The 72,089-nt window shown below is 38.6% G+C and overlaps 2 protein-coding genes across 2 annotated transcripts in view; one reads left to right on the forward strand and one right to left on the reverse strand.

Annotated features, from left to right (window-relative positions):
• LOC142842292 (uncharacterized) overlaps positions 1-1,540 on the reverse strand; it is a 10,082-nt gene extending 8,542 nt beyond the window's left edge. The window contains exon 1 of the mRNA XM_075959113.1: positions 1,418-1,540. Within this exon, the coding sequence (XP_075815228.1) occupies positions 1,418-1,540 (123 nt within the window). The remainder of the gene's footprint in view (positions 1-1,417) is intronic.
• Positions 1,541-15,032: 13,492 nt separating this feature from the next.
• Positions 15,033-46,188, forward strand: LOC142842290 (uncharacterized). Its single transcript, XM_075959111.1, has 6 exons — positions 15,033-15,120; positions 42,907-43,033; positions 43,224-43,284; positions 44,458-44,591; positions 44,691-45,741; positions 46,161-46,188. Exons 1-6 carry the CDS (start codon positions 15,094-15,096, stop codon positions 46,186-46,188), a joined length of 1,428 nt encoding a protein of 475 aa, XP_075815226.1. The 5' UTR covers positions 15,033-15,093.
• Positions 46,189-72,089: the final 25,901 nt, after the last annotated feature.

Below are 72,089 nucleotides of genomic sequence, written 5' to 3' on the forward strand. Positions count from 1 at the left end.
GATTGCTGGCCAGCTTACCTCCCTCCGGTGGGTCGGTGCTCCCTGGGCGAAGGGTCTCAATTTCCCGGCCAATGCACCAAATGAAAGACCCCCAATGAGGGCTGCCTTTCAGTCTGGGGAGACCCCTCCCAAGGAACAGCGAAACCACTCGTTCGGATGCAAACAGCAAGAGGCTTTTATTCACAGGTACCTGCGGGCAGCAAGTCTTTCGGAGGGCTTGCGCGCCTGCAGACTGGGGGAAAGTCTTTTTATAGGAAAGAGGGTAGCAGAAGCAGATTACAGAAGCAAATGCATGGTTATTGGTCAGCTGGAATGGGCAAGGGGCACAGGTGGTTCTTCCTTTCCCAGAATAGATGTATGGGGTTAAACATCCTGTTTTTCTTGGTTCTTCCTTTCCCAGCCCAGATGTATGGCAACAGGCTTCCTGTTAATTGATTCTATATTCTGCCTTGCAGCCAGGAACCCTGACCTCACTCTGCATTTACATTGTTCGTCAAAAGCCGCGTGGAATGACGTTACAGCAGCTAAGCTGGGATCTTCCGTAGGGGGAATTGTTTCTCCTGTGAATTGTTGATATATTCTAAGTTGGGCACATGTGCTGGCTATAAGCTTCCTGTTTCCCCTAGACAAACGGGATGTTCTCATGAGAGCCGGCTAGCTGCAGGTCCTGAGAGGGTCCTGAGGGTCTCAAGCGGACAGGATGTTTCTCATGAGAGCCGGCCAGCTGTGGGTTATGGGGGGGGGCGGCTGGGCTTGTTATTGCTAACTTAATGCTACTAGGTAGGGGTCTGCTAACTTAATGCTACTAGGTAGGGGTCTGCTAACTTAATGCTACTAGGTAGGGGTCTTTTATTCTTTCACTCCTATGCTGTACTCTTCTGCTTACCATGGATTTAAGTCTGTTCCTAATCCAGTCCACACTTTGCTTTTGTTTTATGTGTGTCCAAGGTCTTGTGGAAGCCAGGGTGATCTTCAATTTTCCATGTAACTTCAGTTGACCTTGTACTCTTAGTTCTCCCTGAGCACTTCCCAATGTTGGTATTAGGGTGTCACCTACTGTGTCCCCATATTTGTTTCTTATAATCCTTTTGATTTTAGAAGTCAAACTATTTATCTTTACAAAAAAAGCATTCGGGATTTGTATAGGATTGCATTGAACTTTGAGACTGTTTTGCATTGTAAGGAGTCATTGTATAACATTTACCATTATACAAATATCCTTACATATTTCAGTATTTTTCTACTTTTCAAAAATTTATTTTCATGCAGCATGTATATGTATGTGACTCTAGAGAACCCTGACTAATACATTTACCCATCTCCATGTCCCACAACTGAAAACTCAGAGGGATAGCTTAGGTGAGGCCCTCTCCTGGGCCATTTACCTTTGTTTCCACCAGAGGAAGATTATCAGCACAGAGACTGGTGTTATGAACACAGCTGCGGCCACTGTGGTTCTCGGGTTCACATGTGAAGGATTCCTCTGGTCCTCTAGTCCAGCTGTGGTGACTGCGGAGGTGACAATGGAGGGGCTATGCATGGTGGCTGACTGCTGGAAAGAGATGAGGAGTGAGCATATCCTCTCTGGAGGAGGAGGAATGGGGAACGAAGTTTACACAGAGAAGGGAACAAATGCTGAAGGCTGAGACCCTAGGAGAGCAAGCTCAATGTATGCTTTCCACCTGTCCTGGCTGAGTGTCCTTAGATTTACATTGTTCACAGATAATTAAACCATTGAAATAGAGTTGTTTTAGTCATAAGTGTATGGAACAAGCATGTCTCAGTCCATATTGTGTTTGCTATTGGGTACTTGTATTCTGAGCTTGATCCCTAGTATCCATATGGAGAGCCTGGTGAACTGGGCATGGCCTTTAATATTAGCCTTAGAGGCAGATGCAGCCAGATCAAACAGAGCTGAGTGAATTGTGTCCCAGTAAAAGGAGGCTGAGACAGTTATGTCCCTGCGGCTCAGAGTGGTTAGCCAGCCCAGTTTACTTAGCAAACCTGTCTCAAAAAATAAGGGAATGGCTCCTCAATTTGCACTCTAGCCTCTGCATGCATATGAAGAAATGTCAGCATTTGCACACATACATATACACAGAGAGACACATATACACACACCTGAATTAACAGACCCTCGTGACCACACACACACAAAATACATAACAGAAAATATATAACTTTGATCATAAGTGTCCAGCCCAGTACAGGGCAACACACATTCATCTGGTCTTCAAACATCACCAAGGTCACTTTCGACATTTACCTATTTGGAGACACTAGACCAACAGGTTTCAACCTGGGGTTTGCTACCCCCACGGGGGTAGATTATAAGATAACATGCAGTCAGATATTTACAGTACAATTCATAACATAGCAAAATTACAGTTATGAAACAGCAATGAAAATAATTTTATGGTGGGAGGAATCACCACAACATGAGAAACTGTATTGAAGAGTCTCTGCATTAGGAAGGTTGAGAATCACTGCTCTAGATCCAAGAAACAGCTCCTTTCTCTCCTTTCCCTGAGCACTGGCAGCTGCAGTTAGACATTACATCAGGTCAATATGGCAGCTGTAGAGAACTGTGCTGTGGGCGTCCTCCCAGAGGTTGGCTTTAATCCAGTCAAAAGTCACTGTTGGATGTGGTGGCACTTGGGAGACAGAGCTAGGCAGATTTCTCTGAGTTCTAGAAGAACCAGCACTAAAAGGTGAGATCCTGTCTTATAAAAGCCAATATAGCACATGCCACAGAACAAGGTTTTCGTCACCAATGAAGCCTACAGAGACCACAGCTTCTGCTGGATCATTAATGTTTTCCTTTTTTAATTTTTATTGAGTCCTACATTTTTCTCTGCTCCCCACCCTGTCTCTCTGCTCCCCTTCAACCAACCCACATTGTCCCCATGCTCCCAATTTACTCAGAAGGTCTTGTCTTTTTCTACTTCCCATGTAAATTAGATCTATGTATGTCTCTCTTAGGGTCCTCATTATTGTCTGGCTTCTATGGCACTGTGATTTGTGTGCTGGCTTTCTTTGCTTTATGTCTAAAAACTACTTATGAGTGAGTACATGTGATAATTGTCTTTCTGTATCTGAGTTACCTCACTCAAAATAATGTTTTCTAGCTCCAACCATTTGCCTGCAAGATCAAGATGTCATTATCTTTTTCTTCTGTGTAGTACTCCATTGTGTAAATGTACCACATCTTCCTTATCCATTCTTCGGTCGAGGGGCATTTAGGTTGTTTCCAGGTTCTGGCTATGACAAACAATGCTGCTCTGAACACAGTTGAGCACAAGTCTTTGTGGCATGATTGAGCATCCTTTGGATATATACCCCAAAGTGGTATTACTGGGTCTTGAGGAATGGTGTTTCCTAATTTTCTGAGAAATCACCACACTGACATCCAAAGGGGCTGTGCCAGCTTGCATTCCCACAGTCAATGCAGGAGTGCTCTCTTTACCCCAAAACCTCTCCAGCATTAGTTGTCATCCATGTTTTTGACCTTGGCCATTCTTACAGGTGAAAATGGAATCTCAGAGTTGTTTTGATTTGCATTTCTCTGATGACTAAGGGTGTTGAACATTTCCTTAAGTGTCTTTCAGCCATTTTAGATTCCTCTGTTGAGAGTTCTCTATTTAGGTATCTACTCTATTTTTTATTGGATTATTTGATGAGCAATTTCTTGAGTGCTTTGTATATTTTGGAGATAAGACCTCTGTCTGATGTGGGGTTAGTGAAGATCTTTTCCCATTCTGTAACCTGTTGTTTTGTCTTGTTGACCGTGTCCTTTGCTTTATAGAAACTTTTCAGTTTTAGGAGGTCCCATTTATTAATTGTTTCTCTCAGTGTCTGTGCTGCAGGGGTTCTATTTAGAAAGTGGCCTCTTGTGCCAATACGTTCAAGTTCACTTCCCACTTTCTTTTCTATAAGGTTCAGTGTGGCTGGATTTATGTTGAGATCTTTCATCCATTTGGACCAGAGTGTTGTGCACGGTGATAGATAAAGGTCTATTTTCATTCTTCTACATGTTGATATCCAGTTATGCCAGCATCCTTTGTTAAATATGCTTTCTATTTCCCCATTTGATATCTTTTGCTTCTTTGTCAAAAATCAGGTGTTCAAAGGTGTGTGGATTAATATCCGGGTCTTTGATTTGGTTCCATTGGTCCTCCTGTCTATTTTTGTATCAGTACCAGACTGTTTTCAGTACTGTAGCTCTGTAGTAGAGTTTGAAGTCAGGGATTATGATGCCTCCAGAAGCTCTTTTATCATACAAGATTGTTTTGGCTATCCCGGGTTTTTTGCTTTTCCTTGTGAAGATAAGTACTATTCTTTCAAGGTCTGTGAAGAATTTGCTGAGATTTTGATAGGCATTGCATTGAATCTGTAGATTGCTTTTGGTAAGATTGCCATTTTACTATGTTAATTCTACTGACCAAAGAGCAAGGGAGATTGTTGTATCTTCTGGTTTTTTTTTTTTTTTTTTTTTTTTTTTTTTTTTTTTTTTTTTTTTTTTGGTTTTTCGAGACAGGGTTTCTCTGTGGTTTTGGAGCCTGTCCTGGAACTAGCTCTTGTAGACCAGGCTAGTCTCGAACTCACAGAGATCTGCCTGCCTCTGCCTCCCGAGTGCTGGGATTAAAGGCGTGAGCCACCACCGCCCGGCTTGTTGTATCTTCTGATGTCTTATTCAATTTCTTTCTTCAAAGATTTAAAGTTCTTGCCATACAAGTCTTCCACTTGTTTGGTTAGAGTTATTCTGAGCTATTTTATGCTATTTGTGGCTCTTGTGAAGGGTAATTTTTCTCTCCTTTTTTTTTTTAACCCCATTTATCATCTCTGTACAGGAAGGCTGTAGTAAGAGCTGCGGGCCTCTTTTCATAGCCTGACTCCTGGCTGCCTGGCTAGCTTATGCCCCGAAACAACAACACACAAATCATATTCTTTTAAACACTGCCTGGCCCATTATCTCTAGCCCCCACCGGCCAATTCTCACACCTGGACCAGTCCATTTCTAATAATGTGTGTAGCACCCCAAGATGCGCTTACCGGGAAGATTCTAGCCTATGTCCATCCTAGGTTGGAGTTTCATCACATCTGCCCTGGAGAGGGGAGCATGGTGTCTGAGCTCACTTCCTCTTCCTCCCAGCATTCTGTTCTGTTTACTCTGCCTATCTATATTTTAACCTATCAGGGCCAAGGCAGTTTATTTAACCAATGACCTTTCTTCATCAGAGGGCTACTAATGTTTTTGAGTTTATCTTGTATCCTGCTACATTACTGAAAATGTTTATGATTTGTAGAAGTTCCATGGTAGAATTTTTTGGGTTGCTTATGTAAACTGTCATATCATCAGCCAATAATGAGAGTTTGACTTCTTTTCTGATTTGTATCCCCTTGATCTCCTTTTGGTGTCTTATTGCTCTAGCTAAGACCTCAAGAACTATATATCATAGATATGGAGAAGGTTATGGACAACCTTGTCTTGTTCTTAGTTTCAGTGGGTTAGCTGTGAGTTTCACTTCATTTAGTTTGAGTTTGCCTGTTGGCTTGCTGTATATTGCTTATATTATGGTTAGGTATGCTCCTTGTATCTCTGTTCTCTCCAAGACATTTATTATGAAGGGATGTTGTTTTTTGTTGAAAGCTTTTTTGGTATCTAATGAGATGATAATATGGTTTTTATTTGTCAGCTTGTTTATATGGTGGATTATATTGACAGATCTCTGGGAAGAAGCTGTCTTGATCGTGATGGATGATGGTTCTGATGTATTCTTGGTTTCGATTTGCCAGTATTTTATTGAGTATTTTTGCATCAATGTTCATGAGTGAGATTTGTCTGTAATTCTCTTTCTTAGTAATTTCTTTCTGTGGTTTGGATATCAGGATAATTGTAGCCTCATAAAAAGTATTTGGCAATGTTCGTTCTGTTTCTATTTTGTGGAATAATTTGAGGAGTATTGGTATTAGTTCTTCTTGGAAAATCTTGTTGAATTCTGAGCTAAAACCATCTGGTCCTGGGCTTTTTTTTTTTTTGGTTGAGAGACTTTTGATGACTATTTCTATTTCTTCAGCAGTTATATGTCAGTTTAATTTGCTTATCTGGTCTTGATTTAATTTTGGTAAGTAATATTTATCCAGAAAGTTGTCCATTTCCTTTAATTTTTCCAATTTATTGGAGTACAGGTTTTCAAAATATGACCTGATGATTCTCTGTATTTTCTCCATGTCTGTTGTTATGTCCCCTCTTTCATTTCTGATTTTGTTAATTTGGATATTCGCTCTCTGCCTTTTGGTTATTTTGGATAAAAGTTTGTCTATTTTGTTGATTTTCTCAAAGAACCAATTCTTTGTCTCATTGAGTCTTCATATTGTTTTCTTTGTTTCTATTTGGTTGATTTCAGCTCTCAATTAGATTATTTCCTGCCATATAGTTCTCTTGGGTGAATTTGCTTCTTTTTGTTGAAAAGTTTTCAAATGTTCGGTTAATTCACTAGTGTGGGATATTTCCAGCTTCTTTATGTAGGCATTTAGTTTTAGTTAAAACAAGAGAAAGACTTAAAAGGGGTAATTTTGAGAAAGGAAAAAAAATCAAATTATCCCATTTGTAGATATGATTATGATTTGGTTTTGTTCTTTTGTCTTAATTTTGTTGTTTTGAGACAGGGTCTTACTGTGTAACTCTAACAGGCATTCATTTATACCAACATTCTATTCTTAGAGGAATCATGAAAAATATTCCATTCAAAATAACCTCTCAAAATTAAGTGTCTGAGAATTGATTTAGGCAAAGAAGTGAAAGACCTCTACAAGGAAAACTTTAAGGTAATAAAAAAGGAAAATCCAGAAGATACTAGACAATAGAAACATATGCCATGCTACTAGATTTACAGAATGTGGTGGAAATGGCTATACTACTAAAATTAACTTATAGAATTAATGTAATACCTAACAAATTTTCCATTTTATGTTTCACAGCTTCAGAAAAACACACACACAAGAATTCATATGAAACCAAAAAGAAAAAAAGACCATAAGTAACCAAAGCAATCCTAAGGAGCAAGAACCTTCCTGGCAGTATTACAGCATCAGACCTCAAATTACACTATCTATTTGTAGTAATGAAAATAGCCAGGTACACAACCATATGATACCCCTATTGTGCTCCTGCACATATACCCAAAGAACTCCATACCCTATCATAGAGATTTTTGTAGTCCCAAGTCTATCATTGTTTTATTCATTATATCAAAAAACTTGAATAAACCTAGTTGTCCATTAGTAGATGACGTTTCTACTTCTGCTCCTTCCCTCGATTCCCTCAGTGATAGACTTTGACCTGGAAGTGAGAGTCAAATAAACCTCTTCCTCCTCTAAGCTGTTTTTGGCGTGGTTTATCACAGACATACTTTCTTGAAGATCATCTTATATCAGAAGCTCCACAAGTCTCCACATACTCCTGCATCGTTGACTGCTTGACTTTTATCATTGGGTCTGTCTGACAAGTATGAGAGGGCCCAGCAGGCATTGGCCAACACGTCAGTGTCACTGACAAACAGCAGGCGTGGAAGGACATTCAGACAGGGAGGAAACCTAGAAAAGAAGAGATGATTAGAAACTAAACAGAAACAAACTGAAATAAGATTAAGACTCTAAAGAAGCCTATCAGGCAGACACTCGGTGAGTTACAGAGTGGTTTACACTTCAAGCGTTTGAAGGACATTTTGATCTCTGGCAATGTGGCCAGTACTTAATCAGTTTTCTGAGCTGAGGTAGTCAGAACCCAATGAAAATGATTTCAGGAAGAAAAATGCTATGTATTAATCCTTAAATTAGAATTCTTTGTTACAGTACACACAGAAAGTAAAGGAAGTAAAGGAACTTTCAAAGATACTACAGTGAGAAATTCTGTTACAGAACTCTGTTATCAACAAAAACTGCTATGGTTCTAAGAGTGATCTAGAGCTTCATACCGGCAGTTAGAAATTACCCTATATTAAAACAAAAACTACCAAAAGCATTGTCTCTACAGAAAAATACAATTTCTTTTTTTAAAAAGATTTTATTTATTTATTTGTTATATATACAGTGTTCTGTCTGCATGTATGCCTGCAGACCAGAAGAGGGTGCCACATCTCATTACAGATGGTATAAACTACCATGTGGTTGTCGGTAATTGAACTCAGGACCTCTGCAAGAGCAGGCAGTGCTCTTAAATACTAAGCCATCTCTTCAGCCCCCAAACACATTTTCTAACACTCTAAAAATTTTAAACAAAAATCGTCTTTCTATAAACATTAATATTGGTTACTATATTACTTTAAGAGCATTTTGTTTCCTAATGATTTCCAATAAGCAAACAATTGTTTACCTTAGCAAATTTTGGAGGGAGACTCTTCCATTTACAGAGATTAGATAAAGGTCATACTGCATTCTGAGTCATGTTCAAGCAGTTTGCCTTTAAAATAACCTATCAGGGCTGGAGAGATGGCTCAGTGGTTAAGAGCATTGCCTGCTCTTCCAAAGGTCCTGAGTTCAATTCCCAGCAACCACATGGTGGCTTACAACCACCTGTAATGAGGTCTGGCGCCCTCTTCTGGCCTGTAGGCATACAGACAGAACATTGTATACATAATAAATAAATAAATATTTTAAAAAAATAAAATAAAATAACCTACCAGTATAATGAACCCACAGTAAATTATAAAAGATCCTAATACTCTATAAAGAAAATAATACTCTTGATAAGAGATGTCTTTATTCTCCAAAATAAATATTCATTCTTTTCTTAAATTATTCATTCTTGAAGAGAAACATTAATTCTAATGCAATATTTCATAATTTCAATAAGAGACATCACCCTAACAAAGTAACAAGAAAATACATGGAATCAAAAGAACACAAGGAAAACACAACATGGCTTCCCAAGGTGTAATACTTCTTATGTATACATTACTCAAAAAAAGAAAAGAAACCTACAGCAGAAGAGGGGAGAAGATATTGTAGTCTAAGACATAATCTCTGCACATGGTATTATCTCCAGCAATGCTGCCAAGGGCCCAGACTGCCTGTGAAAGAGCTTTTCATTAATAAAGTTGAATATTTTCATTCCCTCATAATTCTTTCAAAAGAGATGCCAGCAGATCACAGTAACACTTTATAAAATCAACATTTTACATAAGGACTATTATTTTCTTAAAATCACTCATAAGGGAGTAAAACCAGTTATAGTATCAGTGTTAGAAAATGCAATAACTACACAATAAACAAAGAAAATATTATTTCATCAAAGTAAAAGCTTTACTAGTAAAAGAGAACTTTTTTCCCACTGCTGGGAACTGAACTCAGTACCTCAAAAACGGTAGACAATTGCTCCACAAATTTCCCTTCAACAGTATGAAGTATGAATCCTTATTAGTCTTAATCAATGAAATCCAGAGTCGTATATTCAGGGTGAAAGCTGAAAGAGCAGAGAAGCAGAGCTGCCAGTTATCAGAGACTTCTTACCTCTATGAAATCTCAGACTGAATAGAGCAGATCCTGTCGTCAGATTGAATGGGCAGCCAAGATCCTGTTTCCACCTGCATTATATTCCTGTCTCCATCTTCCTAGTCCTGGGACTAAAGGTTTGGGCTACCACCACCTGGCTTTGTTTCTCTTTTATACTGATTCAATCTCAGGTATCCCAGTGTAGCCTTGAACTCCTGTTCTTCCTGTTCCTCCTCCCAAGTGATGGGATTAAATGTGTGTGCCATCACTGCCTGGCCTCTGTGGTTAACTGTTGTAGGAAGGTCACTTGTTTCTGTCCCAGCTGCCCAGACTCCCATTATAATCACAGAGAAACATGCTGTGCATGTCCTACTTTATGACTTGGTGGGCCCAGTAACACACAACTCATGATGGGCAGTTCAGGTGGCCCACTGTCAAATGTTCAGATTCTTCCAGCACCTGGGATAAATGTCATGTGCTCATATGATTGACCATATTTGTGCTTGAGTGTGTGCATGTGTGTGTGTGTGTGTGTGTGTGTGTGTGTGTGTGTGTGTGTAGACTATGTAGCACGGGCTTTAAAACTCATACTGATCTTCCTGCCTCTGGTGTCCAGATTGCTGGCAGTAAAAGAATACACTACCACAAATAGCTTGAAAATAATTTTTATGGTCTACATATCCTGTTCTTATCATGGCCAAGGAGGCCAGAAGATGGTGTCAGAGCCCCTGGTACTAGAGTTACAGATAGTAGTGAACTTCTATATGTACCAGGAATAGAATCTGGATGCTCTGACAGAATCTTCAATGCTCTTAGCTGGTAAGATATTTTCTATCCTAAGTTTTCTATTCTTGATTTTACTGTCTAAGGCAGCCTAGTCAGGCTCAGACACCTGATGCTGATTAAAAGGTAAAAATTCTCCTTTACTTGGGAAAATAAGTCTCAGGCAGGGATGAGCTCCCTAACTGTTTATCCAATACAACATGATCGGCCAATTATTCATATATGCACAATCAACAAAAATGGATTCTTCAGTTTGTATTCATGTGTTTCAGCATTCTTATTCACCCAAACTTAACAAGGAAGAAATTGGAAGGGATTGGGAAAGGAGGGAATGAAGAGATAAAAGGGGAAAGTGATGCAATATCTTTTAATTATCATTTTATGGTATTGTATGGAGTCTGCTACTTGGTTCCTGGCCACCCGACTAGCTTAGACCAAAAATAATTACACAAAACTGTATTAATTAAATCACTGTTTGACTCATTAGCTCTAGCTTTTTATTGGCTAGCTCTTACATGTTAATTTAACCCATTTCTATTAATCTGTGTATCACCACGTGACTGTGGCTTACCAGCTAGATTCCAACCAGTATCTGTCTCTGGCAGCTCCATGGCTTCTCCTAACTCTGCCTTCCTCCTCCCATGCTATAGACCAAGCCAGTTTTCTTCATTCATTAACCAATAAAATCAACACATAGACAGAAGGAACCTCCCTCACCATTATGGATATAAGTTTTAAATAAAAAGAGGGACTAGAGAGATGACTCAGCAATTAAGAGCACTGGGTGTTGTTACAGATCCCAAGGTTTCATTCCCAGAACCTACATGGTAGCTAACCATTTGCTGTAACGCCAGGCGCAGGAATCTCCTGCCTTCTTCTGGCCTCTGTAGGTACTGTGCACAGAGGTATGCTGGCAAAACACCCATACAACTATTTATTTTTTAAAGTTAGAAAAGGAAAGAATAGAATTCTCTACAGTGATGTCACAGTCCTGAGACAGCAGCCAGGGCTAGTTAAAATGAACTCCTGATCTTGCATGGAAACAGTTGTGGTCTTCTGCTGAGGCAGCCTGCTCAGAGGTGAAAGCAGCTTTATTCTGAGGTTAACAGAGTTCATCATAACCGTCCATCTAAGAGCAGAGTACACAGTGCTGTTAAGTGACCTTTCCTTGAAGTATTTTCTATTTATGTTCTCTATCTTTTGTATCTGTGAGAATTGTGGCATTGGTACAGTTATCTTTTAGATCAAACATCAAGATTGACAGGTCACATAGGCTCCAAAGCAATCTTCTTTCACTGTGTGGTTTACCTGATTTTCAGCTAAGACCTTGTTGTAAATTTAAAAAGTGTCACAAAAAGAGAGCTCACAAAGAGGGATTTTTTTTAGTAGGGTAAAGGGAACGTGAAAAAATTGGGGAGACCAGTCTTTAGGTAAAGGAGCAGCAGAAGAGAAGAGAGAGGCAGAGAGATGGGGGGGAAAAGACAGAGACATGCAAAGAAGTAGAAAGAGAAAGAAAAAAGGGGAGAAAGGTAGAAATGGAGGGAGAGGGAGAGGGAAAGAGAGGAAGTGGGCAAGGCCCACCTTTGATGTGCACAGGAAGTGATCTTAGTGACTGAAGCTGAGGACATATCTTGTCACCACCCCAAGGGCAGACCAGTACAGATGCCTGAATACTAACACTTGTGGTACAAGATAAACATATCAGAGACATTTCTTTCCAGCATTATTATAATTTATATGTTTCTACATGACTTTGAAGTGAGAATGTCCCTAAACATCTCCACTTTTATATTGTCATCATATTCATAAATGGATTTGTTAACTGAACCTGCTTAGGAATAGACAGAACTCTAAATAAATATGTAGACTCCCTTAGTAAAATCCACATGCTTCCTTTGTTTTGGAAAAGCATTGTTTTGGAAATAACTCCCATGCTTTCCCTGTCTCCTGGAGGTAACAATTTTTCTTATTTCTTCTGTCTTGACTGTTGTGGTGCTAATCTTGGAAGCCAAATTGACTACATCTGGAATTAACTAAAATCCAATGGGTATACCAATGAGGGATTTTTCTAAAGGTTTTAAAATTAAAGGCCTGTCTTTAATCTGGATCATTTGAAGTGATATCCATGTTCAGATACTTGGTTGCTGTGCACACCTCTAACCCCAGCACTCAGGAGGCTAAAGGAGTCAGATTTTTCTAGGTTTGAGACCAGCCTTATCTACAGAATGAATTCCAGGGCTACAGAGAAAAACCCTGTCTCAAAAACACCAAAAAAGAATAAAGAAAAAAACCCCAATCAAACAAAGAATAAGATCTGCCTTAAATCTGGATCACACTTTCTGGTGTCACCTACATGTATAAAGAATATTTGTTGTGTTTGGTGGTCACACAATAATGGTGGGATAGACCTCCAAAATCTATTAAACCAGAAGTAAGCTTTATTCCAGAAAAGGAAAAAAAACCACCACGGGACACACAAAGCTTGTCACCTATACCTGTGATCACAGCCAGAGGCCGGCTTCTGAAACTGTGGCCCTGAGGGCTGGTTTGGAGCCTCTTCCTACAGTAAAATCTAGCACCAGGTGTGTGTCAAAGGGCTTTTACAACCTTGAGGTCAGGCTTAAAGTCACTTTACATTGTTAGTTTTACAACTTTTGTTTATAGAGCATTAGAATGCTAACTTAGAGTGTTTGTGAAAGTTAGTGGCTGGCACAGCCACTTTTCACGGCACCTGAGAGAATGTAAGGCAGAAGAGAGTAGAGTTACATAAGGGGACAGTTAAAAATTAGAATACAAGTAGAGTGTCCCATAGAGACAATATCTAGAAGCTAACTTTTTTTTTTTTTTTTTGTGCCAGCACTTGCCTAGCTGAAAAGCTGGGAGGCAGGAAATGACTGTTAAAAGTTTACCTCTGTACACAGTGGCTGCCAGGATGCATGCTCTTAAGGCAGAAAGTGTTTGTTAGTGGTTAACAGTGGCTGGCAGCTCTCTCTCTCTCTCTCTCTCTGTCCTTTCTCTGTTCTCTCTCTCTGTTTCCTCTCTCTCTCTGTTCTCTCTGTTCTCTCTCTCTCTCTCTCTCTCTCTCTCTCTCTCTCTCTCTCTCTCTGTCCTCTCTTTCTCTGTTCTCTCTGTTTCTCTCTCTCTCTCTCTCTCTCTCTCTCTCTCTCTCTCTCTCTCTTTCTAAAATGTGTTTTTGCTTACAACTTTATATTTTTGCACTTCTGGACTGGACCCTTAATTTCTACAACTTATTTCTGTATTTTTTATTGCTGAAGAAGGAAGCTCTCTCTGTGTCCACTTGCCCTAGCTCTGGCTACCAAGCTCATTTCTTTACGAGCATCTTCCTTGAAATTTTGGTATATACTGAAGACCAGCTGAGATCTCCAGCCTCATGAACTTAACAACTACTAGAATCTTCAAATTTCTTGGATTACCTGGACCACAGCTTGTAAGACATTCTAATAAATCTACTTTCTATATACGTGGAGAGATTCATTCTACCAGTGCTATTCATGGAGACAACTTTGAATAATGCTGCTGTGGGTTTTTTCACCTGCCCATTGAGGAAGATGTGACGGCATTAGTGCTCATAAACACTTTTTTCCTGTCTTATTATTCTCTAAGTATTCAACTTTCCCTGGAGACTAATCTTTATTATTATCCATTTGACAACTGTTTGTTCTGAATTTCATGAATGAAACTCCAAAGTAATGGAAGCATCATGCAGCTTTCTGGTGGGAGAAAGACTTATTATCTGTTTTTAATCTATGATCTAGTTCTTACTTTTCTTTCCTGGTTATCTGAAGTCCCTGGGACAACCAGGTAAAAATTATCTTCAGTTCACCTGACCTCAGTATCACATAACAAATATCTCCTTTTGTATCTTTAAATCTCTCTTTAGCTGTTAATATTCTGGGCATCCTTCCACCTGTGGGACAGGGACATAGTATATAACAGTGGCCCACACAAGCTAGCTAGCCACATTGTGTCAAGGAGAAGAACGGGCAGTGCCTGTGGAGAGCTGGAAGATAGCAGGGTCTGCTATTGGAGCCAAGGTCTCGTGCTATGGATCTTTTCTAGATCTCTGCTGATCTAGAAAAGGTCTTTGGGATGAAAGGCAGGGCCAGGAACCATTGAGCTGTGTCTTTAATTTTTATTTTTTAAATTTTTATTTCGTTAGTTAATTAATTAATTTATTGTTTTTCGAGACAGGATTCCTCTGTAGCTTTGGAGCCTTTCCTGGAACTAGCTTTTGCAGATTTCTTTCTTTCTTTCTTTCTTTCTTTCTTTCTTTCTTTCTTTCTTTCTTTCTAGCTTTTGCAGATTTCTTTCTTTCTTTCTTTCTTTCTTTCTTTCTTTCTTTCTTTCTTTCTAGCTTTTGCAGATTTCTTTCTTTCTTCCTTCCTCTTTCTTTCTTTCTTTCTTTCTTTCTTTCTTTCTTTCTTTCTTTTTTAATTTAGTTTTAGTTTTTTGAGGCAGGGTTTCTCTGCACCTTTGGAGCCTGTCCTGAAAAAGGGCAGGCTGGTTTAGAACTCAAGGAGATTAGCGTACCTCTGCTTCCTAAGGGCTGGGATTAAAGGCATGCTCCGCCACCATGACCAACCAGCTGAGCTGTGTCTTTAAGCACAGAATAATTCTATGGGAGGTGCTCTTGTCACTCAGGACTCACTAGCCAATCAGGCCCTCCAGGTGACCTGCCAGTCAGAAGTTGTACAGGATCCTTCCGGTGGTGGCCACTTTCAAGCTTGACTTTGAAGAGAATTCGGCGTCAGTGGTTTTGTGTGTTCTACTGTGAGTGCAGGGAGCTGAGCAGGGAGCATGGACAAGCTGGAAAACCATGACGTGGTGAGCTTGGGGTTATCCTCAGACTGAGAGGAGCGGCTAGTTGAGCCATGGGAGACAGTGTGGTGCATCCTCCTCTAAGCTGGGTGGGAGCTGGTGACCAGATGCAGAGTTAATCATATTTCTGCCTGGTCCTGCTGGTACTCCATGCCCCAGCAGGGTCTGTGTGATCCTGTGTGATTCTGCATGATCTTTGAAATTCCTGAGCTGGCTGGCAGCCTCTGAGTAATTTACTATCCTTACTGCGTCTGCTCAGAGATTTGGGAGTGGGACTGTGCTTTGAAATACCCTTATTGTTGACTTCACTGTGACATGTGGGCTCCCTTAGTGCTTGTATTGTCGCAGTGGAACACAGATTTGCCAAAGACAGATAGCTCTGTTTCCTCTAGTATCTTCCAGAAGTTCTTCACTTGGAACATTTAATATTTAGGTTTAGGATCCATCTGGAGTTAATTGTGTGGAGCTTGTAACAGTATTTCTTGTATAGAGTAGCACTCCACTGCTAAATTGTAGAAGCGTAGAATTGATGGTAATAGAATTACCAGTTCTTAGGAGACATTAAGTCACAAAATAGAATTTCGGTAAGGGAGAGCTGCATCCCAAATACCCCAAAGGCAATGGTATTCTAACCTTTTAGAGATTAGTATGATAAAATATAAAAGTTTGGTCCCCAGGATTAACCAGCTACATTCCCATCACAAAGGAGACAAGCCTGATTTACAACCAGCACAAATGCCCATCCGTCCATTAAAAAACTGGCTTCTAAATGCTGTTCAAGGAGCCATTACAGGGTCACAACTAACATTAAGTCCTGCTGTGCCATAAACGTATATTAATTCTATGATTAATTTCCAGTCTTTTTGAAAAGTGTTTTTGAGTCAAGGTCTCCTAATTTGATTGAGATGTGCTTGAACCCTGTCTGTAGCCCCACAAGGCATTGTCCTTGTTCTCCTCTTGACTAAACACTCTAAACCTTGGATTACATGTCTGCAGCACCACACAGTTCTAAAATTACCACACAGTTCTAAAATTGTGTTTGAGTCACATAGTGGACTGTCCATTGCAGAATAGGGAAAGGATTTGTGTGTGGAGCATGGCTTCTCCCTTCAGACCAGAAGAGGAGGAACATTGTTCTGTGTTCACTGTAGGGGGAAACAGACTAGATAATGGCTAGGTCACAGACTGCACTGTAGGGGTCTCCATTCTAAAGAAGGACTGATGGGGCCTGGTGAGTGACTTTCTGTGTAATTTCCCTGCAGGTATTAATTCCTTCCATGTGAATGAAGACAGACAGAATTGGTGGGTGTACAATTTAGGGAGGATAGCTTGAACTACTAAGTATTCAGTTTCCAATTAGAGAGCTCTCCTATGCAGATATGTACAATCTTAGTTGACATTGTTAAGTTAGCTGAAAGGTTTGAGAAACAGGCAATTGACTGTAACACCATCACATCACAACACTCAGTGGCTAACATTTTACATGGAACAAAGTTATACAGTCTCTTATTAATGGCACTCTTTCTCTCAGGGAAAGGACTACTCCATTTCAAATTTAGTATAGATAAATGTTCTATTTTCTTTTATCATTTTAAAGCATCAATTATTGGTATCATTTTTAACCTTCATTATCTTTAGATGAATTACTGCTATATTTTCAATATTTCCTAGCTTAAGAATTTCATTCCATTCTTTCTTAAGTGCTGTTTATTTATTTATATCAGTTTAGAGCAGGGTTTCTTAACCTTGTTGGTCACAGCTTCCTTTGGGGGATCAAATGATCCTGTCACAGGACTGGACCAAGACCATCAGAAAGCACGGATATTTTATATTATAATTCATAACAGTAGCAAAAATATATTTATAAAGGAGCAGTGAAAATAATTTTATAGTTGGGGGTTCAACACATCAGGAGGAACTGTTTTAAATGGTCACAACATTAGGAAGATTGAGAACAATTGGTTTATATCAGTGTCTCCTGTAGCTCAGGCTTTCCTCACACTATGTAATTGAGAATTGCTTTGAACACCTAATCCTGCCTCTGCTACCCAGTGCTAGAAAGGTAGTCCTGCAACTCTAACCAGGATGGACTTTGACTGGTCTGTGGAAAGGAGAAATAGATCAGTGAATGAGTACCCTCCAACTTCTCTAGATTTTATTGTGAATTTACAAGTGGAGTAGGACCGATGTAAGAATTTAGTTCAGTGACCAACTGTAAAGCAAGCATAGTCACAACAGAAAAGGGAATTGGCAAGAAAAAGGGTGAAAGATTTCCTGCTGGGGCAGTAGTTGTCATTAGCAATGAGTAGTGACACACCATAAACTCTGCATTCAAGAATCTATATAAAAACATAATTAAACCAAATTACTGTAGTTACAGTAGTTCAAGCAAACTAGAAGAACTGGGTAAAAGCATGTGGTCCTGCCTAACATGACTGTATACCCTGAGAGAAATGATGTGAGTTGTACTTGGTGTGCTCTAATACAGATCCCTAGTCTCTGGAGCACACAACCATGAAGCTTGTTTGAACTTTTTAAACGTATTCTTTTGATATTGTAATTACATTATTTTTACTATCTGTCTCTAGCTTCCAACTGTTCTCATGGACCCTTTATTGTGTTCTAATCCATGGCCTCTTTTTGTTTAACAATCACTGCTTGAATGTGACCTGGGTTTGGTTACAAGACCTCCCAGCTATGAAGTAAAGGGTTGACTACACTGGACATTGAGTGTGTAATAGAATATGTACACATAGGATCATGTGCCTTGGAGGAAGAACAGGAATTGCTCTGGGAAAATGGAAGATTTTACTAAACTATAAATTAGGGTCTTGTCTCACCATAGTGTGGAAGGAAACCTGGAGGGGTTTTGGTCTCTGAGATATTTGATCTCTGTTCACCCAGTAGGCTAACTGCTAATGTCTTGAAGCCCAGCTGGGTGGTTCTAGCTAATGAAGGACTCTACTTGGCAGTCAGTATCACCGTAGGAGGTAGCTTACAGGTTCTTTTCAGGATTCTCTTGTTCTGCTGATTGGAGATGTGAGGAGGACCACAAAGCCATGCCATGGTAAATGTAGGGGCCACTGTCCCCAGACCAGGAAGAGCAGGTTGGCTGAGCTATTAGCTGCTTGGAAAGCAATGGACCATGATCCAGACATGTTCTGTTAGTTTGTGTGGTGATCTGGGTAGTGGCCCTTGGCCTCTGAGCTTTGTTGAGTGTGGATTCCCTGGGGGAGGGAGAGGCTGTGCCATACTGGTGTGGGAGACTATGAGCTTACAATATTGTTGCCTCATGTTGTGTAATTGATAATTTCTTTGAACACCCAATCCTGCCTCTGCTGCCCAATGCTGGGTAGATAGTCCTGAAACTCCTTCAGGACAGAGTCTTGACTGGTTTGTGAGAAGGAAAAATAGTCCAGCTAGTGAGTGACCTCCAGTATCTCAGTCTTTTAGTGCTTGCTTATAAATGAAGAGGGATCTGTGCAAGAACTGAGTACATAGGTCAATCTTGAAGCTGGTATATTCACAGTGCAGAAAGTGAGAGACAGGACAGTGGTTGAGAACTCTCCTACTTCAACAGTAGTTGAGATTAGCAATGTTTAGCTATTTACTAATTACCTAATTAGGAATTCAGTAATCAATTTTAGATGCTCCATAAATGTCCTGATGGCCATTTCTTGTTGTCCACAGGCCAGGGCAATCAAGAATCTAAATAAAGAACTGACCTTCTCATAAAACCAAATTGCTATAGTTATAGTAGTTCAACCAAAATAGATCTGAGTAAAATGTAGCCCACCTAACAGGACTGTTATTTTACTGGTTTTAAATATATATCCAGAGATGAAAGGTTTGAGAAATCTTTGATGTGCTCTAATATAAATCTCTAGTTTCTGAAGCACATGGCCATGAATCCTGTTTCAACTTTTCAAAATATTATTTTGAGATTATAATTATATCATATCCGCATTCTCTTTCCTGTCCCCACGCTTTACCATGACCCCTTATTATCTTCTAGTTCATGGCCTATTTTTCTTTAACAACGGTTGTAAATGTGACCCATGTTTGGCTGCAGGATTTCCCAGGTATGACGTGATAGGTTGGCTGCACTGCACATTGAGTGTGTAATAGAAGGTGTATTCAAAGGACCCTGTGCTTTGGATGAGGAATGGGATATGTGCTAGGAAAGTGGATGACTGTCTACTAAAATACAAACTTTCTGGTCTAGAACCCTGTCTACTGGGCTGGAAGGGCAGAATAGGAATTACTGTGCTGTCTGGTGATCTCTGATCACCCATTAGGGGAGCTGAAAATATTCTGAGGCCCAGCATGGTGGCCTTAGCCAATGAGGGACTCTGGACATCTTAGCAAGCAGGAATAATAGTGGCAGGTAGCTTGCAGGTTCTTTCCAGGATTCTTTTCTACTTTTGTTGTAAGGAGTTGTAAGAATGACCAGTAGTTATGCCATGTGAGTGTAGGGTGTTCAGATTAGGTCTGTTGAGCTGTAATTTCTGCTGGGATTTGGATGGACCATGAGCCAGGCTGTGGTTCTGTTGCTCTATGTAATGACCTGTGCAGTGCCCCTTGTCTTCTGAGCCTCCCCGTGTATGGATTTCCCGGGGAGAGGGAGACTCCGCAGCCCTGGCATGGTAGGATATTGTGCTTGTAATCTCATTGTCCAGTGTACATACAGAGCCATGCTTTTGGTGTACAGTGGAAAGAAAAATTTGAAAACTGATAATCTGGTTCCTAGATGTTCTGAATATTGCAGTCTACTTTCAAGTTTGTCTGATAAATGTCTCAAATGGTTTAAAAGCTGGTAGAACTATGGTGATGTTGATTGTCTTTTAGCAATACAGGATTAAAATGCTTCTAACTTTCTGCTACCACCAGCTGCAATGGTGTAATTCAGTGATGTTTAGTTCCAGGGGACAAAGGGAGTTTCTGTGCTACAGAGGTTTCTTAGGTTTTTATGGTGTTGGGCAGGTAGATAGAGCAGAATCTATATCTTGCACTAAAATCCATTTGACAGGAAACAGAAGTTATTCTATTTTGTTTTGGGATTGATCTTCAGTGTGTCTGGGTTTACCTGAAAACACAAGGAGGTCTAAGGGGCTGCATAACCATAGCAGGAGATCATCTCTTTTTGCAGAGAGGGCTCTAGAGCATGAGGCCTCTCTGGAAGAAATAACAGTAGCTGGAAGGTCAGAAACAACAGTTTAAGGATCACATTGAAGTAATTTTGTGAAAATTGTGAAGACTTTATTTAATTTCCATACACATAGAATCATAGGTAGTTGGGTAAAATTGGTCAGGATCACACGTTTCCTGACTGTTTCCTTTGGTCTTTTGATTAATAGCTGACTATATTTTCCTTCCTTTGCTCTTGGCTTTTTCTCTCCATCCTCTTTATTCTTTCCCAAATATCATGCACATTCTTGAATCATCAGCTTTATGGTAATTTTTTCCCTGAGACAGGGTTTCTCTGTAGCTTTGGAGCTTGTCCTGGAACTCACTTTGTAGACTAGACTGGCATCAAACTCACAGAGATCCTGCTGTCTCAGCCTCCTGAGTGGTGGGATTAAAGGTATATACCACCTCCACCCAGAAAGAAGTCATATTATGTCAATCTGTGTACTATTTTTTGATAATCCCATTGATTACTCTGAGTGCTTCCAATATGAATGTAGCTTTGTAATAGCTTTCCTGTTATAATTCTTTGGGAATTGCCATTGCACTGTATTCATTTATGGTGCAAATTTACCCTACACATCATCTTAATATTGATGCATCATGTTTCCAAATACCATTTATTTACTTCTTTATTTATTTAGGTTTTGTTGCTCTTATTCTTAATCTGTGAGAGACTTTTGGTTTATTGGAAAAAAAGGTATTATGGATGTTGGCAGGTGGCTCAGCACATATTCATTCTGGAGGTGACCTGAGTTCAGATACCTACACTCAAGTTGTGAGGCTCATAACTCTAGCATTTTAGATCCAGGGCATCTGAACCCCCTTTTTGTATGTTACTTGTATATATATATGGAAGATATTGTCACTCATTGCCAAACATATGCAAAAAGCAGCAGTAAACTTGTTTTCAAAAGTGCTTGTGACTTATAAAGCAATTAGAGTAAAACAAGCTGCTCTAGGTGTCCACAGATTCTTTAAAAATCTGTGATCTTGCATTTTGTTTTTAAATGTTTTCATTTCCTCACTTTGATTGTAGACCTACAGGCAATCATCAATCAGGGGGAGCAAAATGGTGTCTAAATGATCCTAACAGACATCCTTTTCTTTACTATAAGATAATGAGATTTTTTTAAGTAGTCAAAACTATTTTCTATGAAAAAACATGAGAAGGTTTCAAGTGAATCTCTCCAATTTTTGTAGAACAGCTCTCCTCACCCAAGCCATTTTCTATTTTTGTAAAGGATAAAGAACAGAAGTGTACAGGATGAGTGCTAGTCACTGATTTCTTAGAGTTTGATTTTGATTAGAATCTTCTAGTTTTTATTTAAAGGAGCATAATATGTCTTTGTCAGTGCTATCAATCTATGTTGTTGATTTTATTCATTGTTATCTAAGTATATTGTTTATTTTCTGGAAAATAATGGTCTCACCAATTTCTTATTCAGATTTCTCATGTTATGAGTTCCTTGAGTTTTTGTTTGTTTGGAAAGTTTCTGTGGAGAGACAGTTTTAGTTTTATCTTTTTTATCTTAATTTTTTTTCTTCTTTTCATTTCCTGGCATATCTATCTTTGTTTGTGTTTTTGCTGCTTAAGTTATTGATATAATTAGTACATTGCCTTGGATCTTAAGATCTTCTTGCATATTAGCCTCAGCTATCAGAATGTTATTGCTTAGAGTAATCTCAGAAAATACCAATTGAGAGTATGCCTAGATAAGAATATCTGATTAGGGTATCTGGGAGAGATTGTATTGATTTTGATTGATATAGGTAGGCTCTTCCACTGAGTTGGCAATATCTCTGAGCACAAAGCTCTGAGCACAAGACAGTGACAAAACAAGAGGGAAAGTCAGAAAACAATGATTCCACATGTTTTGCCTTTAGTTATCAGCTTGAGTATCTATCCTAAGCTCTCATAAGGAGGAACTGTGAAATAGGGTTAACAACCAAATAAACATGTTCACCACCTGAGTTGCTTTTGATTGCATAATTTAATAACAGCAATAGAAGAAAGTTGGAACAAAAATGGGATTCAAAGGGGATTTTGTTGCTACAAAGGACCTGGAAATGGACTCTTATAAGAATGCTGAAGAGATCAGAAAACTGGACAAAGAGCTTAATCAGCTGTTTTTGTAGGACATAAACGAAGGGAATGTTGAGAGTAATGGCACACAGTGGAGGTCAAGGTCATAGGATTTTAGTGGGCAGTAGACTTTTCAGGGAACCATGGAGTTGGCCTGACCTAACTGCCTTGAAAGACATGTGTCATGGGCTTTTCAGGTTAAAGCCCATGGTTCCTGGGTCACAATATACCTCCCAGTTCCTGACAGACTGTTGCATTCCCTCAGGCAGTGAAGCATTCAGGCTGATTTGTGCTTCTTTGTACAATTCCTTAGTAGTCAAGGAACAGGACATTTGAACTTAGACATTAATTGTGTGTATGCTGTATAGCTTGCAAACTTCATTATATTCTGGTATAGACAGAGGTTGTTTAGTCATTTCCCCACTATCCACACCCTTAGTAATTATACAGAACTTATATTAATTATAAGACTGCATATCCAATAGCTTAGGCTTCTTATTAAATAACTTTTACATCTTAAATTAACCCAATTCATCTGTGTATTGCCACATAGCTGTGGCCTACCAGTAAGGTTCCATCCAGCATCTGTCTCCTTCAGTGGCTACATGGCATCTCCCTGACTTTGCCTTCTTTTCTCCTCTATCTCTGCTTGGAATTCTCACCTTTTTTTATTCTGTGCTACCATAGGCCCAAAGTGGTTTCTTTATTAACCAATGGGAATAAAACATATTCACAGCATACAGAGGGGAATTTTGTCTACATAAAAAAGAAGGTTTTAACTTTGATATAGCAAGATTACATATAACAAAACCATATCAAGCAAGAATTATAGTTACAATATTTAGTCCATTTACATTTGGCAAATTAAGAAAAATACTCTATCATGTATTCTATTTTTGTGAGTCTAAAGTTTTATATCTAATCTATCTTTTATAATAATAAAATGGTCTTTCTTCAACTCCACCAAAGACTCTAGAAGGATATATATTACTTAACTAATTATAAGTACTTCCAAAACTCTAGAATTGACAAAGACATCTTGCTGACTGGACAGTCACCCAAAGTTCTTCTGTAACATTAGGGCATCCATCTTCAGTCTAGAGGCCCATAGTGTCTGGTAGACTTTTCCATGAAGCAGAAAATTTCAAAGACAGTTCCACTTATATTGGTACTTTCCCAGTCACCTTTTTTCTGTGTCTTGCAGAATGTCTAGCAGATTCTTTCATGAAGCAGGATATGTCTCACCTTTTTTAGGCAACTTTATATTAGTCCTTTTTTCTAGGTCCTGCATGTTCAGTTTATACAACATACCATCAAGCAATCCAGTCAAGAGCAGTTTCTTGCCCAAGTGGCTAGCCTAGTCACATTGAAGGCAAATTCCATAATAAGTTCCTTCAATGCCCATCAACCCCTCTGAAATAATTGGTGCTACCAGAAGGATTCATGTCTTACTGTCATGAAGAGGCATAAATTTTAAAAACATTTAAAATGCCATATTCTATGTCTTTGAAAGATTTGAAGAATACCTATCCATATGAAATATATCTCTGTACATCTAGAAAACCTAACTAACATGACTACAAGTTTATCTATTATAAATGACTATCCATTAATTTGTATTTCTTAACTATACATTGTCATAAATGAACTGAACAAATATAATACCTTAAACAAGAGCAGAGATTTATTTAACAAAATTGACCTTAAATTTATATCAATAGACTTCCACTGTTTCTCTGATCTTTCAGGTTTTTACCCCTGATATCTGACTCCCAGTTTTTATTGATAAAGATTAATTAGTTAATGTTTTATCTGACCCCTTAAAAATATGCTTAATAAACAGAAAGGGGCAATTAAGACACCTAGATATAGATTGCATAGTAGTTTTTTAACTTTATTTTTTTTTAATGCTAATGGAAAAGAAATGGCAGCTGTGGAGAAAGTTAAAAGTTGTAACCTTTCATTTTTTATTTAGAAAAAAGGGGAAATGTTGTACAACATTAACTGAAGATGTGTTACATTTATTTATGCTGTGGAATGTTTGTTTAATGATGCAAGAGTGTGTTGCATTCTTTTATGTTGCATTTTTTAACTCTGAAGCAGCGTTACTTTGCCTGCCTAAAACAACTGATTGGTCTAACAAAGGTCTGAATGGCCAATAGCTAGGCAGGAGAGGGATAGGTTGGGATGCCAGACAGCGAGAATAAATAAAAGGAGGAAGAGAGAAGGACTGAGGACCAAAAAGAGAAGGAGGAGAATGTCAGGGACCAGCCACCCAGCTTCACAGTTAGCCACAGAGTAAGTAGTAAAGAAAGGTATATAGAATAAAGGTAAAATCCCAAAGGCAAAGGTAGATAGAATAATGTAAAATAAGAAAAGTTGACTAGAACCAAGCTAAGGCTGGGCATTCATAGGTAAGGATAATCCTTCATGTGATTTATTTGGGAGCTGGGTGGTGGGCTCCCAAAAGAACCAAACAGTAAAAAACTAACTACAGGATGAATCATCTGTGGGTATATGCCCAAGACTGGTATAACAGAATCCTGAGGTAGATCTATTTCCAATTTTCTGAGGAACTGCCATTGTGATTTCCATAGTAGCTATATAAGTTTGTAAAGGTTTTTTCCCCATAGATAACCAGAGTGTTATAGCTAAAGTGCTGCATAGCTTATACCAGTTTATATTTTAAGAGTTTTTGGTGACTTGAAATTATTAGGCCTGTTCATATCCCAATATCTGAGTTGGGAGTCCCAGAACCACCTGCTACTCTAGATTCAGGGGATCTGACACCCTCTTTTCTTATATGTCACCTGTATATACATGGAAGACATTCTTTCTCACAAATAAACATATATAAATTGTGGGGATAAGCTTCTTTTCAAAAATCCTTGTGACTCATAAAACAATTAGAGCAAAACAAGTTGCTTTAGGTATATAGTACAAATCATACACTGTTTCTTTAAAAATTTGTTATCTTGCATTTGGTTTGAAAAAGTTTTTATTTCCCCACTATGATGCAGACTTACAGGCAATCTTCAGTCATAGGAAACAAAATGGTGCCTAAGTGATGTTAATCAATATAGTTTTCTTTTTATAAGAGAATGGGATCCTTTTAGTAATCAAAACTCTTAGTGGATCAGCTCTCCTCACCCAATCCATTGTCTATTATCAGCAAAGGAGAGAAGTCATACACAGGATGACTGCTGGCCAGTGATTTCTTGTTATTTAATTTTGGTTAGTATCTTGTCATTCTATTTAAGGAACTATGATATGTATTTGTAGGCCTGTCTTTGTGTCTTGTTTCACCTATGATACCATCTATATTGTTGATTTTATTAATTATTATCTAAATTTATTGTTGTTTCCTTATAAAATGACAGATTTTCATTATTCTTTTTCAGAAAATTTACTATATTATGAGGTCCCTGAGCATTTCTCGGTTTAGGAAGTGTCTGTGGAGAAACAGTTTTAGTTTTCTCTTCTTGAACTTAGAGGCTTACTTTTTCTCATTTCTTTTTTTTGGAAATGTGTCATATTTTTATTAGAGATCAAACATAGCATATATGCCTTTGTGCACAAATTTAATAACACATAGAAAGTATAGAACATTATCATTGTCCATGCAATCACACAGGTTGTTGGGATCCCATGTTAGGGTGACATCTGTTGGAGTCAAGTCTTGACAAGTTTATATGTTCCACCAGGGTAGGATCATGTGGATTAGAAATGTTAGACAAAAACAAAAAAGAAAGAAAAACACAAAGACACAGAATAGAGTTGGGAAGGTAACCCAGTGAATACTGAATTCTCATTTATGTTCCATATGCTTTATATACCCCAATCCAAAAGCAGGGGAAGAAGACAAGACTTCTTTACCATAATACAAACAAGGAAAAAACAAACTACTTACCTCTACAATACCTGTACCATCAAGTCACTCTCTCCTAAGTTAAGTTGGTTAGGCAGGACACACAGCCACCACACCTGAGGTCAAACATCCTGTAGGTAGATACACCTTGGGTCAAAATCCCTATCATAACCTTGAAGGAGCAAGAATAGGCCTGAATTCAGAACCTTTGGTCAAGGTGAAATGGATTCACATCCATGGGCTCTAGTAACAGATAAACAAATGCACATACTTGAGTCATTTTGATTTGGACAAATTTGCAATATATTTAAGATTCTATCATCTGATTCCACTGGAGATATTCTGAATTTTGGCTTAAACTTACCTTTTGTTTTTTAGCTCAATCTTTGAAGTTTGTAGACCTGAAAGTCTGCTTTAAATATTCACTTATCTTAATGTTGATTAATTAATAATATATATGATTATATGTAAGAAAGTAGGATGTTGAAATTTTATTTAACATCATAAGAATAAAATATTTTGATATTTAATAATAATTTTGAAAGATTTATAATGAAAAGTGTTTAATAACTTTCAATTATTTACAGAAGTAGAAAATAGAGTAACACATATTTTCTTAATTATTTGACTTTTATTGTGGTCTGTCTATATTTTACAATCTTTTAAGAAGATTATAATTATTAAGTAAAAATGTCGTGTATCATTAAGAAGAGATAAAAGGAGACCAACCATAAGATTCCAAAGAACCAGAGCAAACTTAAGACCAAAGCTGAAGAACTTAAAGCATTACATTTCAAACTATTATTACAAACTCATTATAATAACAAATTATGATCCTGGCATAAAAATAGACTAAAAGGTTAGTAGAATAATGGATAAATCTCCCAAACTATATCCAAACACTTACGGTCAAGTGTAATTTATCATTCTATCAAAAGTTCAATAGGGAAAATATGTTCTCTTCCAGAAATACTATTGTGAAACAGGTTATTCATTTGTAAATAATGAATTGGGGCTCTTCCTTTAAAGTATGCATGAAAGTTGGGTCAAAATGGATGAAAAACTTTAATGTAAAACCTGAAATTACAAAACTATATTTTTAGAAGAAAATGTAGGGCAAATCTCAAATGATTTTGGTTTGAGAATATGTCCTTTTTATTGTTGATAGCTACAATCTCAGAAGTAGAATGAATAGAATGAAAAAATAGACAAATAAGACCACATATAATTAAAAGCACTCCGCATAACAAAGTAACTTGTAAACATGAAAAGAAAACTGAGAGAATAGCTGACTATATCACCAAACACCTTATCTAACAAGGGAATAAATCTAAAGTTTCGTAAGAAATTATTCAAAGCAAAGCAAAATGTAAATAAAAGCAAAACCAAACAGTATGCTCAAACGATAGGTAAAATACTTGAAAATGAAAATGTGTTCATCATTAATATTAGTATTTGAATTTCATAAATTTTTAATTGTTGTATTAGCTGTTTTTTTTACAGAAAGTATATTTTTCTTTTGATATAGCAACGATTTTTTCATTTTATTTTTTTTAGTTGTTGCACAAAAAAATTTCCACCTCCTCCCCGTTTCCCATTTCCCTCCCCCTCCTCGCACACATCGCCCCCCTCCCCCTACTTTCCTCCCCCTCTCCCCCTCTCTCCCACTCCATTCCCCCTCCCTCTCCAGAATGAAGAACAGTCCAGATTCCCTGCCCTGCGGTAAGTCCAAGGTCCTCCCATTTCTATCCAGGACCAGGAAGGTGAGCATCCAAACAGGCTAGGCTCCCACAAAGCCAGTTCATGTATTAGGATCGAAACCTAGTGCCATTGTCCTTGGCTTCTCATCAGCCTTCATTGTCCACCACGTTCAGAAAGTCCGGTTTCATCCCATGCTTATTCAGTCCCAGTCCCGCTGGCCTTGGTGAGCTCCTAATAGATCAGTTCCACTGTCACAGTGGGTGGGTGCACCCCTAGTGGTCCTGACTTCCTTGCTCATGTTCTCCCTCCTTCTGCTCCTCATTTGGATCTTAAGAGCTCAGTCCGGTACTCCAATTTGGGTCTCTGTCTCTGTCTCGATCCATCGCCAGATGAAGGTTCTAAGGTGATATGCAAGATATTCATCAGTATGGCTATTTCAGGTTCCCTCTCCTCAGTTGCTCAAGGTACTAGCTGGGGACATCTCCCTGGACACCTGCGAGTCCCTCTAGAGTCAAGTCTCTTGCCAACCCTAAGATGGCTCCCTTAATCAGGATATGTATTTCTCTGCTCCCGTGTCCACCTTTCCTTTATCCCAACCATCCCATTCCCCCAAGCTCCCCCCATTCTCCCCTTCTCATGTTTCTCACCCCATTTCCCCTTAGCCCCATTCCACCTCACCCCCAAGTTCCCAGGTTTTGCACTGCAATCTTGTCTACTTCCCATATCCAGGCGGATGACTATATGTTTTCTTTGGGTTCACCTTACTATTTAGCTTCTCTAGGATCACAAATTATATGCTCAATGCCCTTTATTTATGGCTAGAAACCAATTATGAGTGAGTACATCCCATGTTCATCTTTTTGGGTCTGGGATACCTCACTCAGGATAGTGTTTTCTATTTCCATCCATTTGCATGCAAAATTCATGAAGTCATTGTTTTTTACTGCTGAGTAGTACTCTAATATGTATATATTCTACACTTGCTTCATCCATTCTTCCATTGAAGGGTGTCTAGGTTGTTTCCAGGTTCTGGCTATTACAAATAATGCTGTTATGAACATAGTTGAACAAATGCTTTTGTCATATGATAGGGCATCTCTTGGGTATATTCCCAAGAGTGGTATTACTAGATCTTAGGGTAGGTTGATCCCGAATTTCCTGAGAAATTGCCACACTGATTTCCAAAGTGGTTGCACAAAATTGCATTCCCACCAGCAATGGATGAATGTGCCCCTTACTCCACAACCTCTCCAGCAAAGGCTATCATTGGTGTTTTTTATTTTAGCCATTCTGACAGGTGTAAGATGGTATCTCAAAGTTATTTTGATTTGCATTTCCCTGATTACCAAGGAGGATAAGCATGGCCTTAAGTGTCTTTTGGCCATTTGAATTTCTTCTGTTGAGAATTCTCTGTTCAATTCAGTGCCCCATTTTTTAATTGGGTTAATTAGCATTTTAAAGTCTAGTCTCTTGAGTTCTTTATATATTTTGGAGATCAGACCTTTGTCTGTTGCAGGGTTGGTGAAGATCTTCTCCCAGTCAGTGGGTTGCCTTTTTGTCTTAGTGACAGTGTCCTTTGCTTTACAGAAGCTTCTCAGTTTCAGGAGATCCCATTTATTCAATGTTGCGCTTAATGTCTGTGCTGCTGGGGTTGTATGTAGGAAGTGGTCTCCTGTTCCCATATGTTGTAGAGTACTTCCCACCTTCTCTTCTATCAGGTTCAGTGTGTTCAGACTGATATTGAGGTCTTTGATCCATTTGGACTTGAGTTTTGCGCATGGTGATAGATATGGATCTATTTTCATTCTTCTACAGGTTGACACCCAGTTATGCCAGCACCATTTGTTGAAGATGCTTTCTTTTTTCCATTATATACTTTTAGCTTCTTTATTGAAAATCAGGTATTCATAGGTCCCTGAGCATTTCTTGGTTTAGTAAGTTTCTGTGGAGAAACAGTTTTAGTTTTCTTTTCTTGATCTTAGAGGCTTACCTTTTCTCATTTCTTGACCTATCTGTGTTTTTTAGTTCTTCATGTTTAATATGGTTAATATATTGATTTTGTGTTTAAAAAAATCTTCTTCTCATATATTGTCAGCTCCACCTTAATTAGCTTCAGCTGTCAACATGATGTAGATTAGAGTCATCTTGAGAGAACATCAGTTGAGGCTTTGCCCAGATCAAAATAGCTACTAACTATGGGAAAATTATGTTGATTGATGATTCATGTGGGAAGGCTCTTCTCTTCCACTCATGGTTTCAATACCCTAAGAATGTGGGACTGAGAGGGTTAAGAAGGCTAGCTGAACAAGAAAGAGTGACTAAGCAAGAGCAAAAACCAGTAAACATTTTTCCTTATTGTCTCTTGCCTTCATTTTGTAACTTGAATTTCTATCCTAAGCTTCCACAGTTGTGGGTTGTGATCTGGAAATATCAGTCAAAGAAACCTGTTTATTACCTCACATGCTTTTTTTTAGAGAATTTAATCACAGCAAGAAATGAATAAATTAGGTCAAAATGTGGTACACCAAAAGTGATTTTGTTGCTGGGTAGAATGTGGGAACGTTGTCTTTTGGAGGATTGTGGAGGATATTAGAACTTTAGGTGGCAAAAGCCATAGAAAACTGTACAGAGCTTAATTAACTATTCCTGTAGGACTAGGAATATGGGGGTGTTGAAAGTAATGCACACAGGGGAGCTTGAGTTCATTGGATTTCAGTGGGAAATAGACTTCATGAAAAATATATCTATGGGTCATTTGTATAATATTTTCTTCCCAAATCATTCCAATTTTCTCCATTCCCTGAGAAGTTGAGTAAGGCAAACTTAAAAAGTAGTTGGGAGATTTCTTAGACAAAGCATTGCTTCTGTTGGGTATTTATTACTGATGATTTATTTAGGTCTACAGTGGAAAAAAAATGAGTGATGTGGATAGAAACAAAAAGTCAGTTTTGTGGAGAAAAACAACACTAGGAAGATTCAAATGGCAGTCCTGTCGTGAAAAAGAGGACAAAATTTCAAGAAGTTTAGAACCATTAAAGAGAAGGCCCTTCTTATTATTTGAAGCCTAGGAAGGTAACTTAGGGAAAGATTTCATCTATCTAAGTCTTCAATTTCTCAAAGGAATAGGCAACCTGATTCCTAATCTGAGAAAGCAACTTCATGCAGAAGCTGCTGGAACTCTGAACCAAGCATAGTAGCATCCATAACAACTTAGAAGCCAAACTGTGTGTGTTGTGGAGGGACCCATGTTGTATTGTTTCTGGAAAAAAGAAAGAAGCAAAATTTATAGGTCATAAATTCTTCCTCTTTAGTTTCAGCTGAACATGGTTTTGTCCATCTGTGTTTGGCAGAGTCAGAAATCCACTGAGGAGACTGTGAAACTTTATTGCATGAAGCTGTGAAGATGAAGACAGAGTTGTATTTTTAGATGATAGGATGTTGTAATACCCAAGCTATGAGATATCTGCCATGGAGAACTACATATAGGAGGTAGATATATACATATATATATAATAAATATATAAGGATATATGTATATAATTTTTCATGAATAGTGCTATCTAAGCTCTTTGAAAATGAGTCCCTACCTGTCTGAGGCACAGCTAAATGATTTGTTGTTTGCCCTACTGAGTTTTAGTGTTACCATGAACCAATCTTCCCTCACTGTGTCCACATTTCTCTCTCTCTCTTTTCAAAATTTATTCTTCTTGTAAACACAGGCTGCTTATTCATTTCCCAGGCACCCAGACCTGAATAATCACACAGAAACTATATTAATTACAGCACTGTTTGGCCTACTAGCTCAGGCTTTTTATTAATTTGCTCTTTCATTTTAACCCATTTCTATTAATCTCTGTGTCACCACGAGGCTGTGGCCTACTGATAAGGTTCTGGGGCGTCTTTCTGCTTTGGCAGCTACATGGCCTCTCTTATATTCTGCCTACTCTATATATCTCTTCCAACCTGGCTATATTCTTCCTTGCCAAAGCAGCTTTATTCATTAACCAATAAAAGCAACACTTATACAGAAGGACATCACACATCACTTTTCTTATAATATATCCCAACTGCAGTTTTTCTGTTCTCCATTTCTCTCAGTCCTCTCCACTACTCCCTTCTCCACCAGATCCACTCAGTCTTCATTTCCTTTCAGAATAGAGCAGACACACAAGAGATATCAATAAAGCCATGCATAGCAAATTGAAATTAGACTAGGCACATATCAAAGACTGCATGGGTCAATCTAGTAGGAGAAAAAGGGTTCCAAGAGCAGGCAAAAGAGTCAGAGACATTCCCCACTCCCACTGTTAGGAGTTGCACAAAAATAGCAAGCTACAAATGATAACATATATATAGAGGAATTGGGGCAAACTCCTACAGGCTCCATGATTGCTATTTCAGCCTCTGTGAGCTCCTAAGAGCCCTGCTTAGTTGATTCTGTGGCCTGTGTTCTCCTGTGTCATTTTAGTTAGAAAAAAATATGACTATGAATTTTTTTGAAATTTTTTTCTGTGTTTTTGGGGTGAGATTGTTCTCCATTTCCTGTTATTATTAGGGTTGGTATTTTTCTAGTGTTTCAGATTTCCTGGATGTTATGTTTCAGGAAATTTTTGGTTTAACATTTTCTTTGGTCAATATGTCCATTTCTTTGATCATGCCTTTAAAGTCTGAAATTCTCTGTTCAATGTCTTGTATTCTTTTAGTGAAGCATGCCTCTGTACGTCTTATTAGATTACTTAGATTTTCATTTTCATAATTACTTCAGTTCATATTTTTTAATTGCTCCTATTTCTATTTTAAGGTCTTGAACAGCTTCATTTCTATCAACTGTTTCTTCATTTACTTTTTGGTTTTCTTTAAGGGATATATTAGTTTTCTCCAATACTTCATTTATCCTTTCTCTACTTTTTTAAAAAAGGGATTCATTTACTTCTTTAAGGACTTCTGTCATCTTCATAAAGTTGGTCTTAACTTAATTGTGCTTCAACTCTATTGGAATATTCAGAGCTTGCAGCAGTAGGATACCTGGAATCTGGTAGTGACTTATTGCTCTGGCTGTTGTTGATTGTGTTTTTATGTTGGTGTCCAAGTATCTGGGTATTAGGAATTTGTGGATCTAGGTACTCATCTCTCAGTTTGTCTTTGTTGCATGGGTGTTATTTTGCTTGGTTTCTATTTGCTTTCTAATTTTCTGCTTTATGTGGCCTATGGTTGAGCAGGTGCTCTCATCCCAAGTTAGAGCTGGAAATCTTACAAATGGTGTCCACCCATGTTTGGGCATGAAAGGAGAGGAGACCATAGGGAATTTGGAGATAGTGTTGATGGGGACTGAGAGACTGAGGAAGGTCAGTTGGAAGGTGGCCTACATAGACTTCTTGCAGATAGTTGAAGTTGAAGGCTACAACACAGAGAAGAGGAGGGAAGTGGGGTTGGGGATAGTGTTGTGGGATTATCAAAAGAATGGAGGAGGTGCACAGACAAGAAACCCATGTGAATTTCTGGTGACTCCCATAGGTTCTGGTCCAGCAGAGAGTCTTTACCTCTGTTTTCCTATCTTTTTTTTTTTTTTTGGCTGATGTGGCCTGCATTTGAGCAGAGGCTATGCATCTGATATAGGGGTAGGTACATGGTTTTGGTAGTAGCAGCTGTAGGGTTGCTGAAAGATCATGTCTGTGGGAATGTAGGGAATGTGGAAATTTCATGGGTTTGTGGTCTGCCTATCTGTTCTCACTGGTGTGACATACACATGAGTCTGCCTAAGATGGGAGGTGTAACACAGTCATATTTCTGTTTTTATGAATGGGAATATGCCCTGTGCCATTATATGTTGTAAATCTTTATTTTTTTTATTTTACAACATGTGACAGTCAAGAGATTGTCTAAAATGTCAGAAGAGACTTTGGACATTTGTGATGTTTGGGCTGCTACAGATTATAAGGATCATTGAACTTACACTAAATGCATTTTATTTTTATTTGTATTTATTCTTCTCTCATTCTATATATCCTGATTCAATTCTCACCCTCCTCTACTCATTCCAGTTCCTCCTCCACCAAATCCCATTGTCCCAGCTCCACTGCTTCCTTTTCCCTTCAAAAAAAAAAAGAGCAGACCTCCCAGGGAAATCAACCAAATAAATCATACCAAGGTGCAATAAGACTAGGCCCAGACTCTTATTTCAAGGCTAGACAAGGCAATGCAATAGGAAAAGGGTCCTAAGAACAGACAAAAGAGTCAGAGATGCCATGACTCCTACAGTTAGGAGTTTCACAAACACCCCAAGCTAAACAACCATAGCATGTATGCAGAGGACCTGGCACAGAGCCATGAAGACTTTGTGATTGCTACATCAGTTTTCTTTGAGCCACTATATGCCCTACTTAGTTGATTGTGTGGGCCATGTTCTCCTGATTTCCTCAACCACTGAATGCTACAATCCTCACTCCTTCCTTCTACAAGATCCCTACAGCTCAAGCTTATGTTTGGGTAAGGATCTCTGATGGGCTTCCATCAGCCCCTGGAAGAAGCCTCTTTAATAACAAGTAGGCCAGGTGTCAACCTATGATTATAGCAAGAAATAGTTAAGAATCATTTTATTGATATCTTTTCTTGGTCAGCTGTTATTTGGTTCTACCCCTGTTCTCTGAGCCATTCAAGTTCTGGTTCCTGGCCATTTAGGCAGTGTCAATTATGGGTTTCCTCTCACAGTATGAGCTTCAAGTTAGACCAGTCATTTATTGGCCATTAAGAAATCTCAGAGTCACCAGTGCCCCAGCATATCTTGCAGGTGGTACAAGTGGGTTGAATATTTTGTGGCTGGCTTGGTGTCCCAGTCCCACTGGGAGCTTTATGTGGTTACAGAAGATGGCTAGTTCAACCTCCATATGCTTGATTACTAGGAACAGTCACTAGGGTCACTTTTATAGTTTCCAGAATGTTTTCACTACAGTTTCCACATCCCCTGTTAAAAGCTTCTCTATTCCCATCATCTTTCCCTGTTTTCTCCCCATCTGTCCCTTCCTCACTCACCTGATCCTTCCTCTTCCCATCCCCCCTGCCTCCAGTATACCCACAAGATCTGTTCTATTTCTGCCTACCAGGGAGATCCATGCATCTCCCCTAGAGCTGTTGTTACTTAGCCTGTCTGTGTCTATGGATTGTACTGTGATTACTGTGATTATACTTTACTTAACTGCTAATATCCACCTATAAGTGAGTAAATATCATATTTTCCCATGTGATTATGGGCTTCCTCACCTAGGATATTAAAGAATTCAAGAAACTCGACAAGAACAAAGCAAATAATCCAACTATAATGGGAAACACCTCTAAACAGAATTCTCAGTAGAAGAATCTAAAGTGACTGAGAAACACTTGAAGACATGTTCAACATCTTTAGCCATCAGGAAAATGAATATCAAAACAACTTTGAGATTTTATCTTACACCTGTTAGATTTGTTAAGCTCCATAAATCAAGGGGCAGCTAATGCTGGCAAGGACGTGTAGCAAGGGGATTCATTGTACACGTGCAAACTTGTACAGCCAAGGTGGAAATCAACATGCAGTCCTCAGAAAGCTGTGAGTCAATTCACCTTAAGACCCAGCTATACCACTCTTGGACATATATCCAAAAGATCCTACCACAAGGACATTTGCTCAACTGTGTTCAGAGTGGCATGGTTCATAAAAGACAGACTGCTGTATCTGGGAGAGATTGTGTTGATGATTGACGTGGGAAGGCTCCTCCAATGAGGGTGGCAATATCCCTAAGAAAGTGGGTTTGGGCTACAAAAGGGAGCTATCTTAGCATGAATGAAAGAGAGACTAGGCAAGAGAGAAAAAATCTTTGTCCATGGATTTTTGCATTCAACTATTAACTTGATTTTCTATCCTAAGCTCTGAAAATGATGAAGTCAGATTACCCCACTCATTGTCTGAGCTGGTTTTGGTTAGAGGATTTAATCAGAGCAACATAAATGCAAGTTAGGACAAAGAAATGGAAAACCAAAAGTAATATTGTTGCTAGGCAGAACCTGGGAATGATGCCTCTTGAAAGAGTGTAGAAGATATCTAGACTTTCGGTGGTGAAAAAAATATAGAAAGTAGTACACAGAACTAAATTGGCTGTTCTTATAGGACCAGGAAGACAGAAATGTTAAGAAGAATGCCAGAAAGTAGAGACTGAGATCATAGGATTTCAGTTGGAAATTATAGACTCCATAACAGATTAAGTTAGAGGTCATTTGTGTGATATTTTGGCTCCAAAATCTTTCTATTACCTGGAAATTTAGTAAAGCACAATTTAAAAAATGGGCTGATTCCTTAAATGAAATATTGGATCTGTTGGATGGTTATTACTGATGATTCATTCAGGTCTACAGTAAAAAGAAAACACGTGGGGCTGAAATAAATGAAAATGAAAAGGTAGTTTCAGGTGGCAACCAATTACTGAAAGAAGCAGGGATTTTCAAGGAGTTTATTACTATTATAGATAGGCCCTTGCCATGGAATGGAAGTCTAGCAAGGTACTCCAGGAGTAAGACTCCATCCACATAAACCTTCAATTTATGTAAGGAGTAAGCAAAGTGATTCCTAATCCCAGGAAGCAATTTCATACAAAATCTGCTACACCTGTGGTCCAAGTGTGTTAGTGTCTGTCAATTAAGAAGTTAAGCTTTTCAGGATCACTCATCATGTGCTGGTCCTGGAAACAAGAAAGAGTCAAAATTTAGGGTACTGGGTTTTTAGTTTGTGGTTACAATTCAGCATTGTTACTGGCATCCATGTTTGGCAGAGACAGAAACCCAGTGAAGAGATTGTGAGAGTTCATACCATGAAGCTATGAGGACAAAACCTGTTGTTGTTGTTTTTACTCTTTTGGAGGTCTGCCACCCAGCTCTCAAAAAGTGGCATACACTGAGGCTTATTTTTATTATAAATTTCTGGTCTTAGGTTGTCTTATTTCTAGCCAGCATTTCTAAACTAATTGTCCCATCTACCTTTTGCCTCTGGGTTTTTTTTTTCTTTCTCTATTCTGTATAAATTTTATTTACTTCTTATTCTGTGGCTTGCTGTGCATCTGAGTCGCTGGCCCATGCTTTTCTCCCCTTTTCTTGGTCATCCGTCCTTTTTTTCCTCCAAGATTTCTCCTCCTGTTTATTGTTTCTGCTTGCCAGCCCTTCTTATACTTTTCTACTAAGCTACTGACTGTTCATTAGGCCAAATAGGTATTTTAGACCAGCCCAGTATCATAGCTTCACAGAATTACACACATACAACATAAAAGAATTCAACACATATTTGTATCATTGAAACAATTGTTTCACAACATAAACAAATATAACACATCTTACAATAATATTCCACAACAGCCAGGGTTGTATTTTGATACAGCCTAGGTTGCATTTTGATACCACAAGATATTGAGATGCCTAAACTATAAAACATCTTCTGTGGAGAACTAGCTGAATATAGGGAGTGAAATTAACCACAGAGATATATGAAAAGATGCAGGGCTGGGTGGTAGTGGTGCATGCCTTTAATCCCAGCACTCGGGAGGCAGAGCAGGTAGATCTCTATGAGTTCGAGGCCAGCCTGGTCTACAAGAGCTAGTTCCAGGACAGGCTCTAAAGCTACAGGAAAACCCTGTCTCAAAAAAAAAACAAAAAAAAAAAGAAAAATAGATGCAGGGATAGGGCCATCTAAGCCCTTTGAAACTGAAGCCTTGTGTATCTGAGACAGAGCTACAGGATTTGATATTTGTCCTGCTGTGCTTCAGTCTTGCCTTGGTTCAATCTTCTCTCACTATGTCTCCATTTCTCTATTTTGGAATGTAAATAGTATTCTATATTCTATACCATTGTATGTTGGAAAGATGTAACTTGTTTTCTGATTTTTACAAGATGTTATTTGCTGTGGGACACTGGTCTTGTACCTTGCAAAGATTTGTCACTTGTATTAGTTTAATAAAATGCTGATTACCAGTAACCAGGCAGGAAGGATATGTGGGGTGATGAGAACAGGTGAATTTTGGGAAGAGGAAAGGCTAAGTCTGCAGTCATCACCCAGACATAGAGGAAACAAGATGAGAATGCCTCACTGATAAAAGGTACCAAACCATGTGGCTAACACAGACAAAAATTATGTACTAATGTAAGATGTGAGAATTAGTTAATAAAAAGCCTGAGCTAATAGGCTAACCAGTTTATAATTAATGTAGACCTCTGTGTGTTTCTTTGGGATTGAATGACTGAGACCAGGTAGGACAGAAACCTCTGTCCACAAGTCACTGTCAAGTGATTGTTTTGAGCATCAGAAGAGACTTTTAACATTTGAAAAGTGTAGGGGCTATTGCAGACTATGAGTATCATTGAAATGACTAAATTAATTTTCTTCTTGGATGACCATAAGCCTCTAGTGACCCAGGTTAGAATTTAATTGATTGAATGAAAACCTCCCAGATAAGATGATGTATTTTAACATGTGCCTCTTCTTGGTAACTTTCATTTGATTGCTTGTGAAATTATTAGTAGGAGGAGCCTCTCTGGATGGAATCTTTCATTGGGGCTGTGATATGATGTAGTAAAGAGGGCTACTTGTTTGTTCCCAGCTGCTCAGCCCTGAAATAATCACACAGAAACTGTATTAATTAAATCACTGCCTGGCCTTTTAGCTTTAGCTTCTTATTTAAGGCTAACTGTTACATTTTAATTTAACCCATTTCTATTAATCTGTATAACACTATGTGGCTGTGGTTTACCAGCTAAAGTTCCCAGAATCTGTCTCTGGCAAGGCTACATAACTTCTTTCTGACTCTGCATTCTTCCTCCCAGCATTCAGTTTAGTTACCCCCCCCCCCACCTAAGTTCTGCCCTATAGCTCTGCTATAGGTCCAAAACAGTTCCCTTATTAAACAATGATAATCACAGCATAGAGAGAGGAATTCCATATCACCTCCCAATTCTTCAACTCCATCAGAGACTCCAGAAGGATATAATATTACGTAGGTAAACAGGAAGTATATTGTAAGCAACTTCCAAAACTCTAGAAATGACAAAGACATCTTGTTGCCTGTACAGTCACCCAAAGTTCTTCTGTGTTGTTGGGGGCATCCAGTCTTCAGCTCACGGGTCCATACTATCAAGCAGACTTTTCCATAAAGTAGGAAATTTGAAGAACTGTTCTGCCTTGCAATGGAAAAGTCCATCAGTTGCCTTCTTCTGTGTCCTGCAGAATGTCTAGCAGATGCTTTCATGAATCAGGAACCCTGTGAGTCCTGCATGTCTAGTTCATCAAGCAGTCCAGCCTAGAGCAGTTTCTTGCCCAAATGGCTAACAAACTCCATAAGGAGCCTCTTCAATGCTGATTATCCTCTTGAAGTAGATTGGTGCTGCCAGGAGCAGATGTGTCTCATTGTCATGAAAAGTCTTAAGCTCTTAAAACATTTTAAAGGTCATATTGTGAAAGTCTCTGAAAGATTTGAAGAATCCCTATCTATCTGAAATACATTTCTATACATCGAGAAAATCTAACTAACATGCTACTATTACTATTATAGATGACTCTCTATTTACCTATATTTTAATTATACATTACATTTTTAAATGAGCTAGACAAATACAATGCCTTAATCAAGAGCAGAAATGCATATAATAAAATTGACCTTAAATTAGTATCAATAAACCAAGATCCATACCAATGCAAATATCTATAGCATATTCCCTTTTAAATGTAAACAAACATTTATGAACAGTATTTGGGAATATGGGCATAGTTCTCTTCAAACTGCTTCCTGCTCTTTATTTGGTGAAGTAATTTTTTGGGTGTGTTCATAGTGACCTTTTGGGCAGTCTTGCTTCATCAAACCACATTAGTCTGGAGGGATTCCACAGGTTCTCATCCTTTGTGGGAAAAAAAAGGAAGAACCTCTTTTGCAAAGCAACAAATCCTTAGACCCAAATTCTGAAGACATGATACCTTTAAAATATATATGTTGGTTACTTAGCTCCTTTACAGCCAAAAAAATTAAAGAAAACACAATAATATACATAATCCAGAGACTCTGTATATAGTCCATGTTTATGTGGCTTATTATTTTATTCTATTACTTTTTAATATTTATTTTATTATCTTTACTCCTTTAATTTATGATTGTCTATACTCTGTTTCTTTAAAGACTTTGTTTCATTTTTATAAACCATTTACTTCTTTTTATAACTTTCTATATTTTTCTTCTCTCTCCCAAGCCTATGTACATTTTTTAAACACACCATGTCTCATTTAGAGGTCTTTTATGTATGAATCTGTCCTATTGTGTGTCTGTAATTCTTTACTGTTTAGGAGCGCTTCTTAAAATGCTAAGCACTTTGGAACTTAAGCTGTGCCATTGGTAGAGCAAATACGGCCTGCCTGCTTGCTCCATCCAGTCAACATGGCATAGGCATGCTTGCTGCCTCTGAGAGCCATGTACATTGCCCCATTTTCAGGCATATAGGGGATCTAAGTTGCCAGTAGCAATCTGCTCACAGATCCCATAGCTGGTCCTCCAGAAAGTCAGAGTTCACGGTGGCAGCACAGTCCAGAAAGCCGGCATTCCAAAATGGTGCAGGTTTTTTTTCCTGCTATCTCTGAATCAGAAAAAACTCTCTTAAAGGAACCGCAGCATGTCACCAGTAAGCAAACCCCATTTGGGGAAATAAATGTGGCTAAACTTTATTTATTTAGTGTCTAGAATTCTTTTCCAAGCTCTCTAAGATTTTAAGTGGATTTTAGTTGGCCACAGAAGCACCAGTTTGTTGTGGGAAGCCACTTGTTAGTTCCCAGCTGCTCAGCCCTGAAATAATCACACAGAAACTGAATTAATAAATCACTGCTTTGCCCATTAGCTCTAGCTTCTTACTGGCTAACAGTTACATATTAATTTAACCAATTTCTATTAATCTGTATATTGCTATGTGACTGTGGCTTACGTAAAATTCTCAGCATCTGTCTCTGGAGGGGCTCCATGACTTCTCTCTGACTCCACCTTCTTTCTCCTAGCATTCAGTTTAGTTTTCCCCACCTAGCTAAGTTCTTTCCCATAGCTCTGCTTAAGCCCAAAGCAGTTCCTGTATTAACCAATGATAATCACAGCATACAGAAGAGAATCCCACAATATGAGTTTCTGTAGCCTCAACCCATTTCCTGTTCTTTGTGCCTACCATGTTGTGGTTGAAACTAATCAGTCAGCTTTCTTCTTTTGCTGTCATAACTTCCCCACCATCATAAATTCTAACACTAAATCACACAAGATCAGTAGAATTAGCTGCTATTTGGTGCCTAGGTGGTTTAATAGCCCACTGTTTTCATTTTTGTTTGTTTATTTTTAGAGACAAGGTTTGTCTTTGTAGCCCTAGCTGTCCTGAAACTAGCTCTATATACCAGGCTGGCTTCAAACTCAGAGATCTTTTGACTCTGACTCCCAAGTGCTGGGATTAAAAGTGGGCCAGCATTCATGGCTTTTATTTTAATATTGTTGTATGATGGTTCCTATCAAGCATATGCTATTGTACTGAGCTTCACCCATATCTTGAATTTTAAAATTTGTCAGAAGGTTTCATTATGTTTCCCAGAATGGCATGTATTCATGACATTAATACTGCCTGTGCCTTCTGAGTCATTGGATTGCAGGTGCATAAACTTCTTCCTGCCTGTTTTGTTTGTTTTGAATTTTTATTTTAAAAAGAATATTTTTGTAGTAGGAGGAGGGTGGCCCTTTGTTCCCTTCTTGGTGACGAAGATGGGATTGCTTGTCGTCCTGGCTAGCTTACACCCAAAATAATCACACAGAAGCTGTATTAATTTAAACACTACCTGGTTCATTATCTGTAGCCTCTTATTGGCTAACTCTCATATATTGATTTAACCCATTTCTAGTAATCTGGATATCACCACAAGGTTGTGGCTTACTGGGAAAGATGCAGCATGTCTGATATTGGCACCTCCATGGTGGTTCTCTATGACTCTGCCTTCTTCCTTCCAGAATTCAATCCTGTTTACTCTGTCTACCTCTACGTATTTTACCTGTATGCATGGATATGCACCATGTGAGTACCTGGTCTTTACATTGATCAAAAGATGGTATTAGGAACCCTATGCTGGGAACAATGGATAGTTATGATCCCCCATGTAAGTCCTTGAGCCCACCTGTATGCAAGACCAGGAGGACTATTTACTGTTGATCTATCTTTCCTGCTCTGTGTTGATTATTTATAATCAGCATATTAATTGCTATTGTTTTCATTTGTCAATTTGTAACTTTAAACACACAGTGCTTTTAGTAAAATCTTATTTACATTGCAGTTAAAATTGGGACACTTCAGGTTTCTGGTAGATGAATAAAGAGTTCAAGTGAATGCATAACTCTTTGTAGAAACTTCAGCAAAACCCTATGAGTTATTTCTTTTATATTTGTTTGATATTTTTCATGTGAAACAGATATTTAATATGTATTTCTTGCTGTCCTAGAAGTGATTGCATAGACTAGGCTGGTATTCAACTCAGAGGAAGATAGATATACATGCCTCTGCCTTCTGAGTACAAGGATTAGAGGTATGATTCAATACATCTGGCTTTTTCATCTTATTTTTCTTTTTGTAGGTAGGAATTAATCTTTCATACAGTTTCTCTTATCTGTACTCTGTACTCTTGATCTGTTTATATATCTTTCATTGTTGGTTAGTAGGCATTTCTCTTGTAAGGTGATATCCCATTCAAAGGGTCAGAAATGACAGAGGTGAGCCTCCTATTCATTTTGCTTCTAAAGTGACTTGGTGATTAAATTATGATGTCTGTGTCATGGAATAAGTATGGGGAGCACCATAATTATATGACTATACTGTCAAAGAAGTATACCTTTACAGTGTTGTCAGAATCATGCTTTTGGTTGTACACATGTATGGCATATTTTAGAATACAGTGACCTATGATGATGTGCATGTCGACTTCAATTGGGAAGAATGGACTTTGCTGGATCCTTCGCAGAAGAATCTCTACAAAGATGTGATGGTGGAGACCTACAGAAACCTCACTACTATAGGTAGGGCTGAATTGTCTTTCATGTTTCAAATAAGGGGACAACTATTCATTGGTTAATGGTGCTCTTTTGTAATATGATTGAGAAAGAAGAATGGGGTAAATAAATCAGGCATGGTTGTAAAGTTTGCTACAAATGGTAGCTAAATTTTTTTTACAATTTTTAATATATAATGTCTGGCACTATATTTTAGGATACAGTTGGGAAGACCATAATGTTGAAGAACATTGTCAAAGTTCTAGAAGACGTGAAAGGTAATTTTCATTTATAAATATACAAATATACCTCTGAAGAATTGTAATACATCCTATATGTTTTAAACAAAAGCAGCAGTGTATATAATAACATGCATTGATAATTATTAAATTCTCACAAAATCATATACCTTAATTTCAGATAGGTGAACTGCATTTACAAGTCATTCTTTTAAGAAAGAAGTCAAGGAAACAATGTCTTAACTTATATCACCATTTGAATCATAATACAATGAGAACTATACTGTAAAATTGTCTGTTTATTTCATATTATTCATATTATAAAAGATATACATGTTGAAAAGATGATAAGTATATCTCTAAAACTCTATTACACTAATAGTCCATAGAAAAGGTAGTTTAACCCATATACTTGTGACTGTGTTAAGTTTAGTGAGGGGGCAGTTAGAGTCATGAATCAAGGGGCAGCTGTTGTGGAGAGGCCTTAATTCAGATGCCACAAGTCTATGAGGACATAAAGTGTGAACTCAATGTGGAAATCTTGTATTCGTTATTCTTCCTTTACTAGGTATATCATATGTAACTCTGGATACAAGCCACATGAGCATAGGGATGTGAAAAGATATAGCATACTTCTCTCTCAGAACAAACAGAAGATATGTAGCAGTCTCCGTGTTGACTATACTTGTTGAATTTGATGTAAAAGTATACAAGTAATTAGTTTTATAGCCTCATTGTTAATATATCAACCATCTCACATTTCAGAAAAGCACCATGAGTACTAGGACTGTATAAATATTTCTGTTTGTCCAAGCTCACTTAGCAAATGTAGTATCACTCACAGTAGAGGAAACATTATGAATGCAATAAGAGTGGTAAAGCTCTGAGTTTTTTCAGTTCTCTTCAAATACACGAAAATTCTCATGTAGAAAAAAGATTCTGTGAATGTGAATCATGTATCTTCTAAGATGAAAAGCAAGCCTTAATGGGGAAAAACAAAATTGTAAACATGGTAATAAAACGTTAACATATAATTCCTCTTTAATATAGGACTAAATTGTAAAATTAATTCATGCAGATAAAAAATTCAACAATGTATTAAATGTAGTAATGCTTTTACATGTACCATTATCATTGTAGGCATGAAAAAAGTCAAACTAGAGAGAAAACTTCTGCATATACTCAATGTATTAAAGCCATTACATGTGACAGTCATCTTCACATGCCTGAAAAAACACATACTAGATTAAAACCCTATGAAGGAAATGAGTGTGGTCAAGCCTTTTCACATCACAGTCATCTTCAAATGCATAAAAAGACATACACTGGAAAGAAACCCTATGAATGTAACCAGTGTGGTAAAGCCTTTGCATGTCACAGTAATCTACAAAGGCATGAAAGAAGCCATACTGGAGAGAAACATGAATGTAATCAGTGTGGTAAAGCCTTCGCACATCACCGTGATCTTCAAAGTCATGAAAGAACCCATACTGGAGAGAAACCCTATGAATGTAACTTGTGTGGTAAAGCCTTTGCATGTCACAGTAATCTACAAAGGCATGAAAGAAGCCATACTGGAGAGAGGCCCTATGAATGTAATCAGTGTGGTAAGGCCTTCACACGTCACAGTCATCTTCAAAGTCATGAACGAACTCATACTGGAGAGAAACCCTATGAATGTAATCAGTGTGGTAAAGCCTTTGCATGTCACAGTTACCTCAGAAAGCATAAAAGAACCCATACTGGAGGGAAACCCTATGAATGTAACCAGTGTGGTAAAGCCTTTGCATGTCACAGTTACCTCCGAAAGCATAAAAGAACTCATACTGGAGAGAAACCCTATGAATGTAATCAATGTTTTAAAACCTTTGCACATCATAGTACTCTTCAAACACATGAAAGAAGCCATATTGGAGAGAACCCCTATGAATGTAACCAGTGTGGTAAAGCTTTTGCATATCACAGTCATCTACAAAGGCATGAAAGAAGCCACACTGGAGATAGGCCCTATGAATGTAACCAGTGTGGTAAAGCCTTTGCATGTCACAGTCATCTACAAAGGCATGAAAGAAGCCATACGGGAGAGAGGCCCTATGAATGTAACCAGTGTGGTAAAGCCTTTGCATGTCACAGTCATCTACAAAGGCATGAAAGAAGCCATACTGGAGAGAAACCCTATGAATGTAATCAGTGTGGTAAGGCCTTCGCACGTCACAGTGATCTTCAAAGTCATGAAAGAAGCCATACTGGAGAGAAACCCTATGAATGTAATCAGTGTGGTAAAGGCTTTGCATGTCACAGTTACCTCAGAAAGCATAAAAGAACCCATACTGGAGGGAAACCCTATGAATGTAACCAGTGTGGTAAAGCCTTTGCATGTCACAGTTACCTCAGAAAGCATAAAAGAACCCATACTGGAGGGAAACCCTATGAATGTAATCAGTGTGGTAAAGCCTTTGCATGTCACAGTTACCTCCGAAAGCATAAAAAAACTCATACTGGAGAGAAACCCTATGAATGTAATCAATGTTTTAAAACCTTTGCACATCACAGTATTCTTCAAACACATGAAAGAAGCCATATTGGAGAGAACCCCTATGAATGTAACCAGTGTGGTAAAGCCTTTGCATGTCACAGTCTTCTACAAAGGCATGAAAGAAGCCATACTGGAGAGAGGCCCTATGAATGTAATCAGTGTGGTAAGGCCTTCGCACATCACAGTAATCTTCAAAGTCATGAAAGAAGCCATACTGGAGAGAAACCTTATGAATGTAATCAGTGTGGTAAAGCCTTTGCATGTCACAGTAACTTCCGAAAGCATAAAGGAACACATATTTGATAGAAACCCTATGAATGTAACCAGTGTGGTAAAGCCTTTGCATGTCACAGTCATCTCCAAAGGCATGAAAGAACCCATATTGGAGAGAAACATTGTGTATGTAATTAGTGTGGTAAAGGCTTTGTTTATCATAGTCATCTTCAAAGACATACTAACACATACTGAAGACAAACCCTATGAATGTAATGAGTGTGGTAAAGCCTTTGTACGTCACAGTACTCTTCAAATGCATAAAATATCACACTGGGGATAAACTCTATGAATGTAATCAGTGTGATAAAGCATTTGCATGTATGAATAATCTAAATCATGAGAAAAAATTATACTGCAGAGAAACCCTACAAATGTATTCAGTGTGGTAAAATTTGTGCTTTATATAGGAGTAAAATTTTTGTGCGCAGCAATCTTTTAAAATCTTTGCATATTACAGTAGACATTGACTACCTGAAATAAAAAAGAGGACCTCTTATTATACAGTATTTGGTCAGATCTTTAGCCAAAACATTTATAATCAGCTACACAGTGATTTGGTATTCCCCTCTGTATGCTGTGAATATATTTTGTTGCCTTTGTTTAATAAAAATAGCTGCTTTGGGTCTATGGCATGGCAGAATAGAGCAAGGCAGGAATTCCAAGCAGAGATAGAGGAGAAAAGAAAGTGGAGTCAGACTCCACGTCCTGGAATCTTACTGGTAAATCACTAGTCTTGTGGTAAAATACAAAATAATAGGAATGGGTTAATATAAGATGTCAAAGTTAGTTAATAAGAATTCTAAGCTAGCTGGGCGGAGGTGGTGCATGCCTTTAATCCCAGCACTAGGGAGGCAGAGACAGGCGGATCTCTGTGAGTTTGAGGTCAGCCTGGTCTACAAGAGCTAGTTCCAAGACAGGCTCCAAAGCCACAGAGAAACCCTGTCTCAAAAACCAAAAAAAAAAAAAAAGAAAAGAAAAAAAAAGAAATCTAAGCTAATAGGCCAAGCAGTGTTTTAATTAATATAGTTTCTGTGTAATTATTTTGGGTCCAGGCAGCCAGGAATGAACAAGGATCTTCTGCCTACAACACAGTGCTATTTCTTCTGTAGAAATAAATTTGACAGTGTTAATCTTTTCAAGCATTATGATGTCATTTTTATACTGTTTGTATTTACAAACTCATGGTAAAATGAATTTATGAATTTATGAAGTCCTATGTGTAGGGTAAATGGGCCAGCTAAGGAAACACATCCTGACTCTGAAATCAGAGCCAGTGAAATACATAATTTTGACTCTGAAACTGGAGACAAAGGAATACATCCTGACTCTAAAACCAAGACAAGGAAATACACTTTGTTTCTGAATCCAGAGCCAATGAAAGAAACACCTGACCCTGAAACCAGACTTAAAAGACTATAAAAGGCAAGTGACAGAACACACTTTGACCCTAAAACAAAAGCCAAAGAAACACACTCTACCCTTGACCAACTGAGCACAAAACCAGCTAATCCCTAAGCTCAAGATCTACCAACCTCTGAGCATGAAATCCAGCCAATCTCTGCATTGTTCAAGATCAGGGATTGACATCTAACCAATTCCCACTCTGAGAATCTTCTCCCTGGGAACACTCTATGACTAAGAAGTCCTATATAAGTTCTGTACATGTTCAGTTGGCTTCTGCCCTGGCAAGACAGCCCCTCTCCTGGATTCTTCCCTTCCAAATAAATTTCTTGAATGAGTTTTGGGTGAAGACCTTCACTGTAGTGGTAAGAAACTTTGTAGTGGATTGGAACAGAGAAGCTTTGGTCACCTCTGCTGGCAAACTCCCTTAAAGGAGCAGGGCAGAAGTAGCAACTCTTCACCAAAGACTGCAACATTTCTGCAAGTTTCCCATTAACTCCAGTGAAGCAGAGAAGTAACAATTTGGGCTGAAGCTGAGAAAAAAATGGGCATCTCTGTTAGGAAACTCCCTAGTGGAGTGGAACAGAAAAGCACTGGGCACCTCTGCTGGGAAACTCCCTTAGGGAAGTGGAACAGAACAGCCATGGGCATGTCTGCTTTGAAGCTCTCTTAGCAGAATGAAGCAGGGTCCAGCTGTGATGGCTCTTTTGGAGAGGAGCAATATTGCTACATCCTGCATGGAGAACATCTCCCACTGGAACACAGCCTCACATATAGCCGGACTTCCCAATAGCCAGTATTTGTCAGGGACCATCTTTGACAAGTATACCAGTTACCACGGTAGGGGTATGGGGATTAGAAAAATAAGTAAAGAGAATGAAGACATGTAGTAATAAGAGCAGCAGGGCTGTGTCCCCAACACCCCAGCTGCCTGCTCGGCTAGCTTATGCCCCGAAATAATTACACAGACACTGTATTCATTTAATCACTGCTTGGCCCTTTAGCTCTGGCCCTTACTGGCTAATTCTGATATACCGATCAACCCATCTCTAATAATCTGTGAGCACCGGTCTTACCGGGAAGATTCTAGGTCGGAGCTTCATCGCGTGTGTCTGCCTGGGAGCGGGGCATGGCGTCTCTCTGAGGCGTCTGCTCTGGAGAGGAGAGCTGTCGAGTCTGACCTCACTTCCTCTTCCTCCCGGAATTCTGTTCTGTTTCCTCCACCTACCTATGTCCTAACCAATAAAATGGGCCAAGGCAGTTCCTTTATTAGCCAATGACCTTCCTCCATCAAAGACACAAGTGAAAATAATAAAACAGAAGCATAGGATAGTACTGGCAGGGAGTTCCAGTGAATACTGTAAATCTGCCTGCATTTAATTTCCCATTATGTTTATACCCCAATACAACAGGGGGAAGAAGACAAAAGACTGCTTTAACACAATGCCAAGGACAACTAGAACAGTTACTTGCTTCAATACTTTGATTCATCAAGTCCTTAATTACTGAGAAAAACATTCTGTTATTCAGGCAGTGAACCGACCCTAGACCAAGGATCCTAAAGGCAGTCATTCCTTAGGCCAAACATCTTAATTCAAAAGAAGGAGCAGAAGTAATTTTATAATTCTCTCACCTTTGCTCAAGGGGGAGTGGATTTATCTGCCTAGGCCCTCTTAAAGTCCAAAACACAAAACAACCACACCTTAGGTCAGGGTGTGTAGCCATACCTGTTAACAACTTTGCCACCCTGAAACTGACCTTCAGACAAGGTGGAAATAGGCTCATGGTTTGGGGCCTCTACAAGGATACCTTTTCTTCTCATAGCTGTAGGTATCCAGTACACTTTTCTTTCACAACTGTAGGTATGGCCTGACTTCTACCAACCAGGCTACCATTTTCTTCAGAGCCCTAGGTATCAGGCTACCTTCCCTCCACAGCTTCAGTTATAGCCAGACTTCTCAACAGTCAGGATTCCTTTCTCCTTATAGCTGTAGGTTTCCAGTATACTTTCCCTTCACAGCTGTAGGTATGTCCCGACAGGACAGTGAGGGTACCTTTCTCTTTAGAGCTATAACTATTCAGAATACCTTTTCTCCACAGTTTCAGGCATAGCCTGACTTAATAACAGTCAGGGTATCTTTCCTATCAGCTATAGATATCCAGGATTGTAATTTGAGACTGTTCAGGAAGTTTCTGGAGCCATCTAGACACAAATAGTCACACAGAAAATATATTAGTTACAACACTGTTTGGTCTGTTAGCTCAAGATTCTTATTGACTAATTCTTACATCTTAAATTAACCCATTTCTGTTAATCTCACTATAGGCTGTGGCTTATCAGTAATGTTCTGTTCTGGCATCTTTCTGCTTGAACAACTACATTTCTTTTACTCCACCTATTCTCTCTCTCTCTCTCTCTCTCTCTCTCTCTCTCTCTCTCTCCTCTCTCTCTCTCTCTCTCTCTCTCTCTCTTCCAGCCTGACTATATTCTGCCCTGCTGTAGGCCAAAGCAACTTTTTTTAACCAATGGTAATAAATCATGTTCACAGAATACAGAGGGGAATCCCACATCCCAAGATTGTAGCGGCGTAAATGAATGCAGACAGATTGTAAAAATATATATAGTTTTAATGTAGAAATAGACTTACAGAACCACCATTCCCGCGGAGACCAGGAAAGCAGAAGCGACAGCTCAGAGCACGCTCGCCAAATTTAAAGGCAGACATTAGCCCTAGGCGAACACGCCCCCTAAGGGGTGGGACTTATCCCTACATCTCCCCTTTTTGTCTAAATAAGACAGAACTAAACCAAATACAACTACATACAATAACAACAAATAATAAATATAACAAACAATATTGAGAACAAAAGCTTTGCTAAACATTCTATCTCAAGGAGTCCAAATAATGTAAAGAGTAACTACAATTATATAATCTTCAACTCAGTCAAAGATCTGAGAAGGGAATAAACACTACTCAACAAACGAGATATATCCAAAATGTGCAACAATTGACAGAGACAACTGACTACCTGGGCAATCACCCAAAGTCTCGTTTGCAATGTTGAGTCAACCAATTTTGGCTAAGGCCTAACATAACTGACATACCATTATTAAAAGCAAGGAACTTTTCAAAACTATCTTACCCTGTCTTGGCAGGATATGACAGTCCCGTTTTATCCATTGATGCATGCTCTGTATCTGTGTCAGTGGTTGAGGTATGGGCATTTCTTTGCCCAAAGGCCAGTTCTGCCAAATAGAAAGGCTCCAGGTGGAGTGTCTTTGGTGCTCAACATTCTCTCGGGAATAGAGTGGTGTTGCCAGGAGCAATTGTGTCTCACTATCACGAAACTCTGAGTTAGATTAAAGGCCATTTTCTACAGCTCTTTGAAGAGGTTGAAGATTATCTGTCTATACTGACGATAATCTCTATAAATCTAAAGAACCTGATTAGTCTGATTATAAATGACAAACTTAGATGACTATTTATCTATATAATTCTCAATATCTATCTAACTTAAAGACTAAGACAATAAACAACTGTGTAACAAATGAGGATAATGACCTCCAAATATAAACACTGTACAAATATACATTGCAATATGGCAAATATATATTAATACACAAACATTATATAATTTTCTTAATCAGAGGTAGAAATGTACATTGCAATGTGGTAAATATTTACAATATATATATCAATACAATATATGTCAATACATAAAAATGTTTTAAACAGACATAGAAACATGCATGCATACAATAGTCAATATAATTTAACTTTGTTTCAATATACAAGAATTGATACCAATATATTTGTCTAAAAGCAGTAACTCACAATTATAAATCTATTATCACATCATTCCCTCTTTTTTTTTTCAAAATGATCCCTGAGCTTATAAAATTCCTCCCCCAACCTCCCATCCCCTAAATGATGTCCCTAAACCCAGGGGTAAACTTTACTGGGAAAGGGGACGTCGTCCTCTAGAATTACTTCCAGCTCTCATGGGGGCAAAGTTCTTTCTGGGGGATCCTGTGAAAGTAAAATGATGGTTAAATTTCAAGATCAATGTCTTTTAAAATTGCAAATAGTCTCTGAGTATTTTGTGAAGGTCTGGCCAGAATGTTGTACAAGATGTGCACCATTTCAGCTAACCAAGTTGGGATCGTCTTGTGCAGCTGGTATCCAAAACAGGTCTTGTAGTAGTGCTATCAGTATCATGACGTCATATCAGCCAGGTAGAGTTGTTGTTGTGGGGCCCCATCTTCTTCCTGGAAACTTCAAATGTCACTTCAGGAAAAACTCATTGTTCATTGTGAGAAACCTAAACATTAATCATATAGACATATATATATATACATACATATATATATTCAATAAAAGGCATGATAGATATATTCAATGAAAAATATGATAGATATGAAGAAAACCAAAGATGTTTTCTAAACTCATATTTCTTTCTGTCTCATATCATGGCTCTTGACATGAGACAGAAACTCCAGAAACTCTGGGTTTTTCTCTTACTAACAGGCTTGGAATTGGAGAGGGACTGAGCCAGAGTCCAACTTCAAAACCAGCTCTATATATTTATGAAGAAATGTTTAATAAGACATATAAATAAAAATTAATACTTACAAAACGTGTCCATCCATCAGTAATTAAATATTCAGGGTCCCTCAATTTCTTTGAAGATGAGTATTTTCCTGTGGAGATAAGAAAAGAACCCTGCCTCCAACCTATCTGTATTTCTTACCATCAGTATGTTCGCCATCCTTATGAAAGAATTGTTATTTATCTTTTCCAAGTGGCTTCTCTTCTTCAAACCGAACCTTTATTAATTTTGATGGTATCCACAATTTTTCCTCACCTGTGGAGATAAGAGCAAAACCTCTTCCCCAACGTAGCACATATCCTGGCTTCCATTGTGAGGTCAGCACATCCTTGAAATAAACTGGTTGATTTAGTTCAGTAGACTTTTCCATTATCCAATGTCTTTCTGCAGCCGTTGTTCCTTTCTCATTAGCGTTGAGAAAATTCAAGGTTAACAAAGCATTATGTAGCCTATTTCTGGGGGTGTTTTCCACCCCTTTCTGTTTGTTCAACATATCTTTTATAGTTCGATTTGATCTTTCTATGACTGCTTGACCTGTAGGATTGTATGGTATACCTGTAACATGCTTGATATTGTAATAATCAAAAAACGTTTCATTTTCCTAGAAACATAAGCAGGACCATTGTCCGTTTTTATTTGTGTAGGTATACCCATGATAGCCATGACTTCTAATAAATGAGTGATTACTGAATCAGCTTTTTCTGAACTTAAAGCAGTTGCCCACTGAAAGCCTGAATAAGTGTCAATGGTGTGATGAACATATTTTAATTTGCCAAATTCTGCAAAGTGGAACACATCCATCTGCCAGATTTCATTCCTTTGGGTGCCCTTTGGATTAGCCCCTGCAGGCAGTGGCGTTTGGTTATAGAAAGAGCAAGTAGGGCATTTCTTTACAATCTCCTTAGCTTGTTGCCATGTAATTGAAAACTCCTTCTTCAAACCTTTGCTATTAACATGATGTTTTTTATGAAATTCAGAGGCTTGTAGCACACTACCAATCAGTAATTGATCAATTTCTGCATTACCTTGTGCTAGAGGACCTGGCAGACCCGTATGGGATCGGATGTGTGTTATGTACATAGGACAAAGCCTGTTCCTGATCAAATCTTGAACCTGGAGAAACAATGAGGTTAGTTCAGTATCATCAGGTATAAATTCAGCAGTTTCAATATGTAAAATAACTCTTTCTGCGTATTGTGAATCTGTAACTATATTAATAGGTTCTTTAAAATCCCTTAGCACCATAAGAATGGCATATAATTCTGCCTTCTGGACAGAATTATACGGACTTTGTTCCACCTTATCCAAGTCTTCTGATTTGTAACCTGCCTTCCCTGATTTATTGGCATCAGTATAGAATGTATGGGCTCCAGTTATTGGAGCATCACGGACGATTTGAGGAAGAATCCAAAAAGTTCTCTTTATGAAGTTAAGCGCTTGCTTTTTGGATAGTTGTTATTAATGTCTCCCAAAAAATTAGCACAAGCTCTTTGCCATGGTTCATTATCTTCCCATAATTTCTTTAGTTCATCAGCAGTGAAAGGCACTATAATTTCTGCTGTGTCTATGCCTGCTAGTTGATGAAGTCTCAGCTTGCCTTTTATAATTAACTCAGAGACTTTTTCCACATAAGTTTTCAGTTTCCTACTTGGTTTATGTGGTAAAAAGATCCATTCCAAAATAATATCATCTCTCTGCATTAAAATTCCTGTAGGAGAAATTTTTGATGGTAGTATGACGAGAATACAATTGAGCTCTGGATTCACCCTGTCCACATGTGCCTGTTGTAATTTTTCCTCAATCGTTGTCAGTTCCTTTTCTGCTTCAGCTGTTAATTCTCTGGGACTGTTTAAATCTTTATCACCATCCAAGGTTTTGTTCAAATGAATTATTAGATCAGGTGTTATTCCAATAGCTGGTTGTAGACTGGAAATGTCTCCTAACAGTCTTTGAAAGTCATTAAGAGTCCGTAGGCGATCTCTCCTAATTTGTGCTTTTTGTGTCTTAATTTTTTGCAAACCTATTTTATAACCTAAATAATTAACAGAATCTCCCTTCTGAATCTTTTCAGGAGCGATTTGCAATCCCCATTTAGGTAAAAGTATCTTTATTTCTTCAAACAGTCTGTTCAAGGTATCCATGTTTGAATCGGATAACAAGATGTCGTCCATGTAATGGTATACTATAGATTTGGGAAATTTCTTGCGTATTATTTGCAATGGTTGGTTCACAAACTATTGGCACAGGGAGGGGCTATTTAACATACCCTGGGGGAGAACGGTCCAGTGGTACCTCCTCGAAGGTTGAGAATTGTTATAAGTAGGCACTGTGAAGGCAAATTTTTCTCTATCTTCTTTTTGCAAAGGTATAGTGAAAAAACAATCCTTTAAATCAATAACTATGAGAGGCCATCCTTTTGGTAATAAAGAGGGCAAAGGAATTCCAGATTGCAGAGGGCCCATAGGTTGAATAACCTTGTTGATGGCCCTGAGATCTGTCACCATTCTCCATTTACCTGATTTTTTCTTAACCACAAATACAGGAGAATTCCAAGGGCTGGTAGATTCTTCTATATGTCCAGCATCTAATTGTTCTTGTACCAGCTGTTCTAAAGCCTGTAACTTTTCCTCAGCTAAAGGCCATTGCTTTGTCCATATTGGTTTCTCAGTCAACCATTTTAGAGGCAAGGCTGTTGGTATCTCTGAAGGGACATCAATTGCTTGTTCTTGTACAGCCTGAATGGTCGGTTTTCTCCATTTGTAATATCTTTTAATATTATTCTCAGAAATATAGGCTCTAGAAGTATCAGGAATGTTAATTTCGGTATTCCATTGTTGTAATAGGTCACAACCCCATAAATTCATTGCGATATTGGCTACATATGGCTTTAATTTTCCTATTTGTCCCTCTGGCCCTATACATTCAACCCATCTCGTGCTCTGCCTTACTCGAGATAGGGTTCCAATTCCCAGGAGCTGAACATTTACATTCTGAAGAGGCCAATACAGATGCCAAGATTCTGGGGTAATGATACTTACATCAGCACCTGTGTCCAGCAGGCCAGTAATAAAAATGCCATTTACACACACTCTCAGTTTAGGTCTTTGATCATGTATAGAAGTTTGCCAAAACACATGTAACTTATCTTTCTGATCATTATGGCTTGTAACAGTAGGCATGGGGCTTCCTAATTGTCCTGATGAGGCACGTTCTCTGCAGAAACTGGATATTATTGAACCGTGTTTGCCATGGGGGCCTGTGAGGCCCCCCTCTCACGTTTCCCCACTGTATCAGGTTGCCTTGTCTATCTCTTGTAGACTTGCATTCATTCGTCCAATGTCTGCCTTTTCCACATCTTCTACATAAACCTGAAGGCTGAGTCCTCCTATTTCTGTTATTTCTAGAAGATGCATCATTATTATTTCTGAAAGATGCATTATTAGTATTATTATTATTTCTGAAAATCCGTTGTCTACAATTCCGTTTCATATGACCCATTTTGCCACAATTAAGACATTTGGTATTCTGGTGTCTCCTTTTACCACTGGAAATTGCTTCTTCTACCCATGCTTCAGTGCCATAATCAAATGTATCAACATTGAGTGTATGCAAGACCCATTCTTCCAAAGGTGCTGATCTGAGCTTTAAAGGCCCCCAAATCCTTTTGCATTCCACATTTGTACAGCCTTAGTTAATCTTTGTAAAAAGTCACTAAAGGGTTCTCTCTGACCCTGTTTAACTCTGACAAATGATTCCATTCTCTGTCCTGGGTCTTGTACCCTGTCCCAAGCCCTTAAGGCTGCTGTAGTACACATGGAGAGTGTGTTTTCATCCAAATTAGCTTGTTCCTGAGGGTCGGAAAAGAGCCCTTCACCTAGAATTTTATCTAGGGAAATGTCAATTCCCTTTGCTTTTTCCTGCTGTTCTAAGAGTCTAGCCTCTTGCCTGAATAAGCATTGCCATTTCAATTGCAGTCCACTCTCAAGTACTGCAGAGCTCAGCTGGAGCCAGTCTGAGGGGGTTGCTCTGCTTGTTGTGGCCCAAGATCTTAGCATCTCTTTAACAAAAGAGGCTTGCATCCCAAAAGTCATGACAGCCTGTTTAATTTCCTTGAGGTCATTCATATGGACAGGCTCCCATGTATCCTCCTTGATGACCCTAGGGTTTCTGGAACCAATCACCTTCTCTGTTGTTATTACTGGAAAGACAGGTAGAGCTGTAGGTAGAGCTTTGTGGAAATTGTCCCGGAGAGATTTACCCACAGATGTAGTTAAAATTTGCCTTTCTACCCTTTGCTCTTCTTCATCAGAATTTAGAAATTCCTCAATCTTTTCAATTCTATTCACCATTGCCTTCTGCAATGTCTGAATCTCCTGTCCAGAATTATGTTCCAAAGCCTTCATTGAGGATTCTAAAGTATGAAGTTTGTCCATTAGAGATAACATCTCATCTTTGGACATAATTTTTATGGCATAAACCGTGCCTTCTTGTATTGACAATCTTTCCGTCAATCTGTCATAAGCTTTAGACAAAATCCGATTGTCACATTCAGCAGTTTTGATTCTCTCAGTTAATGTTTCATTTCCTACAGAAAGGGACTGAATCTTATTGTCCAAATCAGCTGTTCCCTCTTCCATAGTAATGAATTTCTCCTTAATATCAGCCACTAATGTTCCTACAGAAAGGGACTGAACTTTACGATCCAGATCAGCTGTTCCCTCTTGCATAGTAATGAATTTCTCCTTAATATCATCCTGGAGAACTTCAAACTGATTCTTGAGAAGATTGTTTTCAGCCTGGAGAACTTCAAACTGATTCTTGAGAAGATTGTTATCAGCCTGGAGAACTTCAAACTGATTCTTGAGAAGATTGTTATCATTCTCAATTGTTTTTAAGCGTTCAATCTCTGCCTTAAGAATCCTGGATTCGTCTCGTAAAGACTTTATCATATTTCTATTATCAAACCATTTGGTGCCAATGAAAACTACGAATCCCAGAAGGATCCATAGAAGTGGGGTGATAGACACCTCTTGTAAAATCTCCCACATGGTACAATTAAAAAAACTGTTAAATTCTTGAACAGTAATGTGTTCAGATATTTTATTTATAAAAGAAAAAATTTTTTACCTGCAATGATCGGTTCCTGTCAGTGGTGGTCTCTGTGTTTTTGGAGCCTGTCCTAGAACTAGCTCTTGTAGACAAGGCTGGCCTCGAACTCACAGAGATCCGCCTGTCTCTATCTCCCAAGTGCTGGGATTAAAGGCGTGCAATACCATGGCCTCGCAGGCCTCAAACTCACAGAGATCCGTCTGCCTCTGCTTCCCAAGTGCTGGGATTAAAGGTGTGTGCTACCACTGCCTGGCCGGCCTCAAACTCACAGAGATCCGCCTGCCCTTGCCTCCCAAGTGCTGGTATCAAAAGCGTGCGCCACCACTGCCCGGCCAAGTCACTTTGTGTCAGACCAAATCTGCCGCTGTGGCAGCTTTTGTTGCAAAACCGCAGGTACTTGAGCTTCTGCTAATTCAGGCAGTGTGGTTTCGCTGCAAAACTTAGCCAAGGCAGGCAGAATGGGCCTGTGTGGCCAAGTATTTCTTGGACTTGGCACTGGGGCCGGAGTCACGAACTGAAAAACAGCACCCGGGAGGGTGCTGTGTTAGCTAGAGGGCTACCCGCTTGAGTCGGGGCAAAATAGCCCGACGTTGGACGCCAAAATGTAGTGGCGTAAACGAATGCAGACAGATTGTAAAAATATATATAGCTTTAATGTAGAAATAGACTTACAGAACCACCGTTCCCGCGGAGACCAGGAAAGCAGAAGCGACAGCTCGGCGTGCTCGCCAAATTTAAAGGCAGACATTAGCCCGAGGCGAACACGCCCCCTAAGGGGCGGGACTTATCCCTACACAATATACCTTCTCTTCACAACTGTAGGTATAGCCTGACTTCTGACAGTCAGTGTTGTAGGGAGGTTGCTTGTTTGGTTCCCAGGCACCTGGCTAGCTTAGATCTGAAATAATCACACAAACACTGTATAAATTAAACAACTGCTTGGCCCATTAGCTCTGGCTTCTTATTGGCTAAGTCTTACATATAAATTTAACCCATTTCTATTAATCTGTGTATGGTCTTGTGGCTGTGACTTACTGGGTAAAATTCCCAGCATCTGTCTTCAGCATCTCCATGGCATCTCACTTACTCTGCCCTTCTTTCTCCCAGCATTCAGTTCAGTTATCACTGCCGAACTAAGTCCTGCCCTATCAACAAGCCAAGGCAGTTTTGTTATTCATTAACGGTAATCACATCACACAGAGGGGAATCCCACATCAGATCAGGGTATCTTTCTCCACACAGCTGTAAATATCCAGACTACCTTCCTTTCATAGCTGTAGGTATAGTCTGACTTCTGACAGTCAGGATAACCCCCCCCCCCCAGAGCTGTAACACTTGCACTATGAATTTTAACAGTAATGTAACCCTTTTAGATTTTATATTTCTCCTCAATTGAATGGAATCACTGATTCAGGTGTAAAACTTTATTTGTTCCTTTTCTGTTGCTGTGATATAATGTCTAGGTCAACTTATAAAAATTAATTTGGCCTTTGGCTCCAGCGGCATACAGGATCACCATGAAAGTACATGACAGCTGGCATACACTTTTGATCCCACTCTCAGGAGGCAGAGGCAGGTGGGTCTCTGTGAGTTTGAGGCCAGCCTGGTCTACAAAGCTAGTTCTAGGACAGACTTCAAAGCTACAGAGAAACACTTTCTCAAAAAAGAAAGAAAGAAAGATAGTGTTATGGCTACAACTGTCTAACATGACAGCTAAAACAGGAAGCTGAGAACTCAAATCCTTGACCTACAGCATGAAGCAGAGGGTGTAAACTAGAAAAGCCTACCCCCAGTGACTTATTTCCTCCAGCAGGACAGCATTTCATAAGTCTTCCCAAATGATTCCATCAACTTAGAAGGATTGATTTCTCAGACTTCAAGCCTGCCTGATTGCTTCATGGTGAAGAAAAACTCTGTAAGCCATTAGGTGCCTTAACACCTATATTATAGGAATGAATTCTTACATGAGAAAAAATTTTCATGAGTGAAAATATGTTTAAAGAGTTGTTTTGATTGTGATTATGTGATATCAGTGTGCTTTGTGTGGGTATGTGAATGTGCATGCTGGTTTCTGATATATTAGATTCTAGGATTTTATTGCAGAAATTACAGGAGGTTGTCAAAAAATCAGACCTTGGTCCAGGTAGCAAACATTTCTTAACTGCCCAGCCATGTTTCTAGTGCTCTAAATATTTTAAAGCCTATTTTTCAATTAAAAGACAGAAATAGGAATAAACTCACATAAAAGAAAACGCTTTCTGAAAATGATTTTGTAAAGGCTTTAGACATTACAGTTGTCTTCAGCTTCAAGAAAAAATTAATGATCCGTTTATTTTTTATCATAGCCTTGAAGGAAGTAAATTATTTACTATGCTCACTGAAGACTGATGGTAGAGATCACTGCATTGTGGTTTCTACTTTGAAACATTTGAGGTAGATACTAAAGTGTGCTCCATGTGTGACAGATCCATTTAGTGAAGTTTATTTTGTGTTCCTTATATTTCTTCTGTGACCTTTGTTAATCTGTTGTGTTTTTACTTAGTGATAGGTATTTTCCTACTATAATGTGTAGAATGGTAACCCCATCATCTAATTGATTCATTTTTTTAATCTAAATATCAGGCAGTGTGTGATCATACTTTTTAAGTAAGAGCATCTATGAAATGGTGATGGGTTGTTGCTCCTGGTTTTGTTTTTCATATTTCCACAAATTCTCAAATTCCCTTGAGATTTTCTTGTTTGTTATTCAGTTTTGCCTAGATGCTAGTAATGATTCAGGGATACATTTGAACTCATGATCCTCATGAGTCTACCTCCTTAGTACAAGTCTAAGGGTAGATGAAGTACTCACAACATTTGCTCTTTGGTCAACACAATTTAACAATGTTAATGTTAAAAATGCTTAAGAGAAGAGAATATAAGAAACATTAATGATCTCGTGTGTGTACTCAAAACAGTATTTTCATTTATCTGGTAGAGATGTAATAAAGTAGGATAATGAACATTCAACTGTGTATCTCATACCATAGCTTGATGTTTTATATGTGTGTTATAAATATATATTAGAATATATATACATAATACTGATGTTCCATGCTTCCCCACTCCCAATTAGTTAACCATTTTATCTTGAAGAATTGCCTTCTAAGGAAATTATCCAAAGATGTCAGGTAATGTAAGGGCACTAAGATTTATTTTGTAACAGATTTACGGTGTGTGTGCAATGTGATTATGGGTTTTTAGGACCAATGCAGATATTTGGAGACCAGAATACCACTTTGCAGTTTCTACTTTTGGTCCTCTTAATATGATGATCAAGGTCAGTTTTCCATCCTTGCACACCACAGACCTTTCCCATGGAGCCATTTCCCTGGTCCTCAAATAAGATTATGAGGAATATTATAATAGTAAACTATTGTCCTCTTTTCAGATTGTAAACAAGACAGATGAACACTGTATAATTTGAATGCAAAATCCTCTTTGCATAGGAAAATATTTATATGATCAAACTGCCACACCAACTCCAGTGTCGTCTGTGTGACATGACATATGTCATTATACCGGATGGGAGCTACGTGTCCTATGGGACTAGGCTTTCTGGAGGTCAATGGAAGACAGCCTGGTATTAGCCACCGCTGAGGCATAGACGGGTTTCTCGATTAGATGGCTATGCGGGATATGAACTTTGCACAAATTCTTTCATAATAATGATAATCTTTATATATATAAGACAAGGATCATTCTCTTCAGAAACAGCTCTGGGATAAGGAAACACAGTATGGGAATGTATAAGACTACAGCAGAACCTTTGTCATACACAGGGTGTATGATGAGCAGGGGAATAGATGGGTTAATGTTGATGGACAAAGACTGTTATATAATACTTTGAACTTTATGGATAGGCTTGCTAGATCCCAACCCCCATGATGTCTGCTGCATAAGAAGGTATTAAAAAGTATAGTTCAACAGGTGCAGAGAACTGACTAGGTATATTTGGTCACTAGATGAAATAAAGGGTTAGGAAGAGGAAGGGCCATGATAGCGATAATGAGAAAGAAACTTTCTATTCATAAGATGAAGCCACTTGTCTGAGGTTTACAGTCCCAAGGACAAGATTTCCTCTTCTAAGGATGTTTTATGTCTAACACCTCTTCCTGATAATGTACTTTTCTTAAATGTTGCTGATGTGACTAAAAGAAGCTTTCATACTGTGCCAACCAATGACACATGACCTTCTGATTTGTTCTTTGTTTGAATACTATATAATGAAAACATGAATTCAGTAAAATTGCGGCAGATTCCAACCACTCTCTTGTGTGTTGTGTCTGTCTGTCATTCACCGAACTTGTGCCTTCCTGTTACCAGGACACTGCTTCTCCCACGGTCTGAGTGGCTCCCCTGAGCTGGTCCATGGCACAAACATTTTTTTAACTTGTTTATTCTGGGGACTAAACATTTTTTATAACACTTTCTCAAAAACCACAATTGAATTTCAATTAATTGTCTCATTCATTAAAATTGGTTGCTGATAAGCTTGATGACCTGTGTTCTATCTCTGGGTGGTCCATATTGCTCCTACTAGTTTTTCCTTTTATTTCTAAACTTGGGAAGTGGCATATGCACACTCCTACACACATAAATAATTTTTAATCCTGAATAAGTGCAATTGAGACCAATTGCAGTCAAAGAAATCCCTAGGTTTCATCACTAAAACTCACATAGGGGAAGAAAATAATAGACATATACACACAAACACTGTTGAAACATTTTTACATGGATAAAGTTAATAAAGCAAAGACAATGACCCAATTATTGAGCACATATTAAATTATTACACATTTCAATTACAGAATTTCAAGAAATTTACTCTTCATCAGAAGAATGATGGTCCCTTTTAAATCATACTTTATTTTTCATTCTCTGATTCAATGATAGGTCATTTAAAAACATATACCAGACGCACAGAGGCGGAGCGGCGGCGCCAGACGCGGCGGAGCGACACCGCACACCGCATTCAGGAAGAGGCTTTGGGAGACCAGCGCGGCAGCAGACGCAAGCGGCAGGGTCAGGCATGCAATAAGGAGAGCAGATCGCCCTACTACAATCAAATCAAAGAGGTAGGCCTTTGGTTGGCCAGGTCACTGGGAAACGGGGAGCCTGGTCCTGTCCGGAAGACACTTCGGAGGGGTGAGAGGGTTCTTGGCCGGCGACAGGAACCAGGAAACAGAGCGAGGGCATTTTGTAAGTGGAGCCCTGGGCCAGCCGGGAAACCTGATCCGGTTTTTATAAGACCCATTAGATAGGATTAATAGGAGGAGATGGGCAGACGCCAAGGCAAGAACTCACCCAATAATCTGAAAAACAACATGAAAACACCAGAACCCAAGGATCTTACAACAGAAGTATTTGAACAACCTAACACAGAAGAAGTGGAAAAAATTGACTTTATGAACGCAATAGAGTCCCTTAAACAACATGTAAAAAATGCCCTTATAGATATGGATGAGAAGTATAACAAAAAGTTTGAAGAAATGAGTAAATATGTACATGATACCCTGGGAAACCAAGATAAAATGATCAAACAGGTAATGGAAACCGTTCAAGAATTGAAAACTGAAATGAAGGCAAGGAAGAAAATACAAACTGAGAACCAGCCAGATATGGAAAACCTAGGTCAACGAGCAGAGTCTACAGAAACAAGCATAATCAATAGAATACAAGAGATAGAAGAAAGAATCTCAGATGCTGAGGACACCATAGAGAAAATAAACGAACAGATCAAAGAAAACAGCAAAGCCAACAAATTCTCAACACAAAACATTCAGGAAATATGGGACACAATAAAAAAACCAAACTTAAGAATAATAGGAATAGAAGAAGGAGAAGAGTCACAGCTCAAAGGCCCAGAAAATATATTCAACAAAATTATGGAAGAAAACTTTCCCAACTTAAAGAAAGATATTCATTTAAATATTCAAGAAGCATACAGAACACCAAACAGACTAGATCAAAGAAAAACATCTCCTTGCCATATAATAATTAAAACACAAAATATACAGGTTAAAGAAAGAATATTAAAAGCTGCAAAGGAAAAAGGGCAAGTAACTTATAAAGGTAAACCGATCAGACTTACACCTGACTTCTCTATGGAAACTATGAAAGCCAGAAGGTCCTGGATAGATGTACTGCAGAAGCTAAGAGACCATGGATGCAAGCCCAGACTACTATACCCAGCCAAGCTATCGTTCATTATCAATGGAGAAAACAAGACATTCCAGGATAAGAATAAATTTAAACAATACGTAGCCACAAATCCAGCCCTACAGAAAGTAATAGAAGGAAAACCACAACCCAAGGAATCCAACACTGCCAACACTGCCTACAATAACCCAGGCATCTAGTGACCCTTCACCAGCACATCTCAAAGAAGGGAGACACACAATCTCTACTACCAAAAGCAATAAGAATAACCGGAGTAAACAACCACTGGTCATTAATATCACTTAATATTAATGGGCTCAATTCACCTATAAAAAGGCACAGGCTAAAAGATTGGATACGAAAACAGGATCCAACATTCTGCTGTTTGCAAGAAACACATCTCAACCACAAAGACAGGTACCTACTCAGAGTAAAGGGTTGGGAAAAGGTGTTCCAAGCAAATGGTCCTAAGAAAAAAGCAGGTGTGGCCATATTAATTTCTAACAAAACTGACTTCAAACTAAAATCAATCAGAAGAGACTGAGATGGTCACTTTATACTCATAACAGGAACAATTCATCAGGATGACGTCTCAATACTGAATATCTACGCCCCCAATATAAAAGCACCTACTTATGTAAAAGAAATATTACTAGAACTCAAAGCAGACATCAAACCACACACACTAATAGTAGGCGACTTCAACACACCTCTCTCTCCAAGGGACAGGTCAATCAGACAGAAACCTAATAGAGAATTAAGAGAATTATTGGAGGTAATGAAGCAAATGGACTTAACAGACATCTATAGAACATTCCACCCAAATAGGAAAGAATATACCTTCTTCTCTGCAGCTCACGGAACCTTCTCAAAAATTGACCATATACTTGGAAACAAAGGAAACCTCCACAGATACAAAAAAATATCAGTGTCCACCTGTGTCCTATCTGATCACCACGGATTAAAGTTAGAAGGCAACAACAATGCTACCCACAGAAAGCCGACAAACTCATGGAAACTGAACAATCAACTACTGAACCACACCTGGGTCAAGGAAGAAATTAAGAAAGAAATTAAAGTCTTCCTTGAATTTAATGAAAATAAAGAGACAACATACTCAAACCTATGGGACACAATGAAAGCAGTGCTAAGAGGAAAGTTCATAGCACTAAGTGCCCACTTAAAGAAAACGGAGAATGCATACATTGGGGACTTAACAACACACCTGAAAGCTCTAGAAAAAAAAGAAGCAGATGCGCCCAGGAGAAGTAGAAGACTGGAAATAATAAAACTGAGGGCTGAAATCAACAAAATAGAAACACAGAAAACAGTCCAAAGAATCAATGAAACAAAAAGCTGGTTCTTGGAGAAAGTCAACAAGATCGACAAACCCCTATCCAAACTAATTAAACGACAGAGAGAGAACACACAAATAAATAAGATCAGAAATGAAAAGACACAGAGGAAATTCAGAGAATCATTAGATCTTACTACAAAAGCCTGTATAACACAAAATTGGAAAATATAAAAGAAATGGACACTTTTTTAGATAAATACCATATACCAAAGTTGAACCAGGACCAGGTGAACAATCTAAACAGACCTGTTAGTCACGAAGAATTAGAAGAGGTTATCAAAAACCTCCCTACCAAAGAAAGCCCAGGACCAGATGGTTTCAATGCGGAATCCTACCAGAACTTCCAAGAAGAGCTAATACCTATACTCCTTAATGTATTCCACAATATAGAAACAGAAGGGTCACTACCAAACTCCTTCTATGAAGCTACAGTTACTTTGATACCAAAACCACACAAAGACTCAACCAGGAAAGAGAATTACAGGCCAATCTCACTCATGAACATCGACGCAAAAATCCTCAACAAAATACTGGCAAACCGAATCCAAGAACACATTAGAAAAATTATCCATTATGATCAAGTAGGCTTCATCCCAGAGATGCAGGGCTGGTTCAACATACGAAAATCTATCAATGTAATCCACCATATAAATAAACTGAAAGAAAAAAATCATATGATCATTTCATTAGATGCTGAAAAAGCATTCGACAAAATTCAACACCCCTTTATGATAAAGGACTTGGAGAGAATAGGGATACAAGGATCCTACCTAAATATAATAAAAGCTATTTACAGCAAGCCAACAGCTAACATTAAACTGAACGGAGAAAAACTCAAAGCCATCCCACTAAAATCAGGAACACGACAAGGATGTCCACTCTCTCCATACCTCTTCAATATAGTGGTTGAAGTTCTAGCAATAGCAATAAGACAACATAAGGAGATCAACGGGATTTGTATTGGAAAGGAAGAAGTTAAGCTTTCCTTATTTGCAGATGATATGATAGTATACATAAGTGACCCCAAAAATTCTACCAAAGAACTCCTACAGCTGATAAACACCTTTAGTAATGTGGCAGGATACAAGATCAACTCCAAACAATCAGTTGCCTTCCTTTACACTAAGGATATGGAAGCAGAGAGGGAAATCAGAGAAGCATCACCTTTCACGATAGCCACAAATAGCATAAAATATCTTGGGGTAACCCTGACCAAGGAAGTGAAAGACCTATTCGACAAGAACTATAAGTCTTTGAAGAAAGAAATTGAAGAAGACACCAGAAAATGGAAGGACCTCCCTTGCTCTTGGATTGGGAGGATCAACATAGTAAAAATGGCAATTCTACCAAAAGCAATCTATAGATTCAATGCAATCCCCATCAAAATCCCATCAAAATTCTTCACTGATCTGGAGAAGACAATAATCAACTTTATATGGAGGAACAAAAAACCCAGGATAGCCAGAACAATCTTATACAATAAAGGATTGTCTGGAGGCATTACCATCCCTGACTTCAAACTCTATTATAGAGCTACAGTATTGAAAACAGCCTGGTATTGGCATAAAAACAGCGAAGTCGACCAATGGAATCGAATAGAAGACCCTGACTTTAACCCACAAACCTATGAGCACCTGATTTTCGATAAAGGAGCTAAAAGTATACAATGGAAAAAAGACAGCATTTTCAACAAATTGTGCTGGCAAAACTGGATGTCACTCTGTAAAAGAATGAAAATAGATCCATATCTATCACCATGCACAAAACTCAAGTCCAAATGGATTAAAGACCTCAATATCAGTCCGAACACACTGAACCGGATAGAAGAGGAAGTGGGAAGTACTCTACAGCACATGGGCACAGGAGACCACTTCCTACGTATAACCCCAGCAGCACAGACACTAAGGGCATCATTGAATAAATGGGACCTCCTGAGGCTGAGAAGCTTCTGTAAAGCAAAGGACACTGTCACTAAGAAAAGGCAACCCACTTACTGGGAGAAGATTTTCACCAACCCCGCAACTGACAAAGGTCTGATCTCCAAAATATATAAAGAAATCAAGAAACTAGACCGTAAAAGGCTAATCAATCCAATTATAAAATGGGGCACTGAGCTGAACAGAGAATTCTCAACAGAAGAACTTCAAATGGCCAAAAGACACTTAAGGTCATGCTCAACTTCCCTAGCGATCAGGGAAATGCAAATCAAGACAACTCTAAGATACCATCTTACACCTGTCAGAATGGCTAAAATAAAAAACACCAATGATAGCCTTTGCTGGAGAGGTTGTGGAGAAAGGGGGACACTCACCCATTGCTGGTGGGAATGCAAACTTGTGCAACCACTCTGGAAAGCAGTGTTTCGGTTTCTCAGGAAATTCGGAATCAACCTACCCCTGGATCCAGCAATACCACTCTTGGGAATATACCCAAGAGAGGCCCTATCATACAACAAAAGTATATGCTCAACTATGTTCATAGCAGCATTGTTTGTAATAGCCAGAACCTGGAAACAACCTAGATGCCCTTCAATGGAAGAATGGATGAAGAAAGTATGGAATATATACATATTAGAGTATTACTCAGCAGTAAAAAACAAGGACTTCTTGAATTTTGCATACAAATGGATGGAAATAGAAAACACTATCCTGAGTGAGGTAAGCCAGACCCAAAAAGAGGAACATGGGATGTACTCACTCATATTTGGTTTCTAGCCATAAATAAAGGACAATGAGCTTATAATGCATGTTCCTAGAGAAGCTAAGTAAGAAGGTGAACCCAAAGACAAACACATAGTCATCCTCATGAATATTAACCTTCATCAGGTGATGAAAGGAGACAGAGACAGAGGAGCATGGGACAGAAATCTCAAGGTCCAAATCAGGAGCAGAAGGAGACGGAGCACGAGCAAGGACCTCAGGACCGCGAGGGGTGCACCCACACACTGAGACAATGGGGATGTTCTATCGGGAACTCACCAAGGCCAGCTGGCCTGGGTCTGAAAAAGCATGGGATAAATCCGGACTAGCTGAACATAGAGGACAATGAGGAATACTGAGAACTCAGGAACAATCGCAGTGGGTTTTTGATCCTACTGCACGTACTGGCTTTGGGGGAGCCTAGGCAGTTTGGATGCTCACCTTTGGAGACCTGGATAGAGGTGGGCGGTCCTTGGGCTTCCCACAGGTCAGGGAACCCAGATTGCTCTTCGAGCAGATGAGGGAGGGTGACTTGATCGGGGGAGGGGGAGGGAAATGGGAGGCGGATGAGGGTGGGAGGCAGAAATCCTTAATAAATAAATAAAAGAAAAAAAATGAAAAAAAAGCAAAAAGAAAAACAATTTTAGGTGTGCTAGAGGAATTAGCCAATGATCAGATTACAAACCTCTTCCCACTATACACTCATGCAATTACATGGCATATACAGCAACAAAGTTAGGTTAGCTAAAGGTAACTCTGCCTTACACAGAGGCTTATATTGATGGGCAAAGAATGATATAGAAAGATGATAAAAGAGTGGTCAGGACCACACATTTTTAGAAAAATTAACCTCATGCAGAGCCACTGTGATGTCATACGACCAAAGAACAAAAGAATGACAGAATTAGCCATATAAACAAATTTTATAAAGACATAAAATGTAAAGGTTGTATTACGCCAGAACTGAATAATATCTGCAGCAGCTTTGGTCTGAGGAATTTTCTTGGGCACTCTGGTCATTAAGAGTTAATAATACACAGCCTGGGCATGGCAATCTGCTTGGGCCAGCTTAGAGATTTGTCTTGATCCAGTGTCCTTGTGGCCACAGAAGTTATCTTGAAAAATGGCTATCACAAGTCTCTAGATTCTTAAAAATTGAGCTATGGCTTTAATGAGTAAAAATGGTTATAAAGATAACTGTTTATCAATGACAGCTAAACTTGAGGGAAAATGATTGTAAAAGATAACTGTTCAGTCATGGTTTGTCAGTGAATACTAGAAGATATGCAAGAAGGAGTTAAATACATGTACACAGAAAAAAATGATATGATCTATGTTTTGGAACAACATGAATCTAGCTTTGCATACTGAATTCTGTGTAAATAAATAAACACTCTGACTGCCAGTCAGTCAGGCTTCAAGAAAAAAAAATAAAATAAAAATAAAAACATATACCTCAACTGGATTTAGAGGTGCGTGGTTATAATCCTAGCACTTGAAGGATTGTATTTGGCCAGTCTCTGAGTCTGTGGCCATCTTGGCGCCCATAGTGAATTCCATTGCAGCTATGGCTCTGTGGACATTCCCTGTGTCAAAAATTCCAAAAATACAATCTTATCTCAAATTTTGGAACTTTTCCTAATATAATCTGGCTGGACTCTGAATGGTTTTAACAAAAGCTTTTATAGTCTTACATCAAGAGAACTGTGTTAACAATGAAACTCAGAAACAATATGGAGAGGTAAAGAAATCCATTAAATTCTTTGACAACCATCAAGAGGGGACTTTCCTCACCTTCAAGTGATAGAAGACAGAAGGAATAGTAGCTCATCTTCATCTTTAGCATTATTATGACCTGGAGAGTTGGCTCAGTAGTGCTGCTCCTCTTGGATACTGAAGTTTAATTCCTGGCACCTATATCTGATTCTTCAGAATGACTTGTATTTCACAGTCTTGGAGATCTGGTGCATTTATCTGGCCTCCTAGGGAACCAGATATGCAAATGGTGGAAAGACATCTATGTATATGATTACATATTGTTAAAAGGGTTTTCTTCAGGTGTCTATTACCTTAGAAAAGAATTAAATTTAATTTAAGTGTATAAGTTTTGCCAGTGAGGTACCAATGGCATGCCAGGAACCAGTAGTGACTAGAAGATGCTGTCTGATCCCCTGTGACTGGAGTTACTGAAAATTGTAAACTGTCTTTTGGGTGCTGTAAATCAAAAGTCAGGCTCTGCGGGTGAGCAGCCAGTGTTTTAAGTGCTGAGCCTTCTATTCAGTCCCATGAACATGTCATTAATAGCAATAAGGTGTGACTGGTTGATCTAAGTAACAGATGACTCCCATCAAATGCAGCCTTCCTGTCTTAAGGTCCACTGTCTTCCAACTATGAGCAATATTGTTTTGCTTTATCTTTGTATTATAGTTCATCAAGAGACTAGAGCACAGTACTGTCTTTATTCTACAGATGGTTGAAACCCAGGCTCATGGAGATTGATGGAGTTTTAATATAATTAAGTGTAACTGCTCATCTTACTCACCCCATCATTCTAACGAATGATTAAATGGAGTTAAAGCCAACTAAGTCAAGCATGCAGATGTATAACCATGGTACTTAGAAAGTGGAGGCAGGAATTTCAGGATTTCAAAGTCATCTAAAATGAGAATGGTCAGTAGGGTATGGTGGAAGGCCCATTGAACCCAGAGAGCCTGTGGTTTGCTCAGGACAGTGTCCATAGTCTTTCCTAGAGCCCTAAAACTTCAGGGCTGTGGCACCAGCAAATGTTAGCTGAGGTATTTGCCAATCTAAGTTTTTTATTCATGATAATGTTTTCTGTCCAAGTCAGCCTAGGTCACTTAAGGGTCAGAATTATGTCGCTCAATAAAGATTACAATTCTCTTACAATTGGGTGAATTAGCCTCAGGCAGGGATGAGATCCCTATTTGTGTATCTGAAACAACATGCTCAGTTCTGAAACAATAACACAAAACCAACAGAAATGGACCCAGCAGGTTTTATTAATATAGTTGTACATCCTTATTCATACAGACTTAAGGAAGGAATTAGAAAAAAAATTTTGGGAATAAATTTTAAATAAAAATGCAGCTTGCAAGATAGCTTAGCAATTAAGAACACTGGGTGTTGTTGCAGTTGGCACAGGTTACATTGCCAAAAACCATGGTTGCTAACCATCTCCTGCAACTCCAGTTCCAAGGGATCTGATTCATTTATCTGGCTTCTGCGGGTACTGCACAGAGACACCTGTGGGTAAACACCCATAAACATAAAATAAAACTTAAAAAATGAGATTCTGTACAGTAATGTCACAGACTTGAAATAAACACCAATCAGGGCTGTTCATCAAAAAAGCAACTGTGGCCTTTCTCTGAGACAGCTAGCTTGGAGGCAAAAGAATGATTATTTTGAGGTTAGAATGGCTCAGAATAGCTCTTGACTTAAGAACAATCACAGTGTGGATAGGTGACTTTCCCATAATATTGTTTTAATTTGTATTCTATGTCCTTTGTATGTGTGAGGATTGTAGCATCAATTCATCTTAAATGTATCTTTTAGATCATATATTAAGATCTATTTCTCTTTTAAGTCATACATTGTGATATATTTTATTTTTATCATAATGCATAATCTAAAAGATAGTTTTGTTCTGTAAATCTCCATCTGCCTAAGTGGCTAGACTTGCATTCTCCTGTCCCTATTTACACTGTTCAATGTATAACCTCAGGCCTGAACCTAAAAAAAGACTTAAGGATGACAGCATATGTGGAATGCAAAATCTGGACCAGGTTGTCTCCTCTTTTAGCATTAACCACCATGAATGCATACTGTTATTAACGGAATTTATGTCTATTAAACTTTAAGTGTGTGAATTATTTATCACTGGGAAGACATATTAATTCTAGAATAGCAGTACCTCAAGCATTGTAGAAAAATGTTTCTGAGAAAAATGTTTCTTTCTTGGATTAGGTAGCCTTGATCCCACACCATTGCTCCCCAGAGCAATGACCTTGTTGTCCTTGTAATGAAACTAAATTCTTAGATGAAAGAACACAATGACCACTGAGCACTAAAATTAAAAACTTAAGACATGTAGTCAACTGTCCATTACAGTAACAGGAAAAGGATTTGTATGCGGAGCATGGCTTCCACTTTCAGACCAGAATAGGAGGAATAGTTTATTGCATACACTGTAGGTAGGCAAACAGCTGCTGGAGTCACCATTATGAAATAGGACCTGATTGTGACAGGATCAGTGATTTTGTAATTTCCCAGCATATGTTAATCTGTCATGAGAATGAAGGCAGGCTAGATTTGGGCCGTATAATTCTGGAAGGTTAGCTTGAGTCAATAAATATTGACTTTCTAACAAGGGAACTCTCCTATGCTTATATGTTCAATCCTGCCTGTCATGATTCTATCCATTAGCTGCAGCTGTGTGTTTCAGGTCACAGGTCTCAGCAGCTGACACTGCACATGGGGCATGGTGAAGTAATGCCTTTTAATGCCAGTCTCTCTACCAGGGAAGGTTTTTCTCTTGTCCAAAGTCAGTATAACTGTGTTTTTAAAAAAAATTATACTTATGTTTTTTAAAAAGATAATTGCTATTTTCACTTTTTAAATTTTATTTACCTTA

This window comes from Microtus pennsylvanicus, unplaced genomic scaffold, assembly GCF_037038515.1.
Source record: "Microtus pennsylvanicus isolate mMicPen1 unplaced genomic scaffold, mMicPen1.hap1 Scaffold_48, whole genome shotgun sequence".
NCBI lineage: Eukaryota > Metazoa > Chordata > Mammalia > Rodentia > Cricetidae > Microtus > Microtus pennsylvanicus.

Coding starts and splice junctions, on each gene's coding strand:
- LOC142842290 (XM_075959111.1), top strand. CDS start 15,094: ATGGACAAGCTGGAAAACCATGACGTG. Junction 43,034..43,223: donor CAGAAACCTCACTACTATAG/GTAGGGCTGAAT, acceptor ACTATATTTTAG/GATACAGTTGGGAAGACCAT. Junction 45,742..46,160: donor CGAAAGCATAAAAAAACTCA/TACTGGAGAGAA, acceptor ATGAAAGAACCC/ATATTGGAGAGAAACATTGT.